Source organism: Helianthus annuus, chromosome 2 (assembly GCF_002127325.2).
Source record: "Helianthus annuus cultivar XRQ/B chromosome 2, HanXRQr2.0-SUNRISE, whole genome shotgun sequence".
Taxonomy (NCBI): Eukaryota; Viridiplantae; Streptophyta; class Magnoliopsida; order Asterales; family Asteraceae; genus Helianthus; species Helianthus annuus.
The window spans coordinates 27,000,595-27,072,683 of NC_035434.2; the positions used below are offsets into that span (position 1 = coordinate 27,000,595).

At 39.1% G+C, this 72,089-nt stretch overlaps 3 protein-coding genes and 1 non-coding gene across 7 annotated transcripts; 2 read left to right on the forward strand and 2 right to left on the reverse strand.

The window, feature by feature from the left end:
• Positions 1-9,422: 9,422 nt before the first annotated feature.
• On the forward strand, positions 9,423-28,552 carry LOC110913219 (TMV resistance protein N). 3 transcript variants are annotated; one of them, XM_035987208.1, is made up of 5 exons: positions 9,423-9,588; positions 9,689-10,237; positions 26,268-27,360; positions 27,473-27,757; positions 27,999-28,552. In XM_035987208.1, exons 2-5 carry the CDS (start codon positions 9,735-9,737, stop codon positions 28,020-28,022), a joined length of 1,905 nt encoding a protein of 634 aa, XP_035843101.1. In that variant the 5' UTR covers positions 9,423-9,588; positions 9,689-9,734; the 3' UTR covers positions 28,023-28,552. The 3 variants fall into 3 exon arrangements, with proteins under 3 accessions (XP_035843101.1, XP_022013759.1, XP_035843106.1); XM_022158067.2 differs by having other exon boundaries at positions 9,423-9,564; XM_035987213.1 differs by lacking the exon at positions 9,423-9,588 and having other exon boundaries at positions 9,630-10,237.
• LOC118490001 lies at positions 22,002-22,108 on the forward strand. The gene has a single exon (XR_004888012.1). It is a non-coding gene; the product is annotated as a small nucleolar RNA R71 (small nucleolar RNA).
• A 659-nt stretch (positions 28,553-29,211) lies between the features above and the next one.
• Positions 29,212-38,655, reverse strand: LOC110913227 (branched-chain-amino-acid aminotransferase-like protein 2). 2 transcript variants are annotated; one of them, XM_022158081.2, is made up of 20 exons: positions 38,316-38,655; positions 36,509-36,607; positions 36,313-36,384; positions 35,761-35,853; positions 35,536-35,673; positions 35,387-35,445; positions 34,468-34,570; positions 33,803-33,982; positions 33,587-33,687; positions 32,477-32,531; positions 32,251-32,337; positions 31,781-31,832; positions 31,582-31,667; positions 31,270-31,323; positions 31,089-31,172; positions 30,915-30,986; positions 30,082-30,162; positions 29,906-29,941; positions 29,524-29,663; positions 29,212-29,434 (listed from the first exon to the last, which is right to left on the reverse strand). In XM_022158081.2, exons 1-19 carry the CDS (start codon positions 38,400-38,402, stop codon positions 29,532-29,534), a joined length of 1,671 nt encoding a protein of 556 aa, XP_022013773.1. In that variant the 5' UTR covers positions 38,403-38,655; the 3' UTR covers positions 29,212-29,434; positions 29,524-29,531. The 2 variants fall into 2 exon arrangements, with proteins under 2 accessions (XP_022013773.1, XP_022013767.1); XM_022158075.2 differs by having other exon boundaries at positions 29,520-29,663.
• Positions 38,656-39,432: 777 nt separating this feature from the next.
• Positions 39,433-40,057, reverse strand: LOC110888044 (heterogeneous nuclear ribonucleoprotein L-like). Its single transcript, XM_022135592.1, has 2 exons — positions 39,603-40,057; positions 39,433-39,442 (listed from the first exon to the last, which is right to left on the reverse strand). Exons 1-2 carry the CDS (start codon positions 40,055-40,057, stop codon positions 39,433-39,435), a joined length of 465 nt encoding a protein of 154 aa, XP_021991284.1.
• Between the last annotated feature and the right edge of the window lie 32,032 nt (positions 40,058-72,089).

Sequence of the window (72,089 nt, forward strand, 5' to 3'; positions counted from 1 at the left end):
ATATTTTTTATATTATTTGGTATATAAAATTATATTTATTCAACCCGTGTAATACACGGGGTTCTAACCTAGTTTTTTTATATGGTAATGTGAAGAGTTGTGTACATTTTGTAAACAAAAATTAAATAATTAAATAATATAAATAAAAAACTTTTCTATCTACATCTATATCTATATCTATCTATACTTTCTATAAAAGGAGAAATCCCAATGACATAAGAAAAGCTGACGTGTCAGCAGGAGAGACTGTCCAACAATGTTTTTCTTATGTCATTATTACATCATAAAGTCTAATATATAAATCACTTTAAAATAGATTTAATTTAATTTCAAACCACTGCCTTGTGTATTCAAATGTTAAAGGTCTGGCCCACATTTCAAAGGGCAAACCTCTGTCAATCATCTTCTTATATCTACATGTTCTCTACTTTTGTATTTTCAAACCACATTTCTAATGTATCACTCCCTCAAATCCCTTCTTCTCAATACTCGGTATTTGTTCATAAAGGATAAGAGAAAACTGAAGCTCTCTCTGTCCCACTTTCAGAAAAAAAAATTTGGGGATATGTGGTTTGCCTTGATCATGGTAATGTGATATATATGATTATGTTTGTTTTTGTTTTTGATTTTGATTTTTACTAAAGTTTTGTTATCTGAGTTATGACTAAATGATGATTGTGAATGATCTGCTGCAGATGATGATGATGATGATTGTCCTACGATTGTTTCCAGTGTCATTGTTTCAACATCGTTTAAAGTATGTGTTTTTTGCTACTCCAGTTTTGAAATTTTGAATTTTGAATTTTGAAGTGATATACTCTAATTCTCGCTTTATGTTTCAGTCTAATCACAGTTGTTTGAAATTTATACAATCTGTTGCGCGTTATTATAGGTTTGTATTAAAAGAAGCATAAAGTTAAATTAAACACAAAGAAAGATTATTAAATGTACATTTAAAATAATTTTTGCTTATGACTAAATGATGATTATATATGATTTTGGGCATATGATGATGATGTAGAACCTGCAGTAGTTCCTACTAAACGCAAGAACGGATCTGCTACTGCTGTAAGATAAGATTTTATCTTACTATAGTAATGGTCTTTCCTGCCTTTTTTGTATTAAAAGAAGCATAAAGTTTGGTTTAAAGCAGCTCTTTATGAACAAAGTTAAGGATTGAGTATGTAAGGACAGGGCTACTCTTCAACAGCTGTAGAAGTGTTTTCATGTACTGCATCATGGTCTGTTCACGAGAGATCGGGTTTCTAGAAACCTGATTTGGATGCATTGAGTACTTCCGTGGAGTTCATGGCGATTGTTGAAGATATACATTGATGGAGTTTAAAGCTAAAAGCACTAAATTTTAAGCTAAAAGCACTAAATTTGAACTGTTAGGTTCGTAAATTTCTTGGTGGTGTTGTTAGATTTTAAAGTTTCGTTGTAATTTTAAGCTGAATAAGTATTATTATGTAATTTTTAATATCATCTGATTATTGCAGATCGGTACTTTTGATGTAGAAGTGAAATTGTCTCTGAGTTTAATTAGATTATGTTGATGTTGTATCAATTACTGTTAGTGTATAGATCTGTCAAAGTTAAAGTTTGCCAAAAGAGAATATCTGCTCTAAATCATCATCTGCTGATCTAACGGTTGTTTGACTTGCTACTGGTGCCAACATCTGTTGTTGCCTAATAGAGCTTTTCGAAGAATTTCGAGTCTCAATTGCTAAACATCTGTTGTTGCCAACATCTGTTTGACTTGCTACTGTTGCGAACAGGAGAGGCTTTAACAGACGTTCGCAATATCTTTGTATTCCAAATGAATAGATTTTTTATCTGAGTTATGACTAAATGATGATTGCTGATGTGTCAATTTTTTATCTGAGTTAAAATACATTTAATTTCAAACTATTGCTCTATATTTAAAGGTCAAAGGTCTGGCCCACATTCAAGAGTGCAAACTACAGCCCATAGCCAAGAAAGTATAACTTAGCAGATGTTTCCTTTGGCAAACATATACCATAGCAGTGGTTTTGAAATTGCCGGTAATTTCAAATTCAATATGCCTGGGGATATGTACTTTGCAATTAATGCACGTCACTCAGTCACTTCTGTCTTATGGTAAAGGCGTCTTATAGGTAAATGAATAGGTTAATTGTAATTATAATAACGTGTTGAATTTTATATTTTTTCCATGGAAATGTATTAAAAGCCTAAGGACTGTTGCATCATATTCTTTCGTCTAACGATGTATTTAGTCATAACCGCCTTCACTGGGTATATAAAATACGTTGGGCAGAGGTTTTGATCATTACCGTTTTCATCCATCTACTCAATCATCTTCAAAAGTTTTTTGTTTATCAATATCATTACAATTTCTTTTACTTTCAAAGACGCATTGGTTCACTGCAAAATGGAAAATTTTGGGTTTCAAGTGATTGTTGACGAGATTTTCACAAGGCTCTCTGCAGAAGATATTGGCCGTTTCAAATGTCTTTCCAAGAATTTTTATAGGGAATTATCAAGTCATGGATTTCAGATGATGCATGTTCTTCGAAGTGGAGATTCAGTACAAAAGAAACTACTCTCCTTTAAAGACACGTCAATTGTCGTTGACGACGTAGTTGCTGGTAATTTGGATCATGTTAGAAGCAAAACCTTAAGTTTTCCTAACAATGTCCACCCTAGCTTCTTACGTATTCTATCGTCATTTAATGGTTTGTTGTTAGTTTCCAATGAAGGGATTTGCTGCCAGCTGATTCTTTGGAATCCAACTACCAGGCGCTATAAGGTTTTGTCTGATGACTACTTCAATTACAACCATGATCGAAACTCTGACACTGGTGGAATTTATTTTGATCAGTTCAATGATCTGAAAGTGCTGAACATCAGATGTTACCATAATGTAACTGCTGCTCGTGTTTACTCACGACGTCGTGAGTCATGGAGAATAATAAATTTCGGTAGCGTAAACAATTACGGTTCAAGTGGTTATTCATGGTCTACAGGAGTTTATGCTAATAAAACCATATATTTTATGGTTTCAAATTATTAGTATCCATTAGGCGAGAGGAACATCGTTGCTTTTGATGTTCTGAGTGAGACTTTCAGAATGCTTCATTTTCCAGAGAGTATTGTAGTCAATCCTTGCCAAGGGCATTTTTTGACCATCGTAAAGAGGCTGCATTTGATTGTTATTGGAAAGTCTGCTGAGCTAACTGCTGATTTACTCAGATATGAAGAAGAAGGCTGGATGAAGGTGTTTCTTTTCAATAATCCTCGTGTAGTTGATTATGTAGATAGGCGCCAAAGGACTAATATAATTGAAGACAACAAGTGGCTGATAAAAAGCATGTGGGAGATATGATTGAAGATGATCTGAGCAACGAACTTCTGAAATACCTCCAACATGTTGACAACTACAATGGTCTGAAAGGAGCTTTACTTATCGAGACTACTGTTTCACCAATTGATTAGGATCCTGTATTTTATTGAATGCTGTTTGATGTTTTGACAATTGTAGTTTTTATATAATTAGTTGTGTTAAAATTGTTAATCATGTTTGTTATTTAAATTAAGTAAATGAATATTTATGTTTGAGAGTGTAAAAGCTTGTAATATTGGCAAAGGTCTGTTTAAATGATCAAAGCTCTGTTATTGGGAACAGATGTTTCAAAATAAAACAGTGGTTGATACATCTGTTGACTTGGTTCAACAGATGGATGAACTTTGTATGTTGTTTAGCCCATTGATTTGGAATTAGTATGTTGTATTCTATTGATTGCTGTTTGCTGTTTTGAACTTTGTTTATTATATAGTTACCTCTGTTTGACACTTGTAGTTTTTATATAATTAGTCGTGTTAAAATTATTAACCATGTTTGTTATTTAAATTAAGTAAATAAATATTTAGGTTTGAGAGTGTAAAAGCTTGTAATATTAGCAAAGGTATGTTTAAATGATCAAAGATCTGTTATTAGGAACAGATGTTTGAAAATAAAACAGTGGTTGATACATCTGTTGACTTTGGTCTACAGATGGATGAAAACAGGTGTTTGGAACTACTGTTAAGAAAACTGTGGATGAAACCTCTGTTTGGTTAAAATGGTGGTTGAAAACCACTGTTGGGTTAAAATAGTGTTTTGTGGAGGTTGAAGGGGATTGAAACGACTGTTGGGTTAAAATATAGTTTTTTGGCGAAGGAACATGCTTGAACTACTGTTTATATAATGACTGTTGTTAAAGCTCAGTGTTTTAATCCACTGATAGGCTATCCAGTGATAGTTATAGTCAGCTACTATTTTCATTTTCATCACTATAAACTACTGATATTGATTCATCAGTGGTTTCCTAACAATTGTCATCCATTATTCATCAGAGGTTGTCATGTGGACAGTACTTAGCCGTCAGATCTTTTGTAACCGCTGCCATGTCAGCATTCAATTTTTCCACCTATAAAACCCTGATCAAAACCCCAAACAGGGTTTTGACTGTCGAGTCGAATTCAAAATTCCTTTCAAAAGCAGTTTTCACCAAATTCTCTCAAATCACTCATCTTCTTCCTTCGTTCTTAACTACCTTTGATTTATCATGGATCTTCCATTCAAAACGCGTCATAACTACGTGTGTACACTTGCAAAAATAAGTCAAAACACAGGTTTTCATTCCGTGATTGATGCACTTTCATCTTCAAAGTACAAAACTTTGTTGACCTGCAATGAAATCATCTACCTGGATACCCAACGAGAGTTCTGGAAAAATGAAAAGCTTGAAACTAAGGACAAAAAGACCTTAGCTATTACTTCATCAATAAGGGGAATTCCAACGGTCATCACACCTCAAACCATTTCAGAGGTTTTTGAAATCAATGATCTTACAGGTAAAAGCTCTTCCCAAAAACAGAGTACCAAACTGATTTCATTGAGAGAGGGTATGAAGAAGAAATGAAAAAGGATACTTTAGAAAAGGGCAGTTTTCCACCTGCTCCGAGGTTTTTATTCCATACCCTCCTGATGTGTGTATCAAATAAAACAGCAGCTTTTAATGAAATACCATTGAAAATCCAATACATGGGCTATGCTATCATGGCTGAAGAAAATTTTAACTACTCTCAGGATATTTTCAATGATATGGTTAAGAATGATAATAAAAAATCATTTTTATTGTTTCCAAGGTTTGTAAGTTTTTATCTTCAAAAGAAATTTTCAAAGGATAATGCACATGTGCTTATCCAAGGAAATCCTATTCAAATAAACAGTCTAACTTCTGAAACATTCACAAGGCTGTCAAAACCTTCAAAAACCCAAACAGAGGTACATGAGCAGAATTTAGTATCAACAACTGCTCCTCAGGCCTCTGCTATTGAGCCCACTGCTCCTGGTGATCACAGAAGCATAACCCTATCTGTGAAACCCACACCAAAAATCACCAAAAAGACCAAAAAGAAAACTATCCAAAAGCCCCCCCAAACCCACCAAAAAGGTGACTCTGGAAGACGAGATCCCAGAGGTAACACCTGTGACAACACAAAAGTCACCTGAAACCACCGCTGCTACTTCCTCACAACAGATGGAAGAAAGATCTCAACCTGAGCCTAAAACTTCTCCTGCGTCCTCTCAAAAGGATCATGTTGTATCAACAGGGACACCACAATCAATGATACCTCTGTTGGATGCACTTGATATAGCTCAGATAAAAATCAGTTCTTCTCAATCACCTGTCAATGAGAATATACCACAACAAGTGACTGAGTCTGATGTCTCTATCTCTGCTAACCCACCAATAGTTCAAGTGGAGCAGCTACTACAGGTGTTGAACCCACTGGTTTACACCTGGACAGTAGTTTCATTAGTGAGACTCCCTTGAAGGCAATTTCTTCTTTGGGAACCATAGTGTCCACTGGTGTGTTTCCATTATAAACTGGTGACCTTAAAATGGTAAGCTCTGCTGAAGAAAGAAGTCCCCAGTACCGAGAACAAGGGGCATCAGTGGATGATTTTTGGGAAACTTTTCCTAAGTCAACCACTGATACAACCACCACTGGTGGGAAATCAGATGATCCCATTAACTTGGGTAATGGTTTAAACTACAAAGAATTGATGGAGAGGGTTGATAAACTTGACACATCTGTTGCAGAGATCAAAACTATGCTGCAACACTTGTTACAAGCTCAAAAGGCTACACCCACTGCTGCACCATCTACAACATCTGCTCCATCCACTGCTGAGCTATGGCATCTGTTTCAACCTATGCTTCACAAACAAAGACAATATGCAGATCAACAGCATGAAGTTCAACTTCAAATGGTCAGAAATGTCATGGAAGCTAGGTACAAAGATACTCAAGCAGATATCAAAGCTATTAAAGCTCATCTGCTTCAAACTACTGGCACTGCTCCTCCTTCAATCATCTATGTTGAAAATCCTGATGATGTCAAAAAGGGGGAGAAAACTAAAGGGAAGAAGGGAAAAGAATATGGTTTATACATGCCACCGGATCGAATGTCCAAACTTGTGGTAGAAATCCCAATGCCAAATGGTTCCAAAAAGGTTGATGAGACTCAAAATGCATTTGTTGTTTCATGTTTAAAAGGTTTGAGGAGGAGAAGAAAGTTTGGATGGAAAAAGAAGAGCACGGTACTTCTAAACCTAAAAGAAGATAGCCTACCAGAAAAGTAAGCCAACCCAAAACCACACCTTCCAAAACCACCAAATAAACTCCTCAAATCCCCAAAAGTTCCTCTCATCAAACCTCCAAACCAACAGATGTTAAAACACATGTTGTATCAACAGTTGTTGGTACTTCAGTTGTTTCAACAGATGTTATCTCAACAACTGCCATCACTACTACATCAACCCACACTCAATCCACTGCCATACCAAAAACAATATCACCACCACAAAAACCAGCTGCCAAAAAGCAGAAAACAAGAGTTGACACATCAACTGTTGTAGTGACAATAGTGGTTGAAACACCAGTTGTTTCAACAGCTGTTAGTCAGATACCCACTACTTCAATCACTGCCACTCAACCCACAAATACACCACCAACTTCTCCAAAGCACAAAAGGAGAAAGATAACAAACATTGTACTAGAAGATGACACTTCCCCAACTCTAACGTCTACACAACCACTGTCCCTTGTCACCATTCCAAACCCTGTTCCATTATCTTCAGTTCAACCCTTTAATCAAAACAGTGTCATTGTCCCTGCAGGAGTACAATATCCTCTGGATCTTCCAGCAGTCAGGGAGGAAATCAAATCCTTGTACTCTGAAGAAGATCCTGAAAAGAGGAAACTCCCATCTGTTCAAGGTTATCCTTTGCCAAGAAATATAGAAGAATATCTCAAAATAAAGGCCCAACAAGCAGAAAATATATCTAAAAGAGATACAGAGGGAAAGTCTGACAAAGAGATTCAAAGAAATTATCAATACCTGCTCACCAAAGTTAGAACTTTAGAGCAGTTTTCAAAAGTCCTTTGTCAGAAATTATCAAAAAAAGATGATGAAAGCATGAGAAATGACTATCTTGAATACATAATGGCATACAAGAAGTACATGGCAGAAAAGTATCAATACAAAGAATGGACCATCAGTGAACTGCAAGAGGAGACAACCAAAATTCAAAAGATGATTCAAGACAAGGTAAAGCAAACTCCTCCAGTTTGGGCCAATTACAAGAAAAATGTACCAGAAAGGACCTTGAAACTGAAAAGAATGAAAGAAGAGCTGATAACTGCTGATTATGGGTTAATGAACCAGGTTACAAAATGGAGAGAAGAAAAGGTGTTAGCTATCTACAAAAAGTTGGAAGAGTTAAGGAAGAAAGATCCCACTGCTCCTAAAAAGCCTGATTATCCGGAAGCAGTGGTTCCAGTCAAACAACAAAAAATGCCAACCAGGAGACCGACCCACTGCTCCACATGCTAGCATCCTTTATCAAAGAAGGAAAGAAAAGCAGATGGATGAATTAACAAAAGAAGACAAGGCTAAAGAAGAATACATCATCAAAATGGTTCTTCAGACATTTATGGAAGAAAAACAAGACTCAGCACAATCTAAACTTTAAGTATTTACCGACTGACTTATTTATTTATTTATTTTATTTATAAGTCTATATAAATATAACTATACTCATCGTTTATATTTGTTATGCATGGTTTTCTAAGAAACGACCCGTGTTTGCACACGGGTCTTACCGCTATACTATATAATAAAAGAAACCAAATGACATGTGTCATTCATTGAAGGTGTCTACGTTTTAATTTGCTGCCTTTTCATACTTATCTTATATCAATTAATTAAATAATAAATAATCAATTAATATAAATCTTATCTTACTTTGAATGTCGGATAGAATCATTCTATTTTTTTTAATAGAATATTATCTTTGAATTTAAATTATAAATTTAAGATATTTTTTAAATAATAGCACAGAACAGTAATCTTAAACTTAAAAAAAAATAATACGTTCATATAAAAAATTTAAGGCCGGAGGGTATGGAGGCGCCACCAGGGCCACCTCATCACCTATAGCGCCACTTGGCGCCATCGTCCCACACCCTGCGATTCAAGAAGGGGCGCTATGGGGGGGGGGGCTCCATGTTGGTAACGAGCAGCAATCGCGAAGAACGGGGAAGGATTGGTTAAATGGGGGGGGGGGCTATAGCTTGAAGGGGCTTTATCCCACACCCTTCAAGTTAAGGGAAGAGGCCTTAAAGCCCCTGTGTGACGTGACGTTGACGTGGCGTTGATAAAGCCCCTCCCACACCCTCCAGCCTAATACATAGGGTTACAAAATTACATTTATTTAACCCGTGTAATACACAAAAATATAACTTTTCCTTATTATTTAGTATATATAATTAGATTTATTCAACCCGTACAATACACGAGTTTTATAAAGATATAACTTTTTTTTTATTTTTTAGTTTATACAATTACATTTATTCAACCCGTGTAATACACAAGGTTTTTAGAGATATTTTTTTATTATTTGGTATATCAAATTACATTTATTCAGTATAAAATTACATTTGTTCAAACCGTGTAATAAACGAGATTTTTAAAGAATAATTGTTTTAATTTTGTATATAAAATTACATTTATTCAACTCATGTAATACATGAGGTTCTAACCTAGTTTTCTTATATGGCAATGTGAAGAGTTGTGTACATTTTGTAAACAAAAATTAAAAAATTAAAAAATTAAATAATATAAATAAAAAACTTTTCTATCTACAATTTTTTTCTTCTAAAGGGCATAAATGATAAAACATATCTAACTTGAAACAGACTCGAACAAGAACATGAAACTCGAAACAACACAAATGTCAAAACACCACGAGACCATAAATAAAACAAAAGACTCTACCCAAAACCAAAAGGCAAAGAACACTTCTTCTTTTAGTTGACTTTATAGGTTAATACAACTTGTTAAAACATTACTTCACCATACTTGTGCGGTCAACTCTCAAAAGTTGTTGCTGAGTTTCCAGATCGCAAGTTAGTGTTCTTGGTTCATCTTCATAAAACTTATGAAGATCTAGCAGGTTCCAGGACTGAGGTTTGTCTTTTTAATTTCCAGAAGGTTATCACAAGGTTATGAACTCCCTGATTTATATTAATTCTACATGATAATATTCCTGATCCTTCTCTGGTGCGTTTTTTGTGTTAATTTCGTATTTCAGCTTCGAAATCAAAATTCTGAACTTGATTGGTTTGGTTTCCACATCAATGGCATCTAAATTGGCCTCTTCTTACTCTGCTCCAGCCTCATCTTCTGGCTCGTGGAGTTATGATGTATTTCTTAGTTTTAGAGGTGAAGATACGCGTAAAGCGTTTGTTGACCATCTTTACACTGCTCTCAATCAACGGCTAATCCGCACTTACAAGGACGATGAAACACTTCCTCGAGGTGAAGTCATCGGTCCATCGCTCATGAAGACTATTGAAGAATCACATATTGCTATCGTAATATTCTCTAAAAACTATGCTGATTCTTCGTGGTGTCTGGAAGAGCTTGCACATATTATGAAATGCAAAGATGAGAGAAAACTAATTGTTATGCCCGTGTTCTATGGTGTGGATCCCTCGGATGTGAGGAAACAAAAGAGCAAATTCGGAGAAGCATTTGCCAAACATGAGATAGAGAACATCACGAAAGCCGAGTCATGGAGAAAAGCACTTGCCGATGTGGGTAACATTGCGGGATGGGAACTCAAATACATCGCCAACGGGTAATTTCTTTTTTATTTGATGTTTATATATGTTTTTACAACTTACGTTTATTTGTACTTTGTATGTGTAAGTTGCGAATGCGCCGCTTGCATATGTGTGTGGGCGCTCGGGGGCTAAAAGTGAAATGGTACTAGTTTAACGTTATTTTACTAATTTCGTGAAAATAATGTTAAAAGCGGCGGATGGTTAATCAATGCATCATGTGGTGACGTTGATAGCTGAAAGATACGGGGTGCATGCACCAGTCAGTCTCTGTCCCGATTGTTTGAGTGTTATGTGTCTTAGATCCAAGGCTTGATACAAAATTACAATTGAGCCGGGGGTCTCACTGGAAGCAGTCTCTCTATTCCTACGGGGTAGAGATAAGGTTTTCTACATTTACCATCCTCAGACCCTGCCATAGCTTTGCTATTGATAGAATTTACTGAGTATGATGATGATGATGTGTAAGTTGCCAGAGTGTGGCCTCGTTTAAATTAAGAGAGCCCTAGGTTGATCTTGGCTTGTTTTCAGCCTTTTATGCAAAACTTGAACTCGGCTCATGATTGGTTGTACATGACTAGGCTTGACTCGAAAAGGCTCATCTGCTAGAAGAGCGTAAGTATGACTTGAGCTCTGATCATGAACCTGTGATGGTGCGCTTTACCTGGTTAAGATTTTTTTAACCTTGTTAATGAGCTCGCTGGCCATAATCTAATTCAAACAAAAATACTTGTTAGGCCACCTAGTATACTCTAACACCCATAGGTGTTAATCCTAGTTGGCATCCGTTAACACCTGTTAAACCGCTCCTGAAGGGTGTTAAGAGGCATTAAAAACTTTACATGTTAAGAAGTTAACTAGGAGAGAGAGGGAGGGAATCAAGCATTACAAAATTTGGCAAAAGATCAAATACAAATAATCTTAACATACTAAACATACAAATTGAAGGAAAACCCAAAAAGAGAAGGTGGCATTTTTGTAATTACCACCAACTATCAAAGTTACAACAAAAAATACCTAAAAAAACACAAATTTTTTTTTAACATTTTATTTCGATAGCAAAAAAAAAAATATATTTTTTTTTGCTGCTACTAAAAGTAGCGATTTTTTAATAAAAAATGTTAAAAAAATAAAATAAAATAAAATAATTTGTGTGTTTTTTTTTATTTTTTTAGATTTTTTTAGGTTTTTTGAGGGGTTTAGTTTTTAGCATTTTAGCTTGGGTGTGTGTGTGGGGGGGGGGGGTTAGGTTTTTGGGGGTGGGGGGTGGGGGTTAGGTTTTTTTAGGTTTTTGGGGGTGGGGGTGGGGGGTGGGGGGGGGTTAGGTTTTTTTTTAGGTTTTTGAGGGGGGGGGTAGGTTTTTTTTAGGTTTTTTTGGGGGGGGGGTGGGGGGAGTGGTTAGGTTTTTTTAGGTATATTTGTAGAGTAACTTTGATAGTTATTGATAATTACAAAAATGCCACCTTGTCTTTTTGAGTTTTCCTTCAATTTGTATGTTTAGTATGTTAAGATTATTTGTACAAGAACTTTACCCTACAAAATTTGCAAACACACACACAACAACAACATGCTATATATAATATATATGTATTTTAATTAATTATAAGGGGCGTTAATACGGTTAAACCATTTCCTTGGTGTGCGGTGAAGTGAAAGAGGGTCAAGTAGGTGCTGTGGTGCCTACGTGTAGTTAAGGGACGTGAAAGTATACCCATAGCCTTATATGATATGATCTTATCTAAGTTACCACTAATTCCTGTTTCTTTTTGGTCCATTATTTACTTCCTAGTTTAGAGGATATTTTAGTGGAGTGATTTATGTTTTTGATTATATAATTGATGTGGCTCCTTGAACGATGTATCAGTAAGAAAAACATATCAACAGATACAAAACTGAAATGGTATCAGAGCGAGTTTCTATACCGCTCGACAAATCAACCACAAACCCTAATCCCTATTAGCCGCCAATCATTACAAGCAATTCATCAACAGACAAATGGCAGAAGACGAGCAACGCCATGCTATACCCAGGGGATGGAAGGCGAAAGCCAAAGATGTTGCGTTTCAAGCTTGTATCCCAAACTGAGATGGCGATTTCGGTTTCTGCTCCGCTCCTCAAAACAGCAAGCACGAAGCAACCTGTGTTGAATCTTACCCAATGTTGTAAAACAAGGTCTTGAAGGCAACTACTCCCCGAGTAATCGCTACAAGGTAGCCTGCCGAGGCTCGAGTACTCTCCACCTAAGCCAAGTACTCCCCGAGTACTCTCCACCTAAGACGAGTACTCCGGGAGTACTCTCAACTCCAACTAGAGAGCACCTAGCGACTTTTGCGGCCATGATCTTACCCAGACTCAAGCCCCATTCCAGATTTAAACATTGAACAATACCATGTTCTTTAAAACCATCTTGCAAAGAAACGAAACACGTACAAAAACAAGTCACACCCAGAAGCCAACATGATAGATTAGGCAAACCAAGGTGATGATTGGATTATCGTTTCCGGTTGCACCGAACACATAACACATCGAGCCGGATGGCTAGAAGGTAAAATGGTATCCAAACAAGAATACCAGGTTATCATACCAAATGGCGATTCCATACCCGTGGAGGGAAGAGGGACTTGCAAACTATCAAACGGAACCACCTCAAAAGGAGTTTACATGTCCCAAGATTCAAATGCAACCTCTTATCCATTAGTCGTTTATCAAAGGATCTTCAAAGTTCTATAACCTTTTACCCGGAATTTTGTTTTATGCAGGATTTGCAGATGAGGGAATTGATTGGAATGGGTAAATGCAAGCACGGGTTATATCGAATCGAGATGGTAGAGAATAAAATATGATGTCAACAATAGAGGTATCACACAAAAGAATAGGTCACTTCTGGTGACAAACTTTCTCGTTTTAATTCGTTAAGAATGTTTCGTTTAAAACTCTGGATTGTGATTCATGTGCCAAGGCAAAACACACCCGACCACCTTTTCCGATTAGCTCCATTAAAACCCAAGAGTGTTTTAAATTATTGCATTGTGATATATGGGGAATGTATAGAGAACCTTCACTATCGGGGGCACGTTATTTTTTAACAGTCGTGGACGATTATAGTCATTCCGTTTGGGTTTTCCTCGTAAAACACAAGTTTGAAGCTTCTGACCGTTTGATTTTCTTTCACAAGATGGTCAAAACACAATTTGGCAAATTAATTAAAATAATTCACTGTGAAAACAGAGGGGAATTCATTTGCAACTGAAAGGATGATTTTTACAATGAACAAGGGACAATTCTTAAAACCACTTGCCATACACGCCACAACAAAACAATGTCGTTGAGCGCAAGCATAGGCACCTTCTTGAAACCGCAGGACCCCTCAGGTTTGAGGCAAATTTGCCAAAAAGGCTTTGGGTGAGTTTGTCTTAGCCGCCTACATAATCAATCGCCTCCCATAAAAAACGTTGACAAAAAAACGACATTTGAAGTACTTTACGAACAAGAGCCCGATTATGAACACATGGAAGTTTTTGGATGTTTAGCGTATTTTTGGAATACTGACACAAAGGGAGACAAATTCGAATTAAGGGGGAGACCTGAGGTATTTGTGGGTTATCCACCGGAAAAAAGGGGTACAAAATTTACGATACATAACACAAGAAAAATCGTATTGTCAAGGGGTGTTAAGTTTGTTGGAAACATTTTTCTTTATTGCAATGCCAAACTGGTCATAGATAAGAAAACGAAAACCTCTTTAGTTTTCCTCCATGATATTATAAGAAATGGAAAACCAAACCATTGGCCCAAATGATGATACTGGGCATGCGGTTGATGTTGAGCCCACCGCCAACATTGAAACCCAAACTGAGCAGCACCTTGAAGAAGGAACATCTATAATTGTGAAAACCCGTGTATAGTCTGTGAATGAAAGCCATTGGGGCTCAGGCCCACATCCCGCAAGACCACCAAACCAATAGTGAAACTATTCACGATGAAACCGCCGAAAAAGTAATGAGCCCATCAAACAACAAAGAATCAGAAGTCGACCAAAGCAACTAGAAGACTTCATCGTTGACTTACCATCATCGATCGATCAAACTTTACCCACGTCCGATCAAGCGCCCTCGTTGGCAACGGTACACCCTCTAGCTAATTATACTTCTTATGAAAAGTTTACTAAAACCCATAAAGCTTTTTTGGCGGCGATCAGTTCAAAAGATGAGCCAAAGTTATTTAAACAAGTTGTGCTGGATGAACTGTCGCAACCCCGACCCCTGCCTCGTGAGGCAGGCGGCCACGACCTGCTCAGAGATGGTGGTATCGGTGTTTATTAATTTTGGCAGCGAAAATTTTCATCAGGACCGTTTAGGAAATATTTTTATCAGAGTTAAACACCAAACATTTTATAATAATAAATCATTGGGATAAAACCCAAATTCATTTGACAGTACATTTGTAGGGATAAACCCTAGTTATTTGAAAGCAAAAACTCCTTTTTATTTAGGTAACTTTTATAGCCACTTTTCTAAGCCTTCAGTGTTCTGACTGCTCTCCAGCTGGCTTCTATTAGCTTCGTACTAAGTTACCTGAAACGCGTTTTAAAAAGTTTTATCAGCAAGAAATACTGGCGAGTGAATCCCAGTTTAATCAAAATAGGTTTTATCATTTTACAGCATTGAGGGCAATCCAGCAATTACATTTGTTTATATCTACTTTAATTACCACCCACGGTACTGCCAATCCTGACTTGTGGTAATGTTACTACTCACAATGTAGTAACAAATTTTGTATACAAAACCCCAACATACCGACAATAATTGTAGAATACAAATACTCAATCACTGTTAAATATAAGTTAAAATAATTGAGGTTTTGTAAAAATAGTTTTAAAAGAGGAATTACTGATAAAAAGGGTTTACAAAAAGAAGGATTACTCACATTGCTATTTTATGTACTTCCTGGTAACTTCCTGGTTATAATATATTAATTTAAAAAATGCGCATGTGTTAGTATAATAAGCCAATTTACATTAGTTATATCCCCGAGACAGAACTCCAATGACTGAGTCAGATAGAGCCTTGACATGCGTCACGGAGCACTAGATTAATCGGGTAGGGTAACTAATACGTAACCGGGGGTTATAATACTTACAACGAGGCAGAGCTTCGCTTTTTAGGGGTATAGTATCCCGAGGGTTTAGACTATCAGAGAATTTGAAAGAAGAAAGGAAAATGAACGGCGACTGAATGAGGCCTCAAGCCTATTATATAGGCTAGTCGAGGGGTCCCTCGCGCCCCGCGAGGACCACCTCTTTCTCCTTCACGCCCCGCGAGGGCCTTAATGGCGGCTGTAGGCTTGTCGAGTCACATAGTAGCCTTCACACGTAACCGGACACGTGGCTGACCAGGGTGTCGCCCAGTGTCACTGGGTCGCGGCCCGCGACAGACCTAGAGTAATGGGTCGTGCCCCGCGAGAGAGGGTAATTATTATTTTTATTTGATTTTTGATGATATTAGGGTTAAACGGGTTCAACTAGAGGTTTCCTGGTATAATTTTGGGCATAACTCCTGAGCTCTTAATAAAATATGCACTCGCGTTAAGTATAGTAACCCAATTCAACTTTATCAATATATCACGAGACAGAACCCCAATGTACTTAGTCGGGCAGAGTCTTGACATGCGTTGGTGTGTCCTAAATCAATCGGACAAGGTATCAACTCAGTGATCAGGGGTTACAACACTTAAAACGGGGCAGGACTTTGGAGTATAATTGGTATAATATTTAAGAAAAGGAAAAATAGAATTTATAGAATGGAAGAGAGGGAGGGCGATGAGAAAGAATGTGGGCAGTTGGATTTGCTCCAACTTTCTCTATATATACTATGGTTTTTGACTTGGAGATTAAGTTTCTTTTGATCTTATCATTTCCACGTACAACATACGCATATGCAATAGATTACATTTCAATTGTTAGTCAAGATTCCATTTTTTTCTTTTCATTTCAATGTGAAAGTACACATTTAATTAGTTAATATTATTTATTATTTTATTAATTTATATATTATAATTAATTCAGGTGCTTCACTTATTTGGCGCGTATAACTTCCAAAATAGGACGTTTTATAAAACAATAAATATGTCATTAGAACGAGAATACTCTTATCTACATTTTGAACCAAGTTTCATTAAAAACGGAGTAAATTCAAATATAATGTATTTTTAAAATTTAATTATTAAACGGTTCCTAGGTCTGTCTAGGTACTTTATATTTCTAACAGTTAACTTACCCATGATCTATCCATTTAATAACATAAGTTTTTATATACTTTATTTTAAATTTTATAAACAAATTTTTTTGGGAATGTTACATGAACATTGGAGGAAGCAATGGAATAGGAAATATAAGCCTTGGAGGCAAATGGAACATGGACCCTCGAAGAGTTGCTAAAATCAAAACGAGCTAAAGACTCTTTTAGTGCATATTGTGTGTGTCCACCACTGTACGAATAGGCTAGATAGAGCGTGTATTAAATATTTTATAGTTGAGAGTGAGATACGAACATATGACACTTTGGAGAAGACAAGTGCTGATTCGCACGGATGAGGACTCATCCGCACGAATGAGTCATCCGCTCCAAACAGTCATCCGCCCTAAAGTTCATGTTTATAAATAGGAAGTCATGTGTTCGAAGTTCATAAGTTTTGGGAAAGGCTTGAGAGACCTTAGATTTCTCTCCGGCTTGTAAAATGATGTATGCTCTTTCGGTATTAATGGAAGTTTCTACAATCTTGTTAATCTAAAAGTTATGATGCCGAAATAACTACCAAACTAGCTTTATCTTATCCAAACATCCGTCTAAACCGCCGTTCCGGATCCTAACAAGAGTCGAAATGGATCTATAAAATTAAGTACAAGCCAAATGGTCAGAGATTAAACGGTACAAGGCAAGACTCATGGCAAAGGGGTTCACTGAAATGGAATGGGTCGACTTCCATGACACGTTTGCTCTAATAGCTAGACTCGTGACACCACAGGCACTTCTTGTCGTAGTTATTAAGAAGGATTGGCTCATCCATCAATTAGACGTCAACAACGCCTTTTTGCATGGAGACATTCATGAAGAAGTCTACATGAAAATTCCACAAGGATTCAATAAAGGAAGGGATGGTAAAGTTTTCGGTGAAGAAAGTCGTTATATGGCTTGAAACAAACCTCTCGAAACTGGTATCAAAAGTTTACTTCCGCTATTTCGGCCCTTAATTTCAAACAATCGAAGGCTGATCATTCCCTTTTTCATTTGCAAAGAAAGAAACTCATTCGTTGCCTCCTTGATATATGTTGATGATGTTATTATCGTTGGTGATAACCTATCTAAAATCCATGCCAGAAAAGTTATCTTAACGAGACGTTTAGCATTAAAGACCTAGGAAACTTAAAATATTTCCTAGGCATTGAAGTGGCTCGAACAAAAGTGGGTTTAGTTCTTAGCCAAAAGAACACACTCTTGACATCCTAAAGGATTGTGGTGTTCTAGGGTCCCAAACTAGCGCCTTTCCCATGGAAGAAAATCTAAAATTGGGAAAATATGATTAAGGAGCCAGAGTAGATGCCAATCAATATAGGCGTCTTATAGGAAGGCTATTTTATTTGCAAGCAAAGTGGCAGCTACAAGAATCTTAAGGTACTTAAAAACAACTCTGGGACAAGAAATTTTGTTACCAAAGGAAGGTGGCACCAACCTCACCTCGTTCAGTGACTCAGGTTGGCTCGGATGCCCATGCTCGAGAAGATCGAGAACTGGTTACTTGCTTCTCTTGGGGGAGCCCCCATCTCGTGGAAATCCAAGAAGCAATCTATCATGTTAACTCCTCGGTGGGGGCAGAGTATCATGCCATGGCAACCACCGTAAGTGAAGTTTTGTGGTTACATTGGCTCTTGAAAGAACTTGGGCTGCCATTGATGACTGTCGTTAGGGTCAATCAAAAACCTAAAAAACTATGTAGATAGCGTAAGTGGTGTATCATATCCACGAGGAATTTGTGGTTAATGTTCGGTTATATCTATAATCTAATCTATTCTAAATTCGGAGGTTTTAATGATTGTTTGAAAGAACACGAAAATTGTTAAGAAAGTTATTATTAATAAGAGAAAAAGTAACCTCCGCCCGGAATCCCAATTACTCGTTTTTAACACAAACATCTGTTTACTAATTAAAAACACCACATAGACATGGCCTTGGATTAATGATTTTGATTAATTATTAAGGATAGTTTTTAAGATTCACCATATAACCTAACAACCCGTTTGATTATATCAATTACCCACCAATTTATTAACCCGCTAACGATGCAAGTATATCGCCAATATGCTTAATAAACAACAAATAATTCAAATATAATAACCGTTGCACAAAATCAACACAAGTAATCAAGCTTTACCAGTTCAAAAGAATCAGAAACAAACATTCATATAAAAAACAAGCAATTGTTCATCCGAGAGGAAGTCACAACGCGTTTAGCTGCTCATGGTTGTCATTACAACTTCAATCTTGATCAAGGATGGATTAGACATGAAAAGTCAGCTTAAACGGATGAAAGTTCTGGTCAGAATCGCTGGAACTTACTTCACATACCTCACGGGAGATCACTCAACACTCGGCCGATTGTGTATTTTTGTGAAACACTCGATACCGGCATGGAACGTACTTTTACCGTATGCTTGTCAAGTGATCAAATCTCCTCCTTTTTAACTATGAACCTTTGTAAATATTAAGAGGACTTGGGGAAGGGTTAGGTTTGGGCTAAGGGTAGGTGGTTTTTGGTTAGTGGTTAGTAAAATGGCGAAAAGCGTAAAAAGCGTCGGTTGTCGTAAAACTTTTTGTTTTTGTGACATTTATTCAAACTAAGCACATTCAAACAAGATTTCTTTGAGGAACTTGTTTGGTTATTGCAACATTCTCTTTTTTTTCATGTCACAAGACAACCGAGCTTTTTACTAAAACAAATGGGTTTGAAAGAAAAAGGTTTTGGTGAGTATTGGGTGTTTGTTTTTCGGGTTTTGAAACGAAAAGGTTTAGGCTCAAAGGGGTTAACTAGGGGGATTTTGGGTAGTGATGAAAAAAAGGATAAAAATAATGGTTTTGAAGAAAAATGGGTTAGTCCTAATGCCTCCATCATTTACTTACTTGGGTTCAAGTTGGTAAGGACCAGGAATGTATCGTCTTGGCAAGTTCTAGAGCGTAAGAACCAAGCGGCTATTCACACAAGAAACAAAAAATGAGCATTTAGTTTAAAGATATATGCATGTATGCTCAATAAAGGCTCAAAACATTGTGGGAATGGGTTTATAATGTGATTAAGTATATATAATCAGATTTTAAACAGATTTGTCATGCCTTTTCATAATTTTCTTATTTGGTTCTTTTTATCACGACGCTATCGGTTGTAAATTTGTAAAAACATAACCTTTTAAGAACTTGTTATTCCCAAACTAAACCAAGACAAGTAAGAAAAAATGAAAAATTTTTGAAAAAATTTGGGGTGATTAGCGGTTCCAATAGAATTTTGTGTAAGGCTTGTTATTTGGACTTGCAAGATTCAAGATTTTAGCATCCCCCCCCCCCACACACACACTTAAATTACACATTGTCCTCGATGTGTCCCAAAATAAGTTTTTAGGTTGATTCGAATGTGAAAAAGTGTGTTTAAAAACATGTTTCATGTTACTGGACATCTGGCCACGGCCCTGTGTGGTCTGGGCATGGCCCTGTGGTCAAATTGCTAGTAACAGAATTTAACAGAAGGCTGGCCACAGGGCGTGTTCAGTGGACACGCCCTGTGGTCAGTTACCTGATCTGGAGATTTTTTTGCAGAGCCCGGGCATGGGGCGTGTTGGGCTGCTGCACATGCTGGAATGTTGGAAAAGTTGATGGAAGGCTCTGTTTTCATGCATGGGGTGCGGTTTTAACGTCCCTTTGGCAGTTTCCACCTTTTCAAGTGTGATTTATTCCTAAAAAGTAAGACTAAACTAGAAAACATAAAAGTTAAACTAAATTAAAACTAAGGATAGTTCTGCGGAATGCCTCCGTGGTGCGCCACGTTTATAAGGGTCCTTGGCTAGACCCAAAGTCAGTCACATGTTACCCGAACGGGATATCTCGCATCTCGTGTTGCACCGTCGGAGAGCGTCATCCAAGCTTGAGTCTATGACATCCATGTAGTTGACCGGATCGTCCTCTACTCTTTTCCCGACCACGAATCTCATCTCCTTGTCGCCAACCCTTAATGTTAGCTTCCCGTCACTCATATCCACCATGGCATGAGTGGTGGCAAGGAATGGGCTTCCTAGAATGAGGGGAACTTCGGTGTCTACTTTCACGTCGAGTATGACAAAGTCGGCCGGGAAGACAAAGTCTCCGACTTTTACCAATAGATTCTCGACGACACCTTGTGGGTATTTGATAAACCTATCGGCGAGTTGTATGCTCATCTTTGTGGGGCTCGTTTTACCTAGTCCGAGTCGGTTAAACATTGATGCGGTCATGAGATTGATGCTAGCCCCAAGGTCGGCTATTGCATTTCGTATGGGTGATCCCCGGTGGAGCAAGGGATGGTGAAGCTTCCTGGGTCGATTTCTTTTGTGGGAGTTTGTTAAGGAGTACGGCAGAGCATTCTTCACTTAGGTTGACCAATTGCAAGGTTTCAATCTTTCTTTTGTGGGTGAGAAAGTCTCACATGAATTTTGAGTACTTTGGCATTTTAGTGAGGATTTCTACAAATGGGAGATTGATATGCAATTGTTTTAGTAAGTTTAAGAACTTTATGAATTGCTCGTCGATCTTTTGGCAAAATAACCGACCGGGGTAGGGTGCCGAGGGGTTTTTGGTAGGTTCGGAATTTTGTGAGATAGTTGATTTTTGGTGGGTTGAGGGTGACTTTATGGTTTGGTCGGGTGAATTGTTGTTAGTTGGGGGTAGTGGTGTTTCCTCAGGACCTACGGTTCGGTTTCTTAATGTTATGAGGTGTACTTGCGCCTTTGGATTGATTTCGGTATTGCTAGGTAATGTGCCTTGTGGTCTCTCGGAGAAATTTTGGGCTAGTTGACTTAATTGTTTTTCAATATTTTTAATACTAGCTTGCTGGTTTCTAATGTTGGATTCCATTTGTAGGAATCGATCCGAGTACCTTTTGTCGGTTTCGGAGATGAGGCGTGTGATGAGATCTTCAAGCCTCTCTCAGCCCCATTGTTGTTGTTGAGAGAAATTTTGTGACTCATTTCTTGGTTGTTGTTGAAAGTTTGGTCGTTGATTTTGATTTTGTTGGTTACTACTATTCCCGGGCTCCCTCCAACCAAGGTTAGGGTGGTTTCGCCATCCTTGGTTGTAGGTACCCGTTAGGGGACTCGACGGTCTGGGTCGATTATCAATGTAGTTTACCATTTCCGTTTGATTTTCCATTTCTTTCGTACAACTCAAATTTTCATGTGTGCCACCACACCCTTCACAAGCCATAACCGAGACCGTTTTTGCCATTTCTAACTTTTTGATTTTTGAAGATAGGCCTCGATTTCGGCTTGTAAAGAGGTGTTCTCATCTACTTTATGGGCGCCCGGCGCAATAGATTTTGAGCCTCGGGGTGTGCCATTGAAAATTGTTTTGAGTAATTTTCTCAACTTAATTATAGATTTCATTTGGGCATTGATTACCTAGGAGTCCCCCGGAACTTGAGTCAAGTGTTTGTCTCGTGTGTGGCAACAATCCATTATAGAAAGTGGACACTTGTTTCCACACCGCGAGACCATGATGAGTGCATTTCCTCAATAGCACCTTGAATCTTTCACAAGTTTCATATAAGGATTCCCCGTCCTCTTGTGAGTATGTATTTATTTCAGTCATTAATTTAGCGGTTTTAGAGGGCGGGAAATACTTATATATAAATTTTTGGGCAAGTTCATCCCAAGTGTTTACCGAACCACTTGGGAGGGTGTTAACCCAAGCCTTGGCTCGGTCTTTTAGTGAGAATGGAACATTCGGAGGCAGACGGCGCCGTTTGATGCTTCGTTGATTCGGACTGTGTCACATATTTCCAAAAAGTTGGTAATATGCAAATGGGGATCTTCACCGAGTGGGCCATGAAAGGTTGCGGAATTTTGGAGCATTTGGATCAAATGCGGCCGAAGTTCGAAGTTGTTGGCATCGACGTTCGGTGCATTGATGGCGGCTCCAAGATTTCCGAACGTGGGCCGCAGGTAATCCATTAGGGTACGCTGATCCGCCATTGGGAGTTGGTCCCCCGAAGCCTTCTCTTGATATTTGGCTTTTAGTCTTCTTCTAAGAAAGCGCTCGGGTTCATCTAGAGGTTCTTCTATGTCTTTATTGGGACTGGAGCTCATGCACTGCGTAGAGAATTCAGGGCCTGCGATTGAGTTCTAAGTCCTACGATAAAAACAAAAAAAGAATGTCGGTCAGATTTCTCACCACGGCCCTTGTGGTCAATGACCACGGCCCGTGGTCGTGTTTGCAGTTGTTGTTTTCTGGATCCCATTTACTGAGGAGTTCAGCACGGCCCCGTGGTGCACCTCCACGGCCTCGTGGTCACCCTTCTGTAATTCAGAAAACAAAAACTGACAGTAAGAATAATGGGGGCACGGCTCGTGCTGAGCTTCTGCAGAATTTGAAAAACTAAGAAAAAATCCTTAAAAAATAGAAAAATAAATAAAAATAATTAGGCCGTCGATTTTAAACTTTCTTAAAATCCTTGTGTCCCCGGCAACGGCGCCAAAAACTTGGTTTTCATTAAGTGCAAATATGATTTTATTAATATTTTGAGCCCGTTTATGCATTAATCAAGTTTTAAATTTATAAAACTCAATATTTACTAACACTAAACACACACTTGGGTAAGTGCACCCATCGCGAGCGTAGTATAGTGTTGGTAAGATACCGAGGTCGTCCAAGGACACAAGAGCTTTTAATACCGGTTTAGCGTCAACGTCTAATCGATCCAAATTTTGAGAAAAGAGTTTTTTTTTTAAATATGAAAATAAAACTAAAAATGAAAAGATAAATAAAATGAAAAACAAATAGACAAGAAAGAATCACTTGGATCCAACTCATATTTAATATATCCTTTGATGATTTCGCACTTTCGGACTTTTAAGAGATTATCTTAGTTATAGTAGTAGGCCCGTCTTTTGAAGGTGACGTTACCCTCAACGCAATGGTTTGAGTCAGCAGGGATACAATCCCAAAGGGTCGGAATATTGAAAGACAATTAAGTTAGTTATTAATGCGAAAAGTGGTAGCTTGAAGGTGACGTTACCATCGGCTAAGTGGTTTGAGTCAGCAAGGGTACAATCCCAAGAAGCCGGTTTAAAGTATTAATAGTAGTTTACATATGAGGGATTTTAGCTATTCGCACCCTCGCCATCCAATACCGTTGGGCATTGAAGGAGGTCCTAGTAAGCTTGAACCAAGTCCTCGCAGGATCTATACACTGAACGAGACAAGAACTTTACCAAACCATCCTCCTAACCCCCTTCCAGGTAGTTAACGCTCTTTATATAGACCGTAAAGACACGAATGAGCAAATCAATGACATCATGAAGAAATGGTAAAGAAAATTCATTTTCAACATAAGAAACTAGTTATTAAAGTCATTAATACAAACCCAATTAAAAAGTACCGAAAGATTAAATCAAAAGTAATACATTAAAGACTTGTCTTCACCAAGTGATGTAAGAGTTTAGCCAAACATGGCCTTTGATTGCCAAGAACTTTTACGATCAATCTTGGATCCCGAGACTACTACACACTCTAAATATGGATGATGGATGATGGTTGTGGGTGTTGGTGTTGTAGTGGTGGTGGAGTGGTGGAGTGGTGGCAAAGTGGGAGAGAAGTGGTTTCCCAAGGGATGCCTTTGAAGTGAACCAAGCACCCCTATTTATAGCCTGAACAGAGTCTTGACCACGGCCCCGTGTCCAGCTAACACGGCCTGTGGCCATCCTTTTCTCTTCCTTCATTAATTGCAATTGTCAGTAGAGGGCCCCACACGACCCCGTGTCTTCTAGGCACGGCCCCGTGGTCAACTCTTTGCTGTACTATCAAGATTCTGCAAATCTAAGAGTTGACCACGCCCCGTGGAGAACTGGGCACGACCCTGTGGTGGGCGTAGAAGCTTCTGCAAGTTTGTCTTATTGTGTAGGGCCTGACCACGCCCCATGCCAAGCTGGGCACAGCCCCGTGGTCAGGTTCAGTCTTCTTGTTTTTTTTTTTTTTTTTGCTTTGGGGATGTTGCCGAGGGGTCGGGCATGTCACTTTATTCCTTCTTCTTGTATTTATATTGGTTTTGGTTGCTTATTTGTTACTTTTGTTCTTTTAAGCTCGTTTAGTCCTGTAAATCCAAAAGGAAGAAAGAAACGCGCTTTTTCCAACATTAGTACTAAAAAGGGGTTAGTTTTATACCTCATTTGATATAATTTATATCTTGCATTTTGCACACATCAGCAACAATACAAAGCAACGAAACCCGGTGGACATTGATCAATAGATTTATCACAACCCGGAGCAACCGGATTGAAAGATGAATCAATACCCCAATGTTCACAAAAGGAATCGACTTACTCTTGTGTTAATCGAGAAAAAGTTACTCCCATATCCTTCCTCGCACCCATTGCTCCGAATGATGATCAAGGAAAATCAGAAAAAAGGAGAAAAAGAAACTAACCTGGACGACCGAATAGAGAGAATTCAGGAAATCTTGTTGCGGAAAGATGAAAGTAAAATGACAGTTATGTAATTTGAATAACAAATTAAAGGGATAATTAATAAAACCCATCGGTTATTATGACATGGGGAAGAGAACCGCCGCCTAAAAAACTGTCATATGTCAAATCAACTGTCTAATCAAATTCAAATTTATACCGCCCAAAACCTTGAAGCGGGTAACCCTTAAAGCCTTTTAGACCAGACGGTATGAGGGCCGGCTTAGGCCCGACTTGGCCTGGAGCCGGTCCCCCATACCACCCCCCTCGGTCTGGCTAGTCCGCAGCGTCTCCCACCAGCCGTTCTTGACGGGGCTCAATTTCTCTCTCCTCACACACACACAACTATACATACATACGTATATGTATATAAAGGGGTTCATCCCCCACCCCCTAGGTCCATCCTTTTCAAGCCCCTCCTATGTGGCGGTGACGTGGTGGCCCATCCCCTTGGGGATGAGGCTCTCCATACCCTCCAGCCTTAGCAAGCAAAAGTATTGTGTAAAAGTCAGAAGCCTTTGAACTTACACCCCAAATACCTCTGACTTGGGGGGGAGGGGCTGATGACGTGGGTAGCTCAAGCTTAATAAATTGGCTAGAATGCAATGCAGCTTAAAGGGTTGAAAGGTAAAAAGGTTTGGAATTGACCAACTGTCGTGAACAGCAAAAAGCATGAGACAGTGCCCGGTCACATCACACTTTACGTGTGTGAACTCCTCCACTCAGCAACAAAAGGAGCATGTGGGGAGACACATCCTTTTACCCGCAGGTCCGAAGCCTTTAACCTACCAAAAAAGGCAAGCCCTCCACTGCAACCATGGATCACTAGTCAAAGGTTACTTCTTATAGCTGACTCCTTCTCTATGAAGGACAACACATTGTCATGCAGCTAAACATTCCGAAAACCTCACTTCTTCTCTCTTTAACTTGTCACTTGCATGTTCTATTCTTCACTCAGTTCAACACTATCACATTGCATACAAACATTCTGGGTTGAATATTCTTCAATCCAGATTTCAAAGCAAGAGATACAAAAGTGACCCAACCCTATGTATTGCATACGTGAGGGACCCCACGTTAGGCAAATTAAAACCCTTGAACCCTTTTGCCTAACCAGTCCAACCAGTATCCTTGGTCTTGTATTTGTTGTAGCAATAGTTTACATTCCTTATTTAAACGAAAGATCATAAGCCAATAATATTAACTACAACTGTTTATTATATTGACTTTGTGACTTTGGATTATTGCTTTGTAATTGCCAGAATACACTACTTATCTATATATCCAAACTACAGGTATGAATCAAAGGCGATCAAAGAAATCGTTGATGAAATTTCCAATAGACTGCTTTCCTTAAATTCAGATGTTGAGGAAGGCCTTGTTGGATTGACGACCCGTGTTCAAGAAGTGAGATCACTGTTAAAAGTTGGTGAGGGTGGTGTGCGCATGGTTGGGATATGGGGCATTGGGGGAAGTGGTAGGACTACTCTTGCATCTTCCGTTTATATGAAAATCGCTCACCATTTTAAAGGTTGTTGTATTATTGACAATATACGGGAGAAATCACGCAAATATGGTTTGATGAGTCTGCAAGAAAAACTTCTATCAACTATTTTAAAAACACAAGTGGGAGTGCGAAGTGTTGGAGAAGGAAAGTTCATGATAAGAAGCAGGTTAAGACATAGTAAAGTCTTAATTCTTCTTGATGACGTTGATGGCGTTGAGCAACTGGAGGTCTTAGCTGGATCACGTGATTGGTTTGGTGATGGGAGCCGAATTATAGTAACAACGAGAGACGAACATGTGTTTGCCTATAAGGTAGACGCAACCTATTGCGTCCCATTATTACCGATTGAAGAGGCTATTCAGCTCTTTAATAAGCATGCACGTAATGAAATAGAGCCTATAAAAGATTATGAGGCTCTTTCATTACGTGTGGTTACTTATGCTGGTGGGCTCCCATTAGCACTTAAAGTTTTAGGTTATTTTCTGTATGACAAAGATGAGAAGGAGTGGAGGAGTACCTTGGCTAGATTAAAAGATATACCCGAACGTGAGATTTTGGAACAACTCAAAATTAGTTATGATGGACTTGGAAGTGTAGAGAAAGAGTTATTCTTGGATATTGCTTGTTTCTTTAGGGGGGAGAGAACAAATGATGCAATGGAGATATTTGAAGCTTGTAGTTATCACCCTAATATAGGAATAAAGGTGTTGCAACAAAGAGCACTCATAACGATTGTGGATGGTAAGTTCGATATGCATGATTTCGTTCAAGAAATTGGGTATCACATTGCTAGAGGGGAACATCCTAATAGTCCTGAAAAACGCAGTAGGCTTTGGAACAGTGAAGAAATCCGAAACATGTATCTTGGGGATGCAACAATGGTACATATTAAGCTATCTAATTTTTCAGATTATACATTATATGTGTACTGTGTTATACCTATAAAATATATAGTCTAACTCCATATGTACATTGTTTTCTCCTTTGTTGCAGGAAAATGACAAGGTTGAAGCAATACAATATTTGTATCCTCCTAATGATCATTCATCATCACTCTTCTGTAAGATTGTATCAAACATGAAGAAACTAAGGTTGCTTAATGTGGGATTGTTAGAATATCACAATCTCAAAGGGCCTACTTTTCTTTCAAATGAGTTGCGGTGCATTTATTGGGATGGGTATCCTACAAGTCCATTCCCGAACAATTTCCAACCAATGAAGCTTGTTGTACTAAAACTTACTAACAGCTTGCAAAAAGAACTTTGGAAGGGTTACAAGGTAATATAATTGTTGTACATGAATTAATACAACATAGCATTAGATATAAGTGTAACTTTACAAACTAATATTAGATAACAAAAATCCTATTATTATGTATTTCATGTAAATTAGGAGTCTCCAACTGAAAAAAAACTGTTTCTTTGCGTGTTTCTATGGTTGGTTTATCCCATTTTATATATACATTTTAATTCTTGTAACATCTGATATTAACTTTTGTATGGTTGTAAACATAACTCAGGATATACCACATTTGAAAGTGTGAACTCTATAATATGAAGAATCTACTCAACACACCAGATTTTGATGGGCTCCCATGCCTTCAAAAGTTGATACTCCGTCATTGTGAAGAGTTAAAAAAGATCCATCCGTCACTCGGTCGTCATGCAAGTCTGGAATACATATATATATCAGAGTGTCCCAAGCTTCGAATGTTTCCAACGATTGTCCAAATGGAAAAACTCGAGACTCTCGAAATCAAGTCATGTCACAAAAGTTTGCAGTTCCCACAGATCAAATCAAACATGGAAAGCTTGGTAAAGTTGTCTTTGAGCTTTATGAGGATAGATGCTCTGCTCTTGTTAATTGGAGAACGATGTGCCAACCTTGTTTCGCTAAACTTGGTTGATTGTTCTTTTTCAAAAATCACAGAACCCAACTTTGATGGGTTAAAACATTTGGAAGAGTTTAAATTTACTGAGTTAAATCATTGACGATTTGACGGTGCTAGACCATCTTTGGTACTCTTGGTTGATTGTAATTTAATCTTGATCACGATTCACTCTAGACACGGTTTTTGATGATTGTAGCAACCTTTTGATACTCCTTACTGAATCTTTCACAACATAAATATAAATACACTCGATAGTAATGATCTTAATAGTTTGGGACTGTTTTGAAATCTAGAATACAAAGTAGTCATGCATAAATATGTTTTATACAGATTCGAAGGTAAATACATGAATGATGCCATGGTGACTTGAAATGAATGCATCAGTTGATTCAAAATGTGAAATGTGGTTTTAGATGAAATGTCATTGTTCATACTGACTCTAGCATACATGCCGCCACAACAGGACTGTATGTCATCCTTGCAATACATTGGCAACAACCATAATCTGCACAAACTGGCCAACTCAGCAAGTTTATTTACATTACGCTACTGCTCTGGTTGCTGCGACTAACATTGATGTAGCAGTGCAGGCCATGGTTGTTATGGTCAGCAAGGTGGTCAACCTGTTGCTGGGTATGGTCAAACCAATGGACAAACAATTAAGGTTGTGGTAACCAAGGAGCAGCAAATCCAGCTTTAGGCGTTATCCACGAATGGCAGCTTATGGCGCGCTAGCTCCTGTTCCAGCTCCAGGTCTGATTTAGCCAGGATATGACCAATCTGTCCCTCAAACAAGTTACGGTGGTCAGCATGATAACAATTAGATGTATGGAGGCCACCATTGATCAACTCGTGTTTTTATTTCAAGTTTACAATAACAGATAACAGTCTGATTACATTTTGTAACAATTTGCCTATTGTCCAAAATGTTACATTGCATAGCACATGATATGTGTCAAGCTTATTAGGATCATGATCATCAAACTACAAACATAACGACCTTTACAAACTCTCGACTTCGACTTTGATCTCGATCATGGTCATTGGTCAACCAGTCCAGTCTCCTGCTAATAAAAAATAATATTACCATGAAAAACGAACAAAAACTGTTTTATTATTTATAAAATGAAAAAGATAAAGTTGGTGTACCTGCCAGATTCTTCAGGCTGGTTGTTGATAAGTGGGTATAGGAACTCCAAGTCCTTCAGTCAGTTTCTTGAAAGAATTTTGCAATCTTTTAGTAACGGGTCCCACTGTACCGTCGCCAACTGTACGTCCATCGATCCTTAAAACCTGTTAATCGTTACAACAGGTATGTATATAAGTTTACCAAAATTCAGTTCTTTCTGTTTTAACAAACAAGAAGAAGCATACAGCATATCATGTTTGACTTTGACTTTGACTTTGACCATCAGCAATTTTTTGTATATTTAAATACTATGTTATCGTTGTGTTTGTGATCATAATGTGTTAATGTGTTAATGTGTTTAGATTTAGATTTTTTTATAAGTTGTATGCAAAAAAAGGTAACGTACCGGGCTGAGTTCTCCCATAGTTCCAGTAGTCCAAACCTGCAGTGAAATACCATATTTTCATAAAACCTTACACTCAAATATTTAAACCAAATTATCTATTTGACTTTAAATGTTTGCATCAATCAGACACCGTTAAATAAACAGTGTGAAAGATTCAAAATATTGTTTTTTCAGACCTCATCTGCAGTATGAAATTCGGATAGACTGATACGTCTCTCCTCCAAAACCAAGTTTTCCGTCTTCACAAGCTCCATCACCTGAAAAAAAATAAACAAATTATATATACTATAAATATGCTATTTTGTCACATCAACCAAATCTAGCCCTCAACTTTGGCATTAACCAACTTTAGCCCCTCAACTTTTAATAATGACATGTTTCACCCCTCAACTTTGGTAATGACATATTTAGCCCATTAACTAAAACAGCTTTAGCCCCTCAAGTTTAAGGATAAACAGATTTAGCCCCTCAACTTTAATAATGACATTTTTAGTCCCTCGACTTTAATAATGACATGTTTAGCCCCTTAACTAAAACAACTTTAGCCTCTCAACTTTAATAATGACATGTTTAGCCCCTTAACTTTAATAATAACATGTTTAGCTCGTTAACTAAAACAACTTTAGCCACTCAACTTTAATAATAAACAACTTTAGTCCCTCAACTTTAATAATGACATGTTCAGCCCCTCAACTTTAGTAATTATATGTTTAGCCCCTTAACTAAAACATCAAACAACTTTGACTCTCGCGATTTGCTTATTTTTATCTACGTTTCAAACCCATTGCGGAGCGCGGGTGGTAACTCACTAGTTTATATTCCAATTTTCAAGTTGATAAATATAAGACATAAATAAAGTTGTTCATGCTTTGTCATCTAGTAAAGAGATTAAAATTCTAGAAGGTTCATCTATACTACATATTGACTGGTCTGACCATGATTTCTAAATTCTAAGGGTGGAATATGAAAAGTTACACAATTTGTAAGGGTGGGATATGTAAATTCTTACAGTTGCGCGAGTGATGCCAGGAAGACAGTAATCAGCATGAGGGGTCATAACAATGCCTTTCTTCACCAAGAACTGCATATATTGCAAGAAATTTAATATATGTTTAATCACTAAAAATAATTTTAATAAATGCAGGGATGTCAAGTTATTAAAAAGATGAAAACACGGGCTTACGATGTTTGTCGCGTTTGTTTCGGACACGTAACCATCCTTGTCAAGCATGATCGCATCATCGGCATTTGCATTGTTCCCCTCTATCTACATCAACTTAAAAGAGTGTATAATCTGAACCAGTTACAAAATCATAATTATTATATAAATATGTTTAAAAAGAAATAAAAGAAAACGACGGTACCTTTGCAAGTATATTGTTCAGGAGGTTGTTGTGGTGAATTTTGGAATCCAAATTCTGGCAAGGAAATTAATGATTAAAGTTATTGATCAAAGAATTATATTATTACTGGAATTATTTGATATCTGTAATAATGACACGGTGATCGTTTAAAAAGGAAGTTAAAATAACGTGGACGAATAATGCTGCCAGTCAAACATGTTTCGACATGCACCAAAGATTACTGTTTTTGACCCGAGCAGGTGAGCACGTGTTGACCCGTTACCCAAACACCGACCCGTTTTTGCCATATGTACACAGAATTATGAGTCTTACATTTGGTGAATTACGACGAGTGGTGGCAGTCACCAGAGTAATACCCCCTGTATTATCATAGACTGGTGGTTTCCACTCTGCGAGAACTGCATAATACAAGAAATGGTAATATACTTACATTATTCAAATCGGTAAAAGAATTACAAACTGTAAATTATTTTATGAATATGTATTTTGTTTTTAATTACTTTTAACGTACCTATTAAGGTGCATCCATACAGATTAAAACCCGGGCTCATCCCTGAAGTAACCTGCATATTTTCACAGTAGCACCATATGATAAATAAATAATTTACAGCTAAAATTTTTTAGTTGGGTCCCACTTTTTATACTAAAATTTCATAGCAAAATTATTGATTTTAATGAGCTATATATATACTTTTAATACAATGTACATAATTAATAATTAACTATAACTACGTGTTTAATATAACGAATGTGAATATAATAAACTCTTAATGTATAAACATACTAACCTGAGATTTTAAAATTTTTTAAACGACAAGAAAATATAAATACATTTATATATTTCAGAATTTGAACTATGAATAAACAAATATAATAAACTGTATTTAAATATATTCTATATGTTACATAAAAGTATCAAAAAGTTTAAAAAAAAATTGTTAGTTTTAAAATGTTGCAAGAGTAGGGAAACTAAAGAACAACCTTTTTGCCACGTGTCAAACTTAAACGAATGTGTGAATTGTTAAACATCCCATTTCTAATTAGTGTCTTGAATATGGCCTCCTTAACCTGGAAAAACATAAAAATTAAATAAAAAAAATATGAGCAATTAATAAGTTAAATTAGGCAAAGTGGACAGTAAAGAAATTAAAAAAATATTTTAAAGAAATTAAAAACCAGTCTTGTTAGCTTGAAAACGGGATCTCACATAATCACGAGTTGGTACATTGTTGAACGCAAGAGCTTTTGCCGAGTCAAATAACCTGACATACACGGTTAGAATAACCCATAATCAGTCAACATGCTGCTGAACAGAGGTGGTAATTAGACCTACTATTTGCAAAATGGATTAATTTGGGTAGTGGTTTATTCCTAACGGGTCAAATGAGTCAAACCAAAAAAGGTTTAGCTAAGAAGAAGGTTGTTTGTTTTTTAACGTATGTAGACTTCTAAAATAAACTGGTGGTGGTGTACGGACGGTGGTGGTGGGTGGTGTTTAACCCTCTGCTGACCTTAGAAGATCTTAAAAGTGGTTGGGCCAAGTCTGCACCTAGAAGAGCTTGCGCAGACGTTTTTAATGAAACGTCTTCGGAAAAACAAACAGTCTGCAAATGACAATGTCTGCGTGTGGTCGACACGGCGCAGACAGAAGAGCTTGCGCAGATCTTTTTTAGAAAAACAAACACCACCTTAGTATTGAGTAAAATTCCATTTTCATCCCTGAGGTTTGGCTAGTTTTGTGACTTTCGTCCAAAGGTTTGTTTTTCCACATCTAGATCCAAAAGATTTGAAATCTTGTCATTTTCATTCGGCTCGTTAACTCCATCCATTTTTCTCCATTAAGTCAGGGGTATTTTTGTCTTCTTTTTAACCTAAAGGGCAATTTGGTCTTTTTTACTTTATCACTTTTTGTAAAAGCATTTAGCATAATGTGAAAAAGACCGAATTGCCCTTTTAAGTAAACAAAAAAGACGAAAATATCCCTGACTTAACGGAGTAAAATGAATGGAGTTAACGAGACAGACGGAAAATGGCAAGATTTCAAACCTTTTGGATACTAGTGCAGAAAAGCAAACCTTTGGACAAAGTCGCAAAACTAGCCAAACCTCATAGATGAAAATGGCATTTTACTCTTTAGTATTCAAAATATCATATTACTATTGAACCGACACTAACATAATACCCATTTTTTATCCGAACCCATGTTGACCCGTTACCCAACCCGTCAGCCTGCCCATGCTGGCATTCTTAAACCTCTAATTCTGCAGCTGATGTTATGATCTGCGTACAACTTAAGAAACTGTATTTAGTTGCTGACCTATCTAAATGCTCTTCAAGCTTAAAAACTTTCCCGTTATAGATTCTAAGTCCTTCCCATACCGAGTCACCACCTTGGACAACCGAGTCAAATACCGAAACCTTTAAAGTCACAAAAAGAAAACAATAACAATACGAAGGCAGTAGACATCATTAGCTAAAGAAAATTATGATTTTACAAACCAAAGTCATTATAAGCTTGTGTTTATGGGCGTACCGTTGCACTGTCACGGGGTAAAAGTTCATCCCCGACCCAAACAAGAATCTTTTCATTAGCGGGAACGGGAAGTGATGGCTTTACAAGCTTGGGATATCGTTTTTGTCTTGCGTGACACCTAAGCATGTTATAAAACGGTAAACTTTGCTCCAGCAGTTCGTAAAGTGATCGTGGAAAAGCCTAAAATGGGAAAAAGAAAATTATGAGATTTGAAAAAAATATAAACATAGAAATATACATATATTTACATAGTACATGGATGGTCTTTGTGGTTTGTACTTTGTAACACATTTAGTCCCTAACTTGGACCTGCGAAAACCTTTAGATTTGTTGGCTGGGGACTAAATGCGTTACAAAGTGCAAACCACAGGGACCATCCGTGTACTTTACTCAATACAATAATTGGAAATGGGTCAAATGGTTTGACCGGGTCAATAGGTCAAAAGTCCCCAAAGCGTATTTTAACCTATAAATAATATTCACAAAGCCAACTACGGAAACAATATACGTTTTGTAAACGTATTTGAAACTAGGATTATGAATAAGAAACTAAAAACGATAGACGAAAAGTGTTTTGGGTCAAACGGGCCCACTTGTTTTGACACATTTACATACTGAAAAAAAAAAACAGTTTTTTACCAACTACAAAAGCATGAGTTACATACGGGAGGATAATTTACGGCTCGTGAAAAGCCTGTAGATTTGTGCACGCTTTTGTACCACCATGGAGCCCAGATGCCATCAACAGATTTTGGACCAGCTTCCCATCTGTATAAATATATGTCGACAAGACTTAAAACAATTTAAATAGTAAGAAGGAATGCTAGCGGTATCAGAGGCGAAGGATAGTGGGTGCCCGGGGGTGCATCCGCCCACCCCAATATTTCGGTTAGAAGTGTACAAGTTCCGATTTTTCGTCCGAAAATTTTAAAATTATATAGGATCCCCCGATTATTTTTCCAAAACTGTATATCCTAAATATTTACAAACTTTGTATATAAATGATGGGTAGTTTGGTAAATATACACTTTGTTTTATTTGAAACTATTATTATTTGACCCGATTTGAATCGAATAGCCGACCCGACCCGACCCAAAACATTACGATAGAAATTTTTTTTTTTGGGTCCCATCACTTTACGCCCCCTCAAAACTTTTAGTCAAGCTCCGCCACTGAGTGGTATGATTGTTGGAGAATACCGTTCATAATAAAACAAATTAGTATATACACACACACAATTAGCGAAGTTGTGAACGGTGTTTTGAATTTTTATTTATTGGCTTTTTTTTTTGTTTTTTATACTTTCAGCATTGACACTTACAACCCCTTAACTTTCTAAAGACTTTGTAATCCAGTTTTACGTGTTTATTTTTATGTACCTGTGGATAGAAATTCAAGTTGATTGCGTAAATTTTTCCGACAATTTGTCTGGTCAAATATAATACGTTTTCGTGTTTATTTTTGTGTGCATTTTCGACCGTGAAGACTAATGTAACACGAAAAGAAGAAAAGTTTCAGAATTTATGCATAATAATATTAAGTATTTTAATAAGGCAGCAGCTAACTGGTAGAACATTGACATACTTGAGCATTGAAGCCTGAAACGGAATGTCAAGATCTTCACAAAGACCACGTAAAGCAGCCTACAAACAAAGTAAAACCGTAAACATATAATTAAAAAAAGTTGTCCATTAATATCAATAACATAACAAAAGAATTTATAAGTTAATGACCTCAGGGTCTTCTTGAAGTTCGGCAGCATCAATTATCGGAGGGCGGTTTCCTGCTGCACATAATTCACTATATATAGAAACGAGGTCTCCTAACCCTAGTTCATGGAAGGATGAGGGGACAACCTTGTCGAAAGATTGCTGGTTAAAAAAAAAAAACAAATTTAATAAATTAGTATAAAATTTGGAATTTAAATTAAGTGAACTTAAAAGAAAGAAAAATAATACCAATATATCAAGGGGATTTCGAATCAGTATAAAGTGTTTTCCTTTCTTTATCAACTCATCGCTTAAACCGGGCAGACGTTGTTTTGATATATGCTGTAAATTCAACGTCATGAGCTCATGAAGATAGAAAATGAAAATATTCATGCATCAAACATCAAATAAAAGTGAGTGAAAATATAAAATAAAAAAAAGAGTTAATTACCTGAATGGTCCTTGTAATTTCACGTTTTTTCACGTTTAGTCCCCACCTTTTGAAAATAGCAGGTATGCTCCCTATGGTTTGTCATTTGTTACTCGGATAGTCCCCTGACATTTACTCTGGGGACTATCCGAGTAACAAAATGACATAGGGAGCATACCTGCTATTTCCAAACTAAGTGACATCTACTCAGGGGACTATCCGAGTAACAAAATAACAAACCATAGGGAGCATACCTGCTATTTTCAAAAGGTAGGGACTAAACGTGAAAAAACATGAAACCACAGGGACCATCCGGGCAATTAACTCTAAAAAAAACATTGTGTGCAAAATTTGAGTATATAATAATGTACCTTACAATATCGGTACTTTTTTCCTCCGGGTCCATATATGATGTTGTTCACAACTTTATTTCCATCAGACTCCTATGCATTTTAAAAATAAATAATTATTGTTAGCAGCAATTATGCAACCAACAGTTGATTACTTGATTATAAGCCGATTTCCATGTATCGTGTACAATATTATCGATACAGGACATTTACTTACCATTTGTGAAAGAAGGTCTTCTCTATATGGTCTATCAACGCCTGTTACCTTAAGATGATGTGCATATAGAGGTTCATCAAGCACTTCTGTATCATCCCTCTGAAGAATAAGATACATACAGAAATTTTTTAAATACTGGAAATTAAAAAACAATTATTGAATGCGAAGAAAATAGTTTTATTGTAGAATATCATCAGTTTATCATAGTTAAAAAAATTCACATAAGAAACTATCTAGAAATACAAATTTAGTGCAAATTGTGCCCGTTTACGTGCCACATGTTTGTAATTGGTTGTTTTGGCATAGTATTTAAAACTAAAAAAAATACTTTCAAACAATGGCGTAGCTTAGTGGGGGCCGGGGGGCGCCCGACCCCCCCGAACTTTTCGCTCAGTAGTGCCCGGTATGTAGTTTTCGTATAGAATTTTTTAGGTATATATGTTTTCGACCCCCCGATTTTATAATTTCTAAGGTATAATTTTAGGTTCGATGACTTCCGACCCCCCGGTCGGAAACTTCAAGCTTCGCCACTGCTTTCAAACCAAACGTTGTAAAACTTTGTGTTTAGAAGTTGTTCAATATTGTATCTTATCTCATTTAGAATGGAAACTATTTATTATGATTTAAGACGTTTCATATTGGGTCACAATATTTTCCCAATGAAAAAAGGGATATTGGATTTAATTTTTTTTTTTTGAAAGATGATATTGGATTTAAATAACAACCCAAACTTTCACCAAATGCCGACAGCACTCCCAACTAGTGGAACCATGTTTTTATCCCCCAACAAAGTGGTGCAGACTCAAGTATGGCACTTGTCGCACCTTGGTTGTATGGGCAACAAATGTGGTGTTTGTTTATAGACCAAATGGATCAGACTAGTTTTTTGGGTTGAATTCTCCTGTTTGGGCTTTAACATTGGTATCATAATCAAACTTGAAGTGGTGGCCCACTCCTTTGAGTTTGGCACTCGCCATTACAATGGCGGAAGCACCATTAGCGCCCCCGTCTCACTTACCCGTAATGGAATAACAATGAATAACTAAAATCGTGGTGGTGACGTGATGGCAATGGCGCCTCTACTACACCTAGTCTCGTTCTCATGTAAAGTTCAATTTTCTGTTCGTCAACACTTAAAATCTAGACTCTAAATTGACGAACAAATACCTAAAATTCTAAACTCTAACCGCGATTTACACACAAAATCATTGAATTCTAAACTCTAATCATTGATTTACACTATGAAAATTACTTAGAATCACAAATTTAGTGTGAAATTTTGCCTAAAAATATCAAAATCGCCTATTTTGACGTAATTTAACTCTAAAATATTTCCAAACGTTACAAAACTTTGTGTTTAGAACTTTTTCAATATTGTAAACTACTATTTATTTTGATTTAAGACAATTTATTATATTGGGTCTCGATCATTTCCAAATAAAAACAAAAAAATCATTGTAATGTAATATTCAATATTCAATATTTATTAACTTATTGTCACTGAAAAAAATAATTAAATATTTAAAAAAAATGTTTATTAAATTGCAAAAAAAAAAAAAAAAAAAAAAACTAAAAAGTCACAATAATCATTTCAAAAGAACCCCCAAATCATAAAACATTCACTATCAATCTGCAACCAAATTATCTTCATCAAAAGTTCAATTTTCTGTTAGTCAACACTTAAAATCTCAAATCACTATCATCAACCAGACAATAAATTGACCCACAAACACCATCTCAACTGGATAACAAAAAAAAGCAAAGTTTGATATAAGAAATCTGGATAAAATGAAGAAGAATTAGTTACCTGAGCAAAAGAGTACATGAGGCTGGTGCTTAACGATCTGGGAGCAGACCAAGAGTGAATCACCTCTGTTTCTATTTCTGAACCCATTTTTAACTCCAAATTTGCAGTTGCAGAGTCTCTATCTTCTTCTACCGGTAGATATAAATTTAGTGGATGCTTGAAGTGTGCATATGATGGTTTGTCAACGATTATCTGACTGTTTTTTTTTTTTTTTGAAGTAGAATTGTGTTTGTTTGCTCAACTTGCAAATATGGCACAAGTGTTTCCGTATTACAACGAAAGTGGTATCCATTTTACAATAAGTTCATCTTGTCCTTTTAATTGATGTTTGATTATCATCGGAATTTGCAAAAATTTTGGATCGTGTTATATATCTATATCTATGTGTAACATGTAATAAAATAAGGGTCGTTCTATTTCCACACCCCTATAATCTTATTTTCACATCCCAATTTGTATACGGGCCGTATATAAGTATACGGGTCGTATAGAATGTTCATGCACAGAATTTAATGAGTGGAATGTTTTTTTGTTTTTATATGTATACGGGCCGTATATTATATACGGGTCGTATACATAGTAGCATATTTTTTCGAAGGTTGGACAAGGGTTTTTAGTTTTAAAATCTGTATACGGGCCGTATAATGTTATACGGCCCGTATAGCAAGAAAGGTTAATTTTTTGTTGAAATCGCGAAACCGTTTGTTGTATATATCGGATTATGTTAGGAGTTTGTAGTTAAACGTATTTATTATGTTTAATAAGTTTCCTCTTTATAAAACGATAAATATGTATAGAAAAGTTAATTTTTTGTTGCAATCGGGAAACCGTTTAATAAATTTTGAAAATTTTAAAATAGTGTTCTATATATCCCATTATGTTACGAGTTTGTAGTTAAACGTATTTATTATGTTTCATAGGTTTCCACTTTGTAAAACGATAAATATGTATAGAATAGTTAATTTTTTGTTGCAATCGGGAAACCGTTTAATAAGTTTTGTAAATTTTAAAATAATATTGTATATATCGGATTATGTTACGAGTCGAGTTTATAGTTAAACGTATTTATAATGTTTAGTAAGTTTCCAGTATGTAAAACGAAAAATATGTGATATGATTATGATAAACTACGACAACAATTATTAAACAAACAAGTTAACATCTAAACATAAGATTAATATTTATAATGTTTTACATCTAAAACAAAAAAAAAAAGATAAACTTTTACAAAATTTCAAACGTAAAATAACAAAAAAAAATAATAATAATACAAAAAGCAGCCACGACGGTGGTGGTGGTGGTGGTGCTGCGCCAGCTCGTGGAGGTAGGGGCGCGGCAGAATGCATAGCCACAATCGCCTCGACCATCCAGCGTACATCCCCTCTCACTGCAGCTAAATCCCTCCTGACTGCAGCTAAATCCCCTCTGACTGCAGCTACATCCGACTCGACCTGAACGAGTCTCTCCTCCACCCCTGGTGGAGGCATCACACGCTGTCTCACGCTGCGTCGAACGTACGGGCGATCACCCCGTAACTCCTCCGCAGCTACCTGTGATCGATCGCCAGCATGACCGACCCCCTCTCCGTCGCCTCCCTCTCCGTCGCCTCCATCTCCATCTCCCTCCCCCTCGTCTCCCTCTCCATCGTCTCCCTCCTCATCACCACCCTCTCCACGGGGTCCCTCACCCACACCATAAGCCCAAACCAGCTGCCCTCCCTCGAGCTCGCGAGCCAAACCCATCGATAGGGCTGTGTCCCTCCCAACCCTGTCAAGCTGGCGTATCAGGGTCATATCACTTGCCACCTGCGGGGACAGGAGGCGAAAGTAACCCTTCGCCAGACGGGTGACGAAGGCCCCACAGCTGATGTGGGAAGAGGGTCGCTTAAAAGCGTAGTCGGCGAGATATGCGGCCAACTAGTACACCAAGTTGGCCCTCCCGCCGCTAAGTAAGTCGTGCAAGAAGAATAGGTCATTTTGGGTGACCCATTCCCTGCTATCATGACGACCGGCGATCGTCACGGCGATACACCGATGTAGGTATCGGTGTAACGGGTCGTAAAGATCAGTCGCCCGTGCCTTCGGGGATCGCTGCTTCGGTTTGGCGAACTCCCCGAACCCAATAGTGCGCCAATACGGCCACAACACGTCAGTGTGCGTGGTGACTGGTGCATCAAAAAATGTGCGGGACCTTGAGTCCTCCTGTGAGTACAGACCCAACGCAACAGCGAACTGAGGAAGTGACATCCTCTGACTCTTGCCGCAAATAGAAAAAGCTATGGCCTCTGCCGTCAAAAAATGCTGAAAACCCCCACCCCGGGTGTCCGTAAATGAAAAGGTAGATAAAAACTCTAAAGTAATCTCCCTGTGGGCCCGCTCTGCGGCGGCATCAAATAAGCGGTCCCACGGGGAGTTAGCTGGCATGAGTTCCCGGACCCGACCGATCACTCCAATATCGGTCAAAAACTGAAAATCTATGGTCCGAGGCGCATCCAGCATCATCTCCCGTAATTTGCCCAAAACCCTATAGGCAACAGTACCTCGGGGGATATCTCTAACAAACTGCCCCGTCTCAGTAAAATCGGGCACAACCTCCTCCTCCTGTCCACGTCCACGTCCCCGTCCGCGTCCACGTCCACGACCCCGACCCTGACCCTGACCTCGACCTCTACGGGCCGCACCAGCTGCTGATGACTCTGCCATATCGTCTGTAACAAATAACAATTACAACTTAGCAATCACTATACGATTATCGTTAACGTATTGTACCAATACTGTTCTTGTATACGAACGTATTGTACATATCATATACGCTCGTACAATGTTTGAATATTCAACAAGTATACGACCGTATACATTATATACGCTCGTATAACCTTTGAATATTCAAACAGGTATACGACCGTATATAAATATACGATCGTATAATGTATGAATATTCAGAGGTTATACGAGCGTATATAATGTATACGGTCGACAAACCTTTGATTATTCAAGTGTATACGGTCGTATAAAATGTATACGATCGTATACAGTTTGAATAATCAAACATTATACGATCGTATACAATTTATACGACCGTATACACTTGAATAATCAGTTACAATTTTATGTTTCAATTTTTTTTTTCAAATTGAATTATACAATCGTAATCGTTATGCCAATCTACGTTTTACTATACAAGACCATAATCTAACATGTTACGGAATTTGAAAGTTTACTATACGAAAACGTACCGTATAGGAAGAACGAGAAGAAAACGCCGAAGAACGCTGTCCAAGAACGATCCGAGAGAAAACCGAGAGAATTTTTTGTGGAATGTTGAGGCCGTATGGTGGAAATGAGGTCGTATAAAACTTATACGATCTTTTTTTCTGCGTATACGGGCCGTATAAGTGTATACGGCTCGTATACATTAATTTAATTTATTATAATTCTGTCGTATACTTAATATACGATCACTGTATACGAGGCGTATATGTTTATACGGCCCGTATACAATTCAGTATTTTTCATTTATTTTCAATTACTATATGCGGAACTGACGAAAATACGGTCGGTATGCGTTAACGTTGATTCGTTTAAACGTTTTTTCAAATTCAATTTGAACAAGTTGCCAAAACATTTATATAACGTGTATGTTGATCATTACAAATTGTCAAAACATGTAAATAACATTTTATATTCACAACATCCCTATATCTATGTAATCCCTGTCCTATATTCATCAACGATCATATTATAATGGTCAATACGTTCCTTGTAATAGTGATACCAACTTTCTGCTGGCGTATTCCGTGTCGGTTGTCGCCAGTATCCTGATGGGGTTGGCATTGGATATTCCCCTTCTAATCTGACGTGAATAAAATGGTTCCTGTTTACGTGTACAAGCGCGACTGTTCGATGCGGAATACTTTCTTCGGCTGTTGTGAACATGGGAAAAAATGAAGCACAACCAAGGTCACTTAATAAGAGACAAAACATTCCACCGGTTTGCTATCAGAAGCCCCGTGAATGGCATTTGTAGCCACTTATGTTCAGGTGCTCCGACTATTTGGTCGGACCAAACTAATGATTCCAGAACTTGTTGATACTGAACGTCATTTATGTTTTTCCAAAAATCGTGGAACCGGTTGCACTCATCATGAAGATTCTGCCGTATGAATGGCCACTGCCACTCTTTAAGCGATAAGCCGACCGCTATAGATCGAAACCCACAATTACCATCACCCTACACATTTTGTATGTGACTGAGGTGTGGATAGAAGCACGGTGGAATGAACTTTTGGTAGTGCAAGAACATATTAACTTGTCCGACAGGCAGCAAAGGTAAATCTGGTGGCTCTTCCTTTGATTTTGCGACCTTGTTTTTCGTTTTCGAATTCTTAGCGCCTTTCGCAATCTCGCCGAAGAACATAGGTGTTTCAGTACAATAACTTTGTGACTCGACAAACGAGTTGTGCCTGGTAGGTTTGATCGCTGACTCTTGTGTGCCAAACCCATCTTGTGAATCACTATACTGGTCTGTAACACCTCGAAAAATTTCGTCCAATAATGTCTTGACACGTGTCATAAGGTTCCGTTATGTGAAAACATACTTGAGAGGGACTAAAAGTGACAAACAGTGAAAACTATGGAACGTAAGGGTCCAAAGTGTCAACAATGGATAAATAGGCTCTATGATAACCCCACATAATGCTTATAACCTTTAACGGATGGTTCATGGATCATACGACGCGGAAATTGCACGAAAGTGAAGTATTTCAAACTATAGGGGCCAAAAGTGTCAACATGTTTAATTTATACCTCTGAGTGAACTTTTGGCAGACCCGAAGCTTTGTATAGCTAAAATATACTCACTAGAATATGTGGTAAAAATTTCATGAAGTTTCGTCAACGTATGAGAAAGTTATGGCCAAAACCGTACTTAAGGGACTAAAAGCGTCAACGTCGAATTCAGGGCTTTTCGGTTGAGCGCAAAGTTATCCGAGGGCATTACCATGTTGGTAAAAGTCCTAAGGTTCTTAGAAACCAAGTTTGGGGGTTTACGGGTCAAGATAAGTAGCCAAACCATCGCATCTAAAGTACAGGGACCAAACATGCAACAAATGAGCCAAGTTTGGATCAGCAGACCCCAGGCGCCCGCCTGAGGTGCTACGCGGGCCGCGACCCAGTGCCCAGCGACAGAAGTCGCGAACTGGGCTGATTTGGGTCCGATTTTGGGTGCATTCCAGCTGGTTTCGCCTCCAATTGCACCAATAACCTTTCATGCATGCCTACATCTACAGTGGCCTCGAAAATTTGTGTTTAAATCAGATTATTGATCACTTTTGGTCATTTGCAATTGAAGAACATAAGCTCTCAACATTCAAGAACTTCAAGCAAGCTTTCTGGAGCATTTCTGAAGATCAAGGCCGACTCCTAGTGATCATTTAACATCTTTAGGACCATTGTAAGCCTTCAATTCGTTCTTTAATCCGTTTTTATAGTGATTATTGCTAAAAGTCAAACTGGGTGTTCATAACCTTCGACTTTCTGATTAAACGGATTTCTTTCAGTAATTTCTCGAATTGAAACTTGTTATAGATTGGTATTTATGTGGGAAACAAACCCTCTAAAGGGTACTAACTGATTCCCACTACGTGCATGCTTAATGTCGAGTCAAACATGGTTCTAAAAAGTCAACAGAAGCAATCTTTGTGAAAAATAACATGATTAATGATATAGATGACATGCAACCTGATTTATCATTAAAAATAACTTGTAACACATATGAGAATGTGTTTTAATCATCATCAACTCGACAATCTATAGTGTAGACACGAATCGGAACCGAAAGTCTTGTAAAACGATTATTTCGTAGACTATCGATTCGGATTCGTACATGCATGTTCAAGATCTGTATTGGAAAGTATTTTTGACTATTTTTATTTTAGTTAAGCTTTCTGGAATTTTCTTTGATTAAGTCTATGCTTAGCCTATTCGAATGCTTGTTTCCGGTTTATGCATAAAGTTGACTATTTTGCCTTTTTGATTTAAAACGGGATTTTTGGAAAAGTGAAAGGATAGAAATCTTTATTTTTATTATATAAACTTGCACCGAAAGTTTCGGATCAGTTGGTGGTCCAGATTGTGAGTTATGGCCATTAGCGTAAAACTATATTATAAATTTACATAAACGGTCCTTTTTGCGTAGAACCCGTTTCTGGCCACGTTTTGGTACAAAACTTTTTACCAACTGATTATATATAATATTCTGGGAATTTTGATGATTTTTAAGTAATTTTTGGCTGAACGGATCCTAGATCACCTAGTCATTTCGGCTTATGTCGGTTTTGACCGTTTTAGCCATAAAAGGAGTTTTACACATCCGTTTGACCCGAAACCTTTTTCTACTGATTTTGTATGATGAATAAATTATTATAAGACTTCTGGAAATATAAAAATCTCAGATTTACTGTGAAAACCCGAAAACGCCCTTAAATCGTATTTTTAGCGTTTTAAGCGCATAGTAAGCGTTGTACTTGTTTTAAACCTATAAAACTTATACCTACTGATGTAAATTACATATTTTCATATAATAACAGTAAGTATAATAATTTGAACTCAGGTTTCCAGTTTTGGCATTTTTAGCCCTTGTGAAATTACTAAATTACCCCTACGGTGCATAGTTTGGTTTTAAATAATATATTTGGTATATGGGTCATACCCTACTGATATAATATGTTATATTAAGTATATTTACTGTATGAACCAGACCCGAAACTCAGACTTCAAATTTTATCCTTTTGTTATCTTTTAAATGACCAAAATGCCCTTCTAAGGCATGAATTGGGTTTAAAACCATTCCGGGCAATATAGAACATAACTTACTGATATAATATCATATTTTAAGCATATTACATCAGGGAACTTGCATTTGAATCTTTTGGCTACCCGTATCGCCCTTATCGCGTTCGGTTCGGTTTACGTAACTAGTTTGCGTAAATTGACCGAAACGGGTCAAACGATATCATTTTTACTTCAAAATCCAGAATGTATTTAGTATACCCATATTATACAAGTATTCAAACTTGTCGGGTCTAAATCACATTCTATCCGGTCTTTCGCTTAATCGTGCGTAAACCGTATCATTCCTAAAAATAATCGGTCAAAGCTTAAGCTTAAATAAAAGGCCGTTAGGAATCTAATAGGTTAATTATAAACCTTGTTCCAGATTAGGAAGCCCGGTAAAAGCTACCACCACTTATCGTTTGTGACTTATACTTGCTCAGGTAAATACATTTTGACTTATTTTCCCTATACGGGCTTGGGGTACGGTATTTAAAATACCGCTTGATCGGGCGCACAAGTCCTGCTCCTTATAGGTGTTCAGTCTTGAATAGCTTGTGCGACTTCGTTTAAACAGTTTTGTCTTACTTAAAGGCTTTGGGGGGTTATTGACCGTGTCCCGGATATCCTTGGCATTATCTTACGAGATGGCCGCGACCAGAGCACGGGGTGTAGGCGTACACACGTCGTGTATAACTCTTTAATGTGGTGTGTCAATTAAATCTCTAGCCCGGACAGTAGATCCCGGGCCACCAGAGATACAAGTGCATGTAAATCGTTCACAAGTTTATATTATATAATTATCCCAAGTTAATAAAATATTTATGCCTTGTGCATTTAAATAAATTTTAAATCATTTTTAAAATGAGTCAGTCGATTTGTATTTACCAGTGTAAACTGACGTATTTTTCCCAAAAGATTAAGTGCAGGTACTATACGGAAATAGGCTGGCTGTTTCCTAGAGAGCGTCCACAATAGTCTCGCAAACTCGGACGACATTTATCTGTTGAACTATTTATTTCTAATTTTATTTGATCCGCCTGTGGATCCATTTCAACTACTGTGATATTTATTATTACACTTTATTTAAAAGTTGAAATGTTTCTATTCTGCTTCCGCTGTGCATTACTATATTGTGTTGATTGTCTATGACGATGCCAACTACGTCACTGTACCCCACACCGGGCCCACCGGTGACACGTGGAAATCGGGGTGTGACAGGTTGGTATCAGAGCCAACGCTGAGTGAATTAAACACTATCCTAATGTGTTTAATCTCAGTTACACAATTGCACATTCCTCGATTTTCGAGTCTAGACAAGGAACTTAGGAAATGTTCAACATTTCGTTTAATTTATTTTTATTTATTATTGCAATGTCTTATATATATGTTGTGCAACTTGTTTGATTTTTGACAGGATCAGGATGCCGCCAAGGATGAGAGGTCGTGGAGGATTTCCTACATCACATGATCATGAGGCTGGTCCCTCGCATAGGCGGGCTCCATCTGCTACACACAACACAGCCGCTAACGACCTTTGGAGGTCTTTTGCCGAGCCTGCTAGGCATTCGGTTTCCGCGAGCACTTCTCCGTCATTACCCCACTCGTTTGGGCCCCATTCGGAGAACGGGCCCCATGGTTCGCATGGATCGTACATACCATTGCACCAGTCACCGCAGCAGTATCCAACGCCAGCCTACCAGGGTTTGTATAACCCTAATGCTTATGTGGAGGAGCCAGTGGGCCATAACCCACTTGGACAGGAGGACCACTTTTCTGGTGGTCACGAGATGGACGTAGACGAGGAGACGGACCCTTCGCTCCCACCATCAGGTACACCAAACCACCCGATTGAGATATCGGATGGGTCGCCATACACAGGATCACCATTTAATGGTGTGGACAGCTTCCAGGAGAGGTTCAAGCAGCATGATTGGTACTTCACCCCTAGCCACAACTCTCCGATGCTTCAATCACTCCATGGTACTCCGATGCTCCAATCGCTCCATGGTTCGCCGGTGCACTCACAGCACCACTCACAGCAGCAGCAGCTCCAGCAGCAGCCGCCTCTACCGCAGGACCTATCTGAGGCCCTGTGGCGTGACGTGATCACTCCGTCACCACCGCCGCCGCCAGTTTTACCTCCTCCGCCTCAGAGGCCGAGGAGGAACGCGCGCATGTCTACGCGCGGAGGGATTCGCATAGGCACCCCTCCACGTGTTAGTAGCAGCCGCTACACGTCTTTACCCGGGGAATCTGAGACAGGGGAGTCTCAGCATCCCGTATCGGAGGTTACTTCTGTTCCGATCCCGCCTCTGCCGCCGCAGAATTTTGGAGAGCCGATTCCGGCTTATGCTAGTGCCGCTCAGTTCAACCCGTTCGAGCAGGTATTCCCTCAGGGTTATGATTACACGGGAGACCCTTATTGGCAAGCTGCCAACTTCAGCTCACTCCCACATAGTGGTCCACTTGGAGACCCTTGGGCTGCTGGCCCATCTACTTTTGGTTACCCTCCGGGTTACCAACAGCCACCGCAGCCGCAGCCTTACCAGCCGCCGCAGCCGCAGCACTACCAGCCACCACCACCGGCGCCTATGATGTCGCCGCCGCAGGTTCAGGAGATCCTGCAGGGGATTGATAGCATGCGACGCGAGTTTCAGCACAATATGCGAGAGGATCGCCGACGCACCAGTGGCATGTTTAAGAAGGTATTCGATTTGCTCAAGGGTAAGAGCAAGAAGGATCGTTGAATCCTTCGATTATTATTTCATGTACTCATGTCCCTGCGTGGACATTTATTCCAGTACTCTACCCCTGCGTGGGTATATCTATCTTTCTCTACCCCTGTGTGGGTATGTTATTCTGTCAACCCCTGCGTGGGTTTGTTTTATTTTAGTTGTTATTGTTGTACTTGTTTAGCCCCTGCGCGGGCATGTTATTCATGCTAGTTATGTTATTTCAAAGTCCCGTTTAGGGCAAATATGTACTGGTATTTTATTGGAAATTTAAATGGTTAATTTGAATTTATCATTTTATTTATATGCATGAATAATATTAATGGAAAATATCAATTTTTATTTGATTTGCCATTTTATAAGAATCTTAGTAAGGTATAACCTAGCCTGAATGCCTTATTAACAGGCCTGGCCCTGATGGTAAAACCTGGTTGAAAGGATTCAACTCCCTGTTAACATCTGAGAACATGTTAACATTCTGGGCTAAGCGTGATCTGTAGAATCACACGACCCACCTTTTAATAAATTATCTACAGATTCTATCTGTATACAAGTCTATTAATGGCTTGATACCTACGGGTTATGACTAGGTCATATAGTGGCAGTTGTGGTCTATGACTCCCTGCCTAGTAAAGAATTATCTACAGATTATATCTGTACACAAGTCTATTAATGGCTTGATACCTACGGGTTATAACTATGTTATATAATGACAGTTGTGGTTTACGACTCTCTGTCTAGTAAAGGATTATTTGTTTAATTATACAATTTATAATCCTATAAAAATCTAAATTTATAATTTAGTGATTGTCCTTGTGACTAGGCCTATGGTGCCAATATATATATTTTCATTCCTTGATTGCTATTAAGAGCCTGAATGAAATTTATTAAATTAACTGCTAAGGTTTTTGATACCATGGTTAATAAATCGTCTAGAACGATAATACTGTTAGGTTCTAAATAAGACCTTGTCCTTTATTGTAGCTTAAAGCTACGATGGCCAAATCGGAAGAAACCAACAGTCATTCTGGGGAACGCTCAGATAATGCAAAGATTCACGTTACCGGTGCAGAATTGCAAGCACTGATTGATAATGTTGTCGCCAAGGCTATGGATAGGCAGTTCAAGGAATCTAGTGGTACTCAGAGTAGAACCCGCTCAGTGACGCATGTCAAGGCTAAAACTCATTCTGGGGCTCATAGTAAGCCGCCGTCTAAAAAGAGTGAGCCAAAGAAAGTTGAGGGTGATAATCATTCCTCCAACCACAGCAGCGTCCCAAAGCAGGAGATTGAGCTGAAGCATGACACGTACAGCAGGTCCTGTACGTACAAATACTTTGTATCTTGCAAGCCCAGGGATTTCACTGGGGAAAAAGGAGCCGTCGACTGCATGACGTGGATTGACGAGATGGACACTGTAGTTGATATCAGCGGGTGTGCTGATAGGGACGTCGTGAAGTACGTGTCCCAGTCATTCAAAGGAGATGCATTAGCATGGTGGAAGTCACTCCTACAAGCTGCCGGTAAGGCCACACTGTACAGTTTGTCATGGGAACAGTTTGTGGCCCTGATTAAAGAGAACTTATGTCCGCAGCACGAGGTCGAGCGAATCGAATCGGATTTTGTATCCTTAGTGATGAAGAACCTCGATTGTCAAGCGTATCTTACTACGTTCAACACGCTGTCTCGTTTAGTGCCTTACTTGGTGACCCCGGAGCCGCGTAGGATTGCTCGATTCATTGGGGGTCTGGCACCGGAGATTAAAGCCAGCGTCAAAGCTTCAAGACCCACTACATTTAGATCCGTAGCGGATCTATCCCTCTCCCTCACTCAAGACGTGGTTAGATTGAGAGCTATGAAGAGCTCTGAGGAGAACAAACGGAAACGTGAGGATGACGCCTCACGAAGATCTGAAAAGCGACATAGAGGGAACAGCGACCACAGGAAAGGGTCGGGGTCTAGGAGAAATGATCATCAGTCGGGTGAGAAACCCAGATGCAAGATCTGTAGGAGACACCACTTTGGGAGGTGTCGGTTAGAAACAAAATCCCAGTCTTCAGAGAAACGATGTGGAATCTGCAAGTCCACAGACCATAAAGCTGTGGATTGCAAGAAGATGAAGGATGCAACGTGTTTTGGTTGCAACGAGAAAGGGCACATTCGGCCCAACTGTCCAAAGTTTGCAAAGAAGGCCGAGGAAGGAAAGAAGACTAATGCGAGAGTCTTCAAGATGGACGCAAAGGAAGCAGTCCTGGACGATAACGTCATTACCGGTACGTTTCTTGTAAACGATGTTTTTGCTAGAGTCTTGTTTGATTCTGGAGCTGATAAGTCGTTTGTAGATAATAAGTTTTGTAAACTGTTGAACCTTCCTGTTAAAACCTTAAGCGTGAAATATGAGGTGGAATTAGCCGATGGAACCATAGAAACCGCCTCAACTGTTTTAGATGGATGTGTTATATCCATTAGGAATCATTCCTTCCCGTTATCCTTGCTTCCCTTTAAGTTAGCTGGATTCGACATAGTGATAGGCATGGATTGGTTGTCGAGTAACCAAGCCCAGATTCTGTGCAATAGAAAGCAGGTGATAGTGAAGACTCCGTCTGGTGAGTCACTTACTATTCAAGGAGATACCCAGCATGGATTGCCGGAGCAAGTGTCCATGCTCAAGGCATCCAGATGCCTGCAGAAGGGATGTGTCATTTATATGGCACAAGTTACCATAGATGAGCCGAAGCCGAAGATTGAGGATATTCCTGTTATTTCGGAATACCCTGAAGTATTTCCTGAAGAGCTACCCGGGTTGCCACCGGATAGACAAGTAGAGTTTCGGATAGATATCATGCCAGGTGCAGCGCCTGTAGCAAGAGCACCATACAGATTGGCACCAACGGAGATGAAGGAGTTGAGGACGCAGTTGGATGATCTATTAGCTAAAGGTTTTATTAGACCTAGCTCATCTCCTTGGGGAGCGCCAATCTTGTTCGTTAAGAAGAAGGATGGTTCGATGCGTCTGTGCATCGATTACCGTGAGCTTAACAAAGTCACTATCAAGAATCGGTATCCGTTACCCAGGATCGACGATCTGTTCGATCAGCTGCAAGGAGCAAGCTATTTCTCCAAGATTGACCTAAGGTCAGGATATCATCAGTTGAAGGTCAAGGAGGAAGACGTACACAAGACCGCGTTTAGGACTCGTTATGGACATTACGAGTTCCTAGTGATGCCGTTTGGGCTCACTAACGCACCAGCCGCGTTCATGGATCTCATGAATCGCGTCTGCAAACCTTATTTAGATAAGTTCGTTATCGTCTTTATTGATGACATTCTTATCTACTCGAAGAGCCAAGCTGACCATGAGAAACACCTTCGTTGTATTCTCAAACTTCTGTATCAAGAGAAGCTTTATGCCAAATTCTCGAAGTGTGAATTTTGGCTTCGAGAAGTCCAGTTCCTTGGACATGTTGTAAGCGAGCGCGGTATCCAAGTAGATCCCGCTAAAGTCGAAGCAGTCATGAATTGGCAGGAGCCGAAGACTCCTACCGAGATTCGCAGTTTCCTCGGATTGGCAGGATATTATAGGAGATTCATCGAGAACTTCTCAAGGATTGCTGCGCCCCTAACCTCATTGACCCGTAAGAAGATTAAGTTTGATTGGGGCCCTAAGCAGCAGGAATCCTTTGACATTCTGAAGCAGAAGCTGAGCAATGCGCCAGTATTGACGTTGCCAGATGGTATAGATGAATTTGTGGTGTATTGTGATGCCTCACATACTGGCATGGGTTGTGTACTCATGCAGAAAGGCAAAGTCATTGCCTACGCTTCTCGACAGCTAAAGGTGCACGAGAAGAACTACACCACCCACGATTTAGAATTGGGTGCAGTTGTATTCGCTTTGAAGTTATGGAGACATTACTTGTATGGAACCAAGTGCATAATTTATTCGGATCACAAGAGTCTTCAGCATTTGTTCAATCAGAAGGAATTGAACATGCGTCAAAGGCGATGGATGGAAACTCTCAATGATTATGACTGTGAGATAAGATACCATCCAGGCAAGGCAAATGTGGTTGCCGACGCCTTAAGCAGAAAGGAAAGGGTTAAACCGATCAGAATCAATGCCAAGCGCATTGAAATAAGGAATAACTTGAATGAAAGGGTGTTAGCTGCACAGAAGGAAGCTGTGCTGGAAGCTAACTATCCTGCAGAAAAGTTGGGAGTAACTGAGGAGCAGTTATCCCACGACAAGGATGGAATGCTACGTCTAAACGGACGAATATGGGTTCCAGTTTATGGAGGACTTCGGGATGTTATCCTCCAGGAAGCCCACAGCTCTAAATATTCCGTTCATCCTGGAGCTGATAAGATGTACCAGGATTTGAAATCAAACTACTGGTGGATTGGTTTGAAAAAGTCCGTGGCCGAGTATGTGGCCAAATGTTTGACTTGTGCGCAAGTCAAGGCTGAGCATCAGAAGCCGTCAGGTTTGCTTCAGCAACCTGAAATTCCCAAATGGAAGTGGGAAATGGTGACAATGGATTTCATCACCAAGTTGCCGAAGACGAAAAAGAGAAATGATACCATATGGGTCATAGTTGACAGACTGACTAAGTCAGCTCATTTTCTACCCATCAAAGAGACGTATAGCTCAGATATGTTAGCTCAATTATACGTCGATAAGATTGTAGCATTGCATGGTATACCTGTATCTATCATTTCTGATAGAGATACGAGGTATACGTCGCATTTTTGGAAGAGTTTCCAACAGTCGTTGGGCACTCGTTTGAATTTTAGTACGGCTTACCATCCTCAGACTGATGGTCAGAGCGAGCGTACTATTCAAACTTTGGAAGACATGCTTCGTGCATGTGCGATCGATTTGGGTGGTAGTTGGGATAAGAACTTACCACTGATTGAATTCTCCTACAACAATAGCTACCATTCCAGCATAAAGGCTGCGCCTTTTGAGGCCCTATACGGTAGGAAGTGTAGATCGCCCATTTGTTGGGCAGAAGTTGGAGATATCCAGTTGTCTGGACCGGATATCGTCTTTGAGACGACAGACAAGATCGTTCAGATCCGTGATCGTTTGAAAGCTGCCAGGGATAGGCAGAAAAGTTATGCGGATCCTAAGCGCAAAGATTTTCACTTTGATGTGGGTGAAAAAGTGTTGCTCAAAGTATCACCTTGGAAAGGTGTGATGAGATTTGGAAAGAAAGGCAAGCTAAGCCCGAGATATATAGGACCTTTCGAGATAATCGAACGTATCGGGGCAGTCGCTTACAAGTTAAACTTGCCTGAAGAGCTTAGTGCCATTCATAATGTGTTCCATATCTGTAATTTGAAGAAGTGTTTCGCTGACGATTCACTGGTTATACCGCATACGGATATACACATAGACGAGAGTCTAAAGTTTGTTGAAAAACCTTTGTCGATTGAGGATCGACAGGTAAAGAAGCTTCGAAGGAAGCACGTGCCTATTGTTAAGGTCAAGTGGGATGCCCGTAGAGGTCCCGAATACACGTGGGAAGTGGAATCCACGATGAAAGAAAAATATCCCCATTTGTTTGAATAAATCTCGGGGTCGAGATTTCTTTTAAGGGGGTGAGGATGTAACACCTCGAAAAATTTCGTCCAATAATGTCTTGACACGTGTCATAAGGTTCCGTTATGTGAAAACATACTTGAGAGGGACTAAAAGTGACAAACAGTGAAAACTATGGAACGTAAGGGTCCAAAGTGTCAACAATGGATAAATAGGCTCTATGATAACCCCACATAATGCTTATAACCTTTAACGGATGGTTCATGGATCATACGACGCGGAAATTGCACGAAAGTGAAGTATTTCAAACTATAGGGGCCAAAAGTGTCAACATGTTTAATTTATACCTCTGAGTGAACTTTTGGCAGACCCGAAGCTTTGTATAGCTAAAATATACTCACTAGAATATGTGGTAAAAATTTCATGAAGTTTCGTCAACGTATGAGAAAGTTATGGCCAAAACCGTACTTAAGGGACTAAAAGCGTCAACGTCGAATTCAGGGCTTTTCGGTTGAGCGCAAAGTTATCCGAGGGCATTACCATGTTGGTAAAAGTCCTAAGGTTCTTAGAAACCAAGTTTGGGGGTTTACGGGTCAAGATAAGTAGCCAAACCATCGCATCTAAAGTACAGGGACCAAACATGCAACAAATGAGCCAAGTTTGGATCAGCAGACCCCAGGCGCCCGCCTGAGGTGCTACGCGGGCCGCGACCCAGTGCCCAGCGACAGAAGTCGCGAACTGGGCTGATTTGGGTCCGATTTTGGGTGCATTCCAGCTGGTTTCGCCTCCAATTGCACCAATAACCTTTCATGCATGCCTACATCTACAGTGGCCTCGAAAATTTGTGTTTAAATCAGATTATTGATCACTTTTGGTCATTTGCAATTGAAGAACATAAGCTCTCAACATTCAAGAACTTCAAGCAAGCTTTCTGGAGCATTTCTGAAGATCAAGGCCGACTCCTAGTGATCATTTAACATCTTTAGGACCATTGTAAGCCTTCAATTCGTTCTTTAATCCGTTTTTATAGTGATTATTGCTAAAAGTCAAACTGGGTGTTCATAACCTTCGACTTTCTGATTAAACGGATTTCTTTCAGTAATTTCTCGAATTGAAACTTGTTATAGATTGGTATTTATGTGGGAAACAAACCCTCTAAAGGGTACTAACTGATTCCCACTACGTGCATGCTTAATGTCGAGTCAAACATGGTTCTAAAAAGTCAACAGAAGCAATCTTTGTGAAAAATAACATGATTAATGATATAGATGACATGCAACCTGATTTATCATTAAAAATAACTTGTAACACATATGAGAATGTGTTTTAATCATCATCAACTCGACAATCTATAGTGTAGACACGAATCGGAACCGAAAGTCTTGTAAAACGATTATTTCGTAGACTATCGATTCGGATTCGTACATGCATGTTCAAGATCTGTATTGGAAAGTATTTTTGACTATTTTTATTTTAGTTAAGCTTTCTGGAATTTTCTTTGATTAAGTCTATGCTTAGCCTATTCGAATGCTTGTTTCCGGTTTATGCATAAAGTTGACTATTTTGCCTTTTTGATTTAAAACGGGATTTTTGGAAAAGTGAAAGGATAGAAATCTTTATTTTTATTATATAAACTTGCACCGAAAGTTTCGGATCAGTTGGTGGTCCAGATTGTGAGTTATGGCCATTAGCGTAAAACTATATTATAAATTTACATAAACGGTCCTTTTTGCGTAGAACCCGTTTCTGGCCACGTTTTGGTACAAAACTTTTTACCAACTGATTATATATAATATTCTGGGAATTTTGATGATTTTTAAGTAATTTTTGGCTGAACGGATCCTAGATCACCTAGTCATTTCGGCTTATGTCGGTTTTGACCGTTTTAGCCATAAAAGGAGTTTTACACATCCGTTTGACCCGAAACCTTTTTCTACTGATTTTGTATGATGAATAAATTATTATAAGACTTCTGGAAATATAAAAATCTCAGATTTACTGTGAAAACCCGAAAACGCCCTTAAATCGTATTTTTAGCGTTTTAAGCGCATAGTAAGCGTTGTACTTGTTTTAAACCTATAAAACTTATACCTACTGATGTAAATTACATATTTTCATATAATAACAGTAAGTATAATAATTTGAACTCAGGTTTCCAGTTTTGGCATTTTTAGCCCTTGTGAAATTACTAAATTACCCCTACGGTGCATAGTTTGGTTTTAAATAATATATTTGGTATATGGGTCATACCCTACTGATATAATATGTTATATTAAGTATATTTACTGTATGAACCAGACCCGAAACTCAGACTTCAAATTTTATCCTTTTGTTATCTTTTAAATGACCAAAATGCCCTTCTAAGGCATGAATTGGGTTTAAAACCATTCCGGGCAATATAGAACATAACTTACTGATATAATATCATATTTTAAGCATATTACATCAGGGAACTTGCATTTGAATCTTTTGGCTACCCGTATCGCCCTTATCGCGTTCGGTTCGGTTTACGTAACTAGTTTGCGTAAATTGACCGAAACGGGTCAAACGATATCATTTTTACTTCAAAATCCAGAATGTATTTAGTATACCCATATTATACAAGTATTCAAACTTGTCGGGTCTAAATCACATTCTATCCGGTCTTTCGCTTAATCGTGCGTAAACCGTATCATTCCTAAAAATAATCGGTCAAAGCTTAAGCTTAAATAAAAGGCCGTTAGGAATCTAATAGGTTAATTATAAACCTTGTTCCAGATTAGGAAGCCCGGTAAAAGCTACCACCACTTATCGTTTGTGACTTATACTTGCTCAGGTAAATACATTTTGACTTATTTTCCCTATACGGGCTTGGGGTACGGTATTTAAAATACCGCTTGATCGGGCGCACAAGTCCTGCTCCTTATAGGTGTTCAGTCTTGAATAGCTTGTGCGACTTCGTTTAAACAGTTTTGTCTTACTTAAAGGCTTTGGGGGGTTATTGACCGTGTCCCGGATATCCTTGGCATTATCTTACGAGATGGCCGCGACCAGAGCACGGGGTGTAGGCGTACACCCGTCGTGTATAACTCTTTAATGTGGTGTGTCAATTAAATCTCTAGCCCGGACAGTAGATCCCGGGCCACCAGAGATACAAGTGCATGTAAATCGTTCACAAGTTTATATTATATAATTATCCCAAGTTAATAAAATATTTATGCCTTGTGCATTTAAATAAATTTTAAATCATTTTTAAAATGAGTCAGTCGATTTGTATTTACCAGTGTAAACTGACGTATTTTTCCCAAAAGATTAAGTGCAGGTACTATACGGAAATAGGCTGGCTGTTTCCTAGAGAGCGTCCACAATAGTCTCGCAAACTCGGACGACATTTATCTGTTGAACTATTTATTTCTAATTTTATTTGATCCGCCTGTGGATCCATTTCAACTACTGTGATATTTATTATTACACTTTATTTAAAAGTTGAAATGTTTCTATTCTGCTTCCGCTGTGCATTACTATATTGTGTTGATTGTCTATGACGATGCCAACTACGTCACTGTACCCCACACCGGGCCCACCGGTGACACGTGGAAATCGGGGTGTGACATGGTCCTGCGTTGTAAAAAAGTTGCGTCTAGAAGGCTCCGTAAACGAATCATCCTTCCTTTGTTGCTGAGCTTTTAAAGTTGGACGACCCCGTGTGTTTTTTTTCACAACTGGTTGTTTAAGCTTCGTCTTATTGAGTTGTACCAAATCCTTCATTTTTTGAATCAAGTTTTTCTTGAGTTCTCTCGGCTGAGCACTTAAATGTTGTTTGAGAAGCGCAAATTCGCCGTCTAAGTCGAAAGAGTCCACCTTGCTCGGTTCCACTATGGAGTCCAAATTTAACTTTCTCCAAAAAGGGTCTATCAACTCCAACGGGATCATTTCACCTAAGAAACATATCAACAAACAACATAAAACGTCAATAAGATTTTGCGTGATGAAAGGCTATGATTATAAAATGTGGTTGGTCGAATAATGTATTACCATTCGTTGTATACGGTTCCAACCGACACACGCACGACAACCCACAGCTTGTATACAAACGGCACGCGCATGTACGGTTATATAACATTAATTTTTCTATTTCATTTACTTCGTCTGATATCAACTCTAGGCAGGCATGTGAAACCTTCTTTAGTAGGAGATTAAATATTGGTTTGTTATGATGACCCAATGTTCGGCTCCTGCTTGTTTCAATGCTGCCTCTGATTTCTGTCACCTGGTTTCTTATGAGCTTATCGATAAGTGGTACCACTTTCTCCAGGGTGTAATTAGAGTCGCCTAGGTACTGCTTCAAAAGGGCATGTTGACCCTCTACCCTGTTCGTTGTACGTTGACCGAAGTTCAGATGTTGCCAGCAGCCTTTGTGTAACACCTCGAAAAATTTCGTCCAATAATGTCTTGACACATGTCATAAGGTTCCGTTATGTGAAAACATACTTTAGAGGGACTAAAAGTGACAAACAGTGAAAACTATGGAACGTAAGGGTCCAAAGTGTCAACAATGGATAAATAGGCTCTATGATAACCCCACATAATGTTTATAACCTTTAACGGTTGGTTCATGGATCATACGACGCGGAAATTGCCCAAAAGTGAAGTATTGTAAACTATAGGGGCCAAAAGTGTCAACATGTTTAATTTATACCTCTGAGTGAACTTTTGGCAGACCCGAAGCTTTGTATAGCTAAAATATACTCACTAGAATATGTGGTAAAAATTTCATGAAGTTTCGTCAACGTATGAGAAAGTTATGGCCAAAACCGTACTTAAGGGACTAGAAGCGTCAACGTCGAATTTCAGGGCTTTTCGGTTGAGCGCAAAGTTATCCGAGGGCATTACCATGTTGGTAAAAGTCCTAAGGTCCTTAAAAACCAAGTTTGGGGGTTTACGGGTCGAGAAAAGTAGCCGAAACATCACGTACAAGTTCAGGGGTCAAAGCTGTCAATGTTTGAAAGATGTTTGGCTGAACAGCAGGTCAGGCGACCCGCCTGGACAGACCCAGGCGGGCCGCGTGGGACTATCAGGTGCAGAAAATCGAATTTGGGTTGATTTGGGTCCGAATTTGAGTGACAAACAGCTGTAACTTGCCTCCACAATCACCAATAACATTTCATGCAAGCCTACAACTACAGTAAGCTCGAAAATACTGATTTAAAACAAGAATTGATCTCATTTTGATCATTTGCAAGTGAAGAACAAGGAGCATTCTCTCAAGAGCTCTCAAGAACACTTCAAGCAAGCTTTCTGGGGGGATTCTGATCAACAAGGCCGACTCCTAGTGACCATTTAACATCTATAGGACTCTTGTAAGCCTTCAATTCGTTCTTTGATCCATTCTTGTTGTGTTAATTGCTAAAAGTCAAACTGGGTGTTCATAACCTTTGACTTTCTGATTAAACGGATTTCTTTCAGTAATTTCTCGAATTGAAACTTGTTATAGATTAGTATTTATGTGGGAAACAAACCCTCTAAAGGGTACTAACTGATTCCCACTACATGCATGCTTAATGTCGAGTCAAACCTAATTCTAAAAAGTCAACAGAAGTGATTTTTGCGAAAAATGACATGATTAATGATATAGATGACATGCAACCTGATTGATCATTGAAAATAACTTGTAACATATATATAAATGTGTTTTAATCATCATCAACTCGACACTCTATAGTATAGCCACGAATCGGAACCGAAAGTCTTGTAAAACGATTATTTCGTAGACTATCGATTCGGATTCGTACATGCATGTTCAAGATCTGTTTTGGAAAGTATTTTTGACTATTATTATTTCAGTTAAACTTTCTGGAACTTTCGTTGATTGAGTCTATGTTTAGCCTATTCGAATGCTTGTTTCCGGTTTATGCATAAAGTTGACTATTTTGCCCTTTTTGATTTAAAACGGGATTTTTTGGAAAAGTGAAAGGATAGAAATCTTTATTTTTATTATATAAACTTGCACCGAAAGTTTCGGATCAGTTGGTGGTCCAGATTGTGAGTTATGGCCATTAGCGTAAAACTATATTATAAATTTACATAAACGGTCCTTTTTGCGTAGAACCCGTTTCTGGCCACATTTTGACACGAAACTTTTTACCAACTGATTATATATAATATTCTGGGAATTTTGGTGATTTTTAATTAATTTTTGGCTGAACGGATCCTAGATCACCTAGCCATTTCGGCTTATGTCGGTTTTGACCGTTTTAGCCATAAAAAGAGTTTTACACCTCCGTTTGACCCGAAACCTTTTTCTACTGATTTTATATGATGAATAAATTATTTTAAGTATTCTGGAAATATAAAAATCTCAGATTTACTGTGAAAACCCGAAAACGCCCTTAAATCGTATTTTTAGCGTTTTAAGCGCTTAGTAAGCGTTATACTTGTTTTAAACCCACAAAACTTATACCTACTGATGTAAACCACATATTTTCATATAATAACAGTAAGTATGATATTTTGAACTCAGGTTTCCAGTTTTGGCATTTTTAGCCCTTGTGAAATTACTAAATTACCCCTACGGTGCATAGTTTGGTTTTAAATGATATATTTGGTATATGGGTCATACCCTACTGATATAATATGTTATATTAAGTATATTTACTGTATGAACCAGACCCGCAACTCAGATTTCTAATTTTACCCTTTTATTATCTTTTAAATGACCAAAATGCCCTTCTAAGGCATAAATTGAGTTTAAAATTATCCCGGGCAATATAGGACATAACTTACTGATATAATATCATATTCTAAGCATATTACTTCAGGAAACTTGCATTTGAATCTTTGGTCTACCCGTAACGCCGTTTTCGCGTTCGGTTCGGTTTACGTAACTAGTTTGCGTAAATTGACCGAAACGGGTCAAACAATATCATTTTTATTTCAAAATCCAGAATGTATTTAGTATACCCATATTATACAAGTATTCAAACTTGTCGGGTCTAAATCACATTCTATCCGGTCTTTCGCTTAATCGTGCGTAAACCGTATCATTCCTAAAACTAACCGGTCAAAGCTTAAGCTTAAATAAAAGGCCGTTAGGAATCTAATAGGTTAATTATAAACCTTTGTTCCAGATTAGGAAGCCCGGTAAAAGCTATCACCACTTATCGTTTGTGACTTATACTTGCTCAGGTAAATACATTTTGACTTATTTTCCCTATACGGGCTTGGGGTACGGTATTTAAAATACCGCTTGATCGGGCGCACAAGTCCTGCTCCCTATGGGTGTTCAGTCTTGAATAGCTTGTGTGATTTCGTTTAAACAGTCTTGTCTTACTTAAAGGCTTTGGGGGGTTATTGACCATGTCCCGGATATCCTTGGCATTATCTTACGAGATGGCCACGACCAGAGCACGGGGTGTAGGCGTACACCCGTCGTGTATAACTCTTTGATGTGGTGTGTCAATTAAATCTCTAGCCCGGACAGTAGATCCCGGGCCACCAGAGATATAAGTGCATGTAAATCGTTCACAAGTTTATATTATATAATTATCCCAAGTTAATAAAATATTTATGCCTTGTGCATTTAAATAAATTTTAAATCATTTTCAAAATGAGTCGGTTGATTTGTATTTACCAGTGTAAACTGACGTATTTTTCCCAAAAGATTAAGTGCAGGTACTATACGGAAATAGGCTGGCTGTTTCCTAGAGAGCGTCCACAATAGTCTCGCAAACTCGGACGACATTTATCTGTTGAACTATTATTTTATCTTATCTTATTGATCCGCCTGTGGATCCATTTCAACTACTGTGATATTTATTATTACGCTTTATTTAAAAGTTGAAATGTTTCTATTCTGCTTCCGCTGTGCATTATTATATTGTGTGGATTGTCTATGACGATGCCAACTACGTCACTGTACCCCACACCAGGCCCACCGGTGACACGTGGAAATTGGGGGTGTGACAGGTTGGTATCAGAGCCAACGCTGAGTGAATTAAACACTATCCTAATGTGTTTAATCTCAGTTACACAATTGCACATTCCTCGATTTTCGAGTCTACACAAAGAACTTAGGAAATGTTCAACATTTCGTTTAATTTATTTTATTTATTATTACATTGTCTTATATATATGTTGTGCAACTTGTTTGATTTTTGACAGGATCAGGATGCCGCCAAGGATGAGAGGTCGTGGAGGATTTCCTACATCGCACGATCATGAGGCTGGTCCCTCACATAGACGAGCACCATCCGCCACGCACCACACAGTCGCCAACGACCTTTGGAGGTCTTTTGCCGAGCCTGCTAGGCATTCGGTTTCCGCGAGCACTTCTCCGTCATTACCCCACTCGTTTGGGCCCCATTCGGAGAACGGGCCCCATGATTCGCTTGGATCATACATACCGTTGCACCAGTCACCGCACCAGCATCCAGCGCCAGCCTACCAGGGTTTGTATAACCCTAATGCTTATGTGGAGGAGCCAGTGGGCCATAACCCACTTGGACAGGAGGACCACTTTTCTGGTGGTCACGAGATGGACGTGGACGAGGAGACGGACCCTTCGCTCCCACCATCAGGTACACCAAACCACCCGATTGAGATATCGGATGGGTCGCCATACACAGGATCACCATTTAATGGTGTGGACAGCTTCCAGGAGAGGTTCAAGCAGCATGATTGGTACTTCACCCCTAGCCACAACTCTCCTATGCTTCAGTCACTCCATGGTACTCCGATGCTCCAATCGCTCCATGGTTCGCCGGTGCACTCACAGCACCACTCGCAGCAGCAGCAGCTCCAGCAGCAGCCGCCTCTACCGCAGGACCTATCTGAGGCCCTGTGGCGTGACGTGATCACTCCGTCACCACCGCCGCCGCCAGTCTTACCTCCTCCGCCTCAGAGGCCTAGGAGGAATGCGCGCATGTCTACGCGCGGAGGGATTCGCATAGGCACCCCTCCACGTGTTAGTAGCAGCCGCTACACGTCCCTACCCGGGGAGTCTGAGACAGGGGAGTCTCAGCATCCAGTATCGGAGGTTACTTCTGTTCCGATCCCGCCTCTGCCGCCGCAGAATTTTGGAGAGCCGATTCCGGCTTATGCTAGTGCCGCTCAGTTCAACCCGTTCGAGCAGGTATTTCCCTCAGGGTTATGATTACACGGGAGACCCTTATTGGCAAGCTGTGAACTACAGCTCACTCCCACATAGTGGTCCACTTGGAGACCCTTGGGCTGCTGGCCCATCTACTTTTGGTTACCCTCCGGGTTACCAGCAGCCACCGCAGCCGCAGCCTTACCAGCCGCCGCAGCCGCAGCACTACCAGCCACCACCACCGGCGCCTATGATGTCGCCGCCGCAGGTTCAGGAGATCCTGCAGGGGATTGATAGCATGCGACGCGAGTTTCAGCACAATATGCGAGAGGATCGCCGACGCACCAGTGGCATGTTTAAGAAGGTATTCGATTTGCTCAAGGGTAAGAGCAAGAAGGATCGTTGAATCCTTCGATTACCATTTCATGTACTCATGTCCCTGCGTGGACATTTATTCCAGTACTCTACCCCTGCGTGGGTATATCTATCTTATTCTACCCCTACGTGGGTATGCTATTCTGTTGACCCCTGCGTGGGTTTGTTTTATTTTATTTTGTTTTGTTATTGTTGTACTAGTTTAGCCCCTGCGCGGGCATGTTATTCATGCTAGTTATGTTATTTCAAAGTCCCGTTTAGGGCAATTATGTACTGGTATTTTATTGGAAATTTAAATGGTTAATTTGAGTTTATCATTTTATTTATATGCATGAATAATATTAAAATAATGGAAAATATCAATTTTTATTTGATTTGCCATTTTATAAGAATCTTAGTAAGGTATAACCTAGCCTGAATGCCTTATTAACAGGCCTGGCCCTGATGGTAAAACCTGGTTGAAAAGATTCAACTCCCTGTTAACATCTGAGAACATGTTAGCATTCTGGCTAAGCGTGATCTGTAGAATCACACAAGCCACCCTTTTTAATAAATTATCTACAGATTATATCTGTATACAAGTCTATTAATGACTTGATATCTACGGGTTATGACTATGTCATATAGTGGCAGTTGTGGTCTATGACTCCCTGCCTAGTAAAGAAATATCTACAGATTACATCTGTATACAAGTCTATTAATGGCTTGATACCTACGGGTTATGACTAGGTCATAAAGTGGCAGTTGTGGTCTATGACTCCCTGCCTAGTAAAGAATTATCTACAGATTATATCTGTACACAAGTCTATTAATGGCTTGATACCTACGGGTTATAACTATGTTATATAAGGACAGTTGTGGTTTATGACTCTCTGTCTAGTAAAGGATTATTTGTTTAATTATACAATTTATAGTCCTATAAAAATCTAAATTTATAATTTAGTGATTGTCCTTGTGACTAGGCCTATGGTGCCAATATATATATTTTCATTCCTTGATTGCTAATCAGAGCCTGAATGAAATTTATTAAATTAACTGCTAAGGTTTTTGATACCATGGTTAATAAATCGTCTAGGACGATAATACTGTTAGGTTCTAAATAAGACCTTGTCCTTTATTGTAGCTTAACGCTACGATGGCCAAATCGGAAGAAACCAACAGTCATTCTGGGGAACGCTCAGATAATGCAAAGATTCACGTTACCGGTGCAGAATTGCAAGCACTGATTGATAATGCTGTCGCCAAGGCTATGGATAGGCAGTTCAGAGAATCTAGTGGTACTCAGAGTAGAACCCGCTCAGTGACGCATGTCAAGGCTAAGACTCATTCTGGGGCTCATAGTAAGCCGCCGTCTAAAAAGAGTGAGCCAAAGAAGGTTGAGGATGATAATCATTCCTCCAACCACAGCAGCGTCCCGAAGCAGGAGATTGAGCTGAAGCGTGACACGTACAACAGGTCCTGTACGTACAAATACTTTGTATCTTGCAAGCCCAGAGATTTCACTGGGGAAAAAGGAGCCGTCGACTGCATGACGTGGATCGACGAGATGGACACTGTAGTTGATATCAGCGGGTGTGCTGATAGGGACGTCGTTAAGTACGTGTCCCAGTCATTCAAAGGAGATGCGTTAGCATGGTGGAGGTCACTCCTACAAGCTGCTGGTAAGGCCACACTGTACGGTTTGTCATGGGAACAGTTTGTGGCCCTGATTAAAGAGAACTTCTGCCCGCAGCACGAGGTCGAGCGAATCGAATCGGATTTCGTATCCTTAGTCATGAAGAACCTCGACTGTCAAACGTATCTTACTACGTTCAACACGCTGTCTCGTTTAGTGCCTTACTTGGTGACCCCGGAGCCGCGTAGGATTGCTCGATTTATCGGGGGTCTGGCACCGGAAATAAAGGCGAGTGTTAAAGCTTCAAGACCTACAACATTTCGATCCGTAGCGGATCTATCCCTCTCCCTCACTCAAGACGTGGTTAGATTGAGAGCCATAAGGAGCTCTGAGGAGAACAAACGAAAACGTGAGGATGACACCTCACGGAGATCTGAAAAGCGACATAGAGGGAACAACGACCACAGGAAAGGGTCAGGGTCTAGGAAGAGTGATCATCAGTCGGGTGAAAAACCCAGATGCAAGTTTTGTAGGAGACACCACTTTGGGAGGTGTCGGTTTGAAACAAAATCCCAGTCTTCGGAGAAGCGATGTGGAATCTGCAAGTCCACCGAACATAAGGCTGTGGATTGCAAGAAGATGAAGGATGCAACTTGTTTTGGTTGCAACGAAAAAGGTCATATTCGGCCCAACTGTCCAAAGTTTGCGAAGAAGGCCGAGGAAGGGAAGAAGACTAATGCGAGAGTCTTCAAAATGGACGCAAAGGAAGCAGTCCTTGACGATAACGTCATTACCGGTACGTTTCTTGTAAACGATATTTTTGCTAGAGTCTTGTTTGATTCTGGAGCTGATAAGTCGTTTGTAGATAATAAGTTTTGTAAACTGTTGAACCTTCCTGTTAAAACCTTAAGCGTGAAATATGAGGTGGAATTAGCCGATGGAACCATAGAAACCGCCTCAACTGTCCTAGATGGATGTGTTATATCCATTAGGAATCATTCTTTCCCGCTATCCTTGCTTCCCTTTAAGTTAGCTGGATTCGATATAGTGATAGGCATGGATTGGTTGTCCAGTAACCAAGCCCAGATTTTGTGCAATAGAAAGCAAGTAATAGTTAAGACTCCGTCTGGTGAGTCACTTACTATTCAAGGAGATACCCAGCATGGATTGCCTGAGCGAGTGTCCATGCTCAAGGCATCCAGGTGCATGCAGAAGGGATGTGTCATTTATATGGCACAAGTTACCATAGATGAGCCGAAGCCGAAGATTGAAGATATTCCTGTTATCTCGGAATATCCTGAAGTGTTTCCTGAAGAACTACCCGGATTGCCACCGGATAGACAAGTAGAGTTTCGGATAGATATCATTCCAGGCACTGCACCTGTGGCAAGAGCACCATACAGATTGGCACCAACGGAGATGAAGGAGTTGAGGACGCAGTTGGATGATCTATTAGCTAAGGGTTTTATCAGACCTAGCTCATCTCCTTGGGGAGCGCCAATCTTGTTCGTTAAAAAGAAGGATGGTTCGATGCGTCTGTGCATCGATTACCGTGAACTTAACAAGGTCACTATCAAGAATAGGTATCCGTTACCCAGGATCGACGATCTGTTCGATCAGTTGCAAGGAGCAAGTTATTTCTCCAAGATTGACCTGAGGTCAGGTTATCATCAGTTGAAGGTCAAGGATGAAGACGTACACAAGACCGCGTTTAGGACTCGTTATGGACACTACGAGTTCCTAGTGATGCCGTTTGGGCTCACTAACGCACCAGCCGCGTTCATGGATCTCATGAATCGCGTCTGCAAACCTTACTTAGATAAGTTCGTTATCGTCTTTATTGATGACATTCTTATCTACTCGAAGAGCCAAGCTGACCATGAGAAACACCTTCGTTGTATTCTCAAACTACTGAATCAAGAGAAGCTTTATGCCAAATTCTCGAAGTGTGAATTTTGGCTTCGAGAAGTCCAATTCCTTGGACATGTTGTAAGTGAGCGTGGTATCCAAGTAGATCCCGCTAAAGTAGAAGCAGTTATGAATTGGCAGGAGCCGAAGACTCCTACTGAGATTCGCAGTTTCCTCGGATTGGCAGGATATTACAGAAGATTCATCGAGAACTTCTCAAGGATTGCTGCGCCCCTAACCTCATTGACCCGTAAGAAGAGTAAGTTTGATTGGGGCCCTAAGCAGCAGGAATCCTTTGACATTCTGAAGCAGAAGCTGAGCCATGCACCAGTGTTGACATTGCCCGATGGTATAGATGAATTTGTGGTGTATTGTGATGCATCACATACTGGCATGGGCTGTGTACTCATGCAGAAAGGCAAAGTCATTGCCTACGCTTCTCGACAGCTCAAAGTGCATGAGAAGAACTACACCACCCACGATTTGGAATTGGGTGCGGTTGTATTTGCTTTGAAGTTATGGAGACATTACTTGTATGGAACCAAGTGCATAATTTATTCGGATCACAAGAGTCTTCAGCATTTGTTCAATCAGAAGGAATTGAACATGCGTCAAAGGCGATGGATGGAAACTCTCAATGATTATGACTGTGAGATAAGATACCATCCAGGCAAGGCAAATGTAGTTGCCGACGCCTTAAGTAGAAAGGAAAGGGTTAAACCGATCAGAATCAATGCCAAGCGCATTGAAATAAGAAATAGTTTGAATGAAAGGGTGTTAGCTGCACAGAAGGAAGCTGTGCTGGAAGCTAACTATCCTGCGGAAAAGTTGGGAGTAACTGAGGAGCAGTTATCCCACGACAAAGATGGAATGCTACGTTTAAACGGACGAATATGGGTTCCGGTATATGGAGGACTTCGGGATGTTATCCTCCAGGAAGCCCACAGCTCTAAATACTCCGTTCATCCTGGAGCTGATAAGATGTACCAGGATTTGAAGTCAAACTACTGGTGGATTGGTTTGAAAAAGTCCGTGGCCGAGTATGTGGCCAAATGTTTGACTTGTGCGCAAGTCAAGGCCGAGCATCAGAAGCCGTCAGGTTTACTTCAACAACCTGAGATCCCCAAATGGAAATGGGAAATGGTGACAATGGATTTCATCACCAAGTTGCCGAAAACGAAAAAGGGAAATGATACCATATGGGTCATAGTTGACAGACTGACTAAGTCAGCTCATTTTCTACCCATCAAAGAGACGTATAGCTCAGATATGTTAGCTCAATTATACGTTGATAAGATAGTAGCGCTACATGGTATACCTATATCTATCATCTCTGATAGGGATACTAGATATACGTGACATTTTTGGAAGAGTTTCCAACAGTCGTTGGGCACTCGTTTGAATTTCAGTACGGCTTATCATCCTCAGACTGATGGTCAGAGTGAGCGTACTATTCAAACTCTGGAAGACATGCTTCGAGAATGTGCGATCGACTTAGGTGGTAGTTGGGATAAGCACCTACCACTGATTGAATTCTCCTACAACAATAGCTACCATTCCAGCATAAAGGCTGCGCCTTTTGAGGCCCTATACGGTAGAAAGTGTAGATCGCCCATTTGTTGGGCAGAAGTTGGAGATGTCCAGTTGTCTGGACCAGATATCGTCTTCGAGACGACAGACAAGATCGTTCAGATCCGTGATCGTTTGAAAGCTGCCAGGGATAGGCAGAAAAGTTATGCGGATCCTAAGCGCAAAGATTTTCACTTTGATGTGGGTGAAAAAGTGTTGCTCAAAGTATCACCTTGGAAAGGTGTGATGAGATTTGGAAAGAAAGGCAAGCTGAGCCCGAGATACATAGGACCTTTCGAGATAATCGAACGTGTCGGGGCAGTCGCTTACAAGTTAAACTTGCCTGAAGAGCTTAGTGCCATTCATAATGTGTTTCACATCTGTAACTTAAAGAAGTGTTTCGCTGACGATTCACTGGTTATACCGCATACAGATATACACATAGACGAAAGTCTAAAGTTTGTTGAGAAACCTTTGTCGATTGAGGATCGACAGGTAAAGAAGCTTCGAAGGAAGCACGTGCCTATTGTTAAGGTCAAATGGGATGCCCGTAGAGGTCCCGAATACACGTGGGAAGTGGAATCCACGATGCAAGAGAAATATCCCCATTTGTTTGAATAAATCTCGGGGTCGAGATTTCTTTTAAGGGGGTGAGGATGTAACACCTCGAAAAATTTCGTCCAATAATGTCTTGACACATGTCATAAGGTTCCGTTATGTGAAAACATACTTTAGAGGGACTAAAAGTGACAAACAGTGAAAACTATGGAACGTAAGGGTCCAAAGTGTCAACAATGGATAAATAGGCTCTATGATAACCCCACATAATGTTTATAACCTTTAACGGTTGGTTCATGGATCATACGACGCGGAAATTGCCCAAAAGTGAAGTATTGTAAACTATAGGGGCCAAAAGTGTCAACATGTTTAATTTATACCTCTGAGTGAACTTTTGGCAGACCCGAAGCTTTGTATAGCTAAAATATACTCACTAGAACATGTGGTAAAAATTTCATGAAGTTTCGTCAACGTATGAGAAAGTTATGGCCAAAACCGTACTTAAGGGACTAGAAGCGTCAACGTCGAATTTCAGGGCTTTTCGGTTGAGCGCAAAGTTATCCGAGGGCATTACCATGTTGGTAAAAGTCCTAAGGTCCTTAAAAACCAAGTTTGGGGGTTTACGGGTCGAGAAAAGTAGCCGAAACATCACGTACAAGTTCAGGGGTCAAAGCTGTCAATGTTTGAAAGATGTTTGGCTGAACAGCAGGTCAGGCGACCCGCCTGGACAGACCCAGGCGGGCCGCGTGGGACTATCAGGTGCAGAAAATCGAATTTGGGTTGATTTGGGTCCGAATTTGAGTGACAAACAGCTGTAACTTGCCTCCACAATCACCAATAACATTTCATGCAAGCCTACAACTACAGTAAGCTCGAAAATACTGATTTAAAACAAGAATTGATCTCATTTTGATCATTTGCAAGTGAAGAACAAGGAGCATTCTCTCAAGAGCTCTCAAGAACACTTCAAGCAAGCTTTCTGGGGGGATTCTGATCAACAAGGCCGACTCCTAGTGACCATTTAACATCTATAGGACTCTTGTAAGCCTTCAATTCGTTCTTTGATCCATTCTTGTTGTGTTAATTGCTAAAAGTCAAACTGGGTGTTCATAACCTTTGACTTTCTGATTAAACGGATTTCTTTCAGTAATTTCTCGAATTGAAACTTGTTATAGATTAGTATTTATGTGGGAAACAAACCCTCTAAAGGGTACTAACTGATTCCCACTACATGCATGCTTAATGTCGAGTCAAACCTAATTCTAAAAAGTCAACAGAAGTGATTTTTGCGAAAAATGACATGATTAATGATATAGATGACATGCAACCTGATTGATCATTGAAAATAACTTGTAACATATATATAAATGTGTTTTAATCATCATCAACTCGACACTCTATAGTATAGCCACGAATCGGAACCGAAAGTCTTGTAAAACGATTATTTCGTAGACTATCGATTCGGATTCGTACATGCATGTTCAAGATCTGTTTTGGAAAGTATTTTTGACTATTATTATTTCAGTTAAACTTTCTGGAACTTTCGTTGATTGAGTCTATGTTTAGCCTATTCGAATGCTTGTTTCCGGTTTATGCATAAAGTTGACTATTTTGCCCTTTTTGATTTAAAACGGGATTTTTTGGAAAAGTGAAAGGATAGAAATCTTTATTTTTATTATATAAACTTGCACCGAAAGTTTCGGATCAGTTGGTGGTCCAGATTGTGAGTTATGGCCATTAGCGTAAAACTATATTATAAATTTACATAAACGGTCCTTTTTGCGTAGAACCCGTTTCTGGCCACATTTTGACACGAAACTTTTTACCAACTGATTATATATAATATTCTGGGAATTTTGGTGATTTTTAATTAATTTTTGGCTGAACGGATCCTAGATCACCTAGCCATTTCGGCTTATGTCGGTTTTGACCGTTTTAGCCATAAAAAGAGTTTTACACCTCCGTTTGACCCGAAACCTTTTTCTACTGATTTTATATGATGAATAAATTATTTTAAGTATTCTGGAAATATAAAAATCTCAGATTTACTGTGAAAACCCGAAAACGCCCTTAAATCGTATTTTTAGCGTTTTAAGCGCTTAGTAAGCGTTATACTTGTTTTAAACCCACAAAACTTATACCTACTGATGTAAACCACATATTTTCATATAATAACAGTAAGTATGATATTTTGAACTCAGGTTTCCAGTTTTGGCATTTTTAGCCCTTGTGAAATTACTAAATTACCCCTACGGTGCATAGTTTGGTTTTAAATGATATATTTGGTATATGGGTCATACCCTACTGATATAATATGTTATATTAAGTATATTTACTGTATGAACCAGACCCGCAACTCAGATTTCTAATTTTACCCTTTTATTATCTTTTAAATGACCAAAATGCCCTTCTAAGGCATAAATTGAGTTTAAAATTATCCCGGGCAATATAGGACATAACTTACTGATATAATATCATATTCTAAGCATATTACTTCAGGAAACTTGCATTTGAATCTTTGGTCTACCCGTAACGCCGTTTTCGCGTTCGGTTCGGTTTACGTAACTAGTTTGCGTAAATTGACCGAAACGGGTCAAACAATATCATTTTTATTTCAAAATCCAGAATGTATTTAGTATACCCATATTATACAAGTATTCAAACTTGTCGGGTCTAAATCACATTCTATCCGGTCTTTCGCTTAATCGTGCGTAAACCGTATCATTCCTAAAACTAACCGGTCAAAGCTTAAGCTTAAATAAAAGGCCGTTAGGAATCTAATAGGTTAATTATAAACCTTTGTTCCAGATTAGGAAGCCCGGTAAAAGCTATCACCACTTATCGTTTGTGACTTATACTTGCTCAGGTAAATACATTTTGACTTATTTTCCCTATACGGGCTTGGGGTACGGTATTTAAAATACCGCTTGATCGGGCGCACAAGTCCTGCTCCCTATGGGTGTTCAGTCTTGAATAGCTTGTGTGATTTCGTTTAAACAGTCTTGTCTTACTTAAAGGCTTTGGGGGGTTATTGACCATGTCCCGGATATCCTTGGCATTATCTTACGAGATGGCCACGACCAGAGCACGGGGTGTAGGCGTACACCCGTCGTGTATAACTCTTTGATGTGGTGTGTCAATTAAATCTCTAGCCCGGACAGTAGATCCCGGGCCACCAGAGATATAAGTGCATGTAAATCGTTCACAAGTTTATATTATATAATTATCCCAAGTTAATAAAATATTTATGCCTTGTGCATTTAAATAAATTTTAAATCATTTTCAAAATGAGTCGGTTGATTTGTATTTACCAGTGTAAACTGACGTATTTTTCCCAAAAGATTAAGTGCAGGTACTATACGGAAATAGGCTGGCTGTTTCCTAGAGAGCGTCCACAATAGTCTCGCAAACTCGGACGACATTTATCTGTTGAACTATTATTTTATCTTATCTTATTGATCCGCCTGTGGATCCATTTCAACTACTGTGATATTTATTATTACGCTTTATTTAAAAGTTGAAATGTTTCTATTCTGCTTCCGCTGTGCATTATTATATTGTGTGGATTGTCTA

Coding starts and splice junctions, on each gene's coding strand:
- LOC110913227 (XM_022158081.2), bottom strand. CDS start 38,402: ATGGGTTCAGAAATAGAAACAGAGGTGATTCACTCTTGGTCTGCTCCC. Junction 36,385..36,508: donor AAGACCTTCTTTCACAAATG/GTAAGTAAATGT, acceptor TAAAATGCATAG/GAGTCTGATGGAAATAAAGT. Junction 31,833..32,250: donor GTTTGACACGTGGCAAAAAG/GTTGTTCTTTAG, acceptor GAAAATATGCAG/GTTACTTCAGGGATGAGCCC.
- LOC110913219 (XM_035987208.1), top strand. CDS start 9,735: ATGGCATCTAAATTGGCCTCTTCTTACTCTGCTCCAGCCTCATCTTCT. Junction 27,361..27,472: donor ATCTTGGGGATGCAACAATG/GTACATATTAAG, acceptor CCTTTGTTGCAG/GAAAATGACAAGGTTGAAGC. Junction 27,758..27,998: donor AACTTTGGAAGGGTTACAAG/GTAATATAATTG, acceptor AACATAACTCAG/GATATACCACATTTGAAAGT.
- LOC110888044 (XM_022135592.1), bottom strand. CDS start 40,057: ATGGGTTTGGCTCGCGAGCTCGAGGGAGGGCAGCTGGTTTGGGCTTAT.